General features: G+C 43.6%; 1 long non-coding RNA gene across 2 annotated transcripts; it reads right to left on the bottom strand.

Annotated features, from left to right (window-relative positions):
- Window positions 1-3,035: 3,035 nt before the first annotated feature.
- On the bottom strand, window positions 3,036-42,323 carry LOC121672672. 2 transcript variants are annotated; one of them, XR_006018925.1, is made up of 5 exons: window positions 42,156-42,323; window positions 41,086-41,201; window positions 39,481-39,575; window positions 8,057-8,219; window positions 3,036-3,469 (listed from the first exon to the last, which is right to left on the bottom strand). It is a non-coding gene; the product is annotated as an uncharacterized LOC121672672 (long non-coding RNA). The 2 variants fall into 2 exon arrangements; XR_006018924.1 differs by lacking the exons at window positions 39,481-39,575; window positions 41,086-41,201; window positions 42,156-42,323 and having other exon boundaries at window positions 8,057-8,341.
- Between the last annotated feature and the right edge of the window lie 18,990 nt (window positions 42,324-61,313).

Raw genomic sequence — 61,313 nt, 5'->3', positions numbered from 1 at the left:
AACACAAGTATTTTTTTAGCTCTAATTTATGGCTGAGCAGCTTCATTTTAGGTACTTCATGGGAATATTTTAAACCAAGCCTGCATAATATTAAAATAAGTTAAAATGTACGTAAAATTTATGAGAGCATGTCAGGTGCAATGCTTGATAAAGTAAGTTTAATGCTTCAGAATTTTTTTCTTCAGGCAGAGAAAGCTGAATCCTACAATTCTAGGTTACAGTATAATTTTAGAAACTCTTTTCCATTATACCATTCTTTTATTAATGAGATCCAACCCAATTTAACAAAAAGAGGTAAATTCCTAAAGAGTTTGTGGAAAGTCCTCAGCAGGTTGGAAGCTGGGAGTGTGTGATAAAAGGGGGTATTCTCCTGTTCGTAGGATCTACTCAGTTTTACAGAAACACAGAGGAAATCAATTCACAACAAACTTTCCAAGTGTGCCTCTCCAGCGCGGTTTTCCTCCTGGAAATGCCGCCTGGCTCCGTGAGCAAACAAAAGCTTTGGCAGTTGACAAGGGCTGTACATCACTTTGAAAACTCTTCATTTACCGGGGGTGTGTCATGTTGCTTCATTGTGTGACACTCCCAATTATCGTGACAGAGCTAAATGACAAAGTACTGTCACCCCACTGAAAATTCAGAGCAGCTTCTTTCCATTTTTCTGCCTGGTCATGGGAACGTCGCTGAGCCGGTACAAAGGAGCGGCAGGAGCCGCAAACAGGGGCTGCAATGGCTGCAAACTGCTCTGCTCTATTAAAAATTCAGTTCCTCGGCAATATTAAATCTGAATTTACTTCCATCAAACAGAAACTTAGCATATCTCATTCTTCCATTATAAAATATTGACATCAGGAATAGTGAATCCTGAAATGAAGATTATAGATGAAAACTGCGTGCTTGGTAATTATAATTTTTTTCTTTGTTATTATTCCTTTCCTCTGAGGATTGCACAGGCTGTTGCAAACAGTAATGAAGTTAGCATGCAATGCCAATGCAAAGTGTGCTGCAAAGTTATTCCTGCCCTCATTATGGATGAGGGAGGCGAGACAGCAGGAGGAGGGAGATTTCCCCAGCCAAACCCGCACACGGGTGGGACAGCCTCCGCCTCAAGTCTTAATCAACATCCCTGGTGAGGAGACCCTCAGTGCCATCTTGTTTCTGTCTCCTTTTGTTCTGCCATTTCCCTGGGTTTTTTTAGGTCTGTACTGGAGCTCAGAGCTATTAATATCAATGACACTTTTTTTGTCACAAACCAAGCAGCTGGTTCGCAAACCCTTTCACTGCCCTGTCTTGTAACTCTGAATTACCAGAGCACTGAAAAACACAGTTACAGGCGTGGAAGTGTCCAACCCCTCATCCCAACAGCCCTTCCTTGGGGCCTGACACCACAGTATGAAGAGACCAACACCTTGGCCAACCTGCACTGGGATAACCCTTTGGTGTGGAGACAGCACATGGCTCAGGATGGCTTCCAACACAAGAGCCATGGCATCACCCCCTGAAATTCCCACCTGGCCGATGAATGTGATCATGGCTGGTGCCTCTCTCCGAGGTGATCACGCAGAGAGGTCCCACTGGGCAGGGTGGTGGTGTTTGAGGGGCTCCTCCACATCCTCTTGAACCCTCCTCATGGCCTGCAGATGTTCTTGAGGAGTGTGATGTATCCCGGGTGCGACACCGGATACTGAGTCTGTCTCATGTGCTTCCTACAAAAATCAATCCAAATCAATAAAGTGCCCACCCTCCTCCCACAGTGCTTGCAGAGGTTCAAAGGCAGGACCAATTACTCTTAAGGTGGAATTGTTAGGTGTCAGATGAGAATAGAAAAGTTGAATCATTATGTTTAGGAACAGATTTATTTAGAGGGCTTGAAGAATTTGTTTTGCTATCAACAGGTCTATAAAAAAGCACCATCTAGTAGAAACCGATACCTTGCAAAATGATAGGGGGATGTTGTTTGGGGGTTTTTTTTCCCCTTTTCTCTTCTTTTTGCACCAATCAAACACAGAGCTGCCCCATAAACCAGGGTAAACTCCCACCCAAGCTCAGGAAAGCCATGGCAGTAAAGCTCCTGACCTTGAAGGGCATTTGGTCACAATCCTTCTTGCCATACACATCGCCATTCTGGTTCCCATTTCCCCATGCTTCTTTTATGTATAACATATAAATACCTTTATCATGCACTCATTTTTTTTGGTTTGGTTCCAAAACCGAGATCCCTGCCAGCCTCCAGGTCTGAAGCTTCATGTGAACCTCTGACCCTGCCAAGATCCTAGCACAGAAATACCGCAGCGTATATCAGCACAGAAGATGTTCCCAAGTTTAACAGTTCTCAGCCCAGAACACCAAAACCTCTCCTAGCACTCCCAACAAATCAATATGCATTATTATTACATGCTCAGATACTACATCAGATTTCTGCTCATGCCAAAATTTCAGCTAGCTGTTCCCTGGAGTATTTATGCTTGTGTACTGTATTTAACAACAGCCCATTCAAAATGCTCACAGCTCCTAGGAATGAAATGCACATAATTTAGGAATAGCTGTCTGGCTATTCAGGCATCATGCTGTGTCAAGGGAAAATTAAATCTCTGACTCTCCCCCTCTTTTAAAACAAACCTGTACTTTGCATCATATTTTGGGGAGCTGCATGGAAGTTTCATAAAGACCAAGTGGCCTTAGCTCTTTTTTTTCCTGTTTAATGGCAGTGCCTCCCCATTAATGCTCCAAAATGATACAGTAGTTTAAAAAAAAAAGCTCTCAGCATGCAGGCATTGTATCACATTAAGAAATCAGGATTTTCTAGGCACTGCACAGCATTAATTACACTGAGCATGCTGCAAATTTAAATTAAATGATATGCCATGTTCTGTTGTAAATATCAAAATGGATTGCAAGATAGAGCCCCACATTTACTTCTGATTGGCATTTGTGCACTGAACAGGATCAGAAAATCTCTATGATATATAATTTCTTTTTGTTTTAAGCATATGTGATGTAAATGTACTTTTTATTTTCAGGAGTACCTAAGAACACAGGTACAGGTTAGAACTTGTCTGTACTGAAAAAAAAAAAACCCCAAATAAACCCTCTCTCAATAATAACAACAGCAGCAATAAAAGAACAGAATCAGCCCTCTTTGCCCTCATTTCCTTTCCAACATAAAAGAATAAAATATGCTTCTCTTCCCTCCCAGCAAGTATTTACAATGTAGGGAATGGAGAGCACCAAGAGGAAAATGGGGAATACGACGTCAGCAGGAAGCAGGAGGATCTGATTTTGTCATGTGCGTTTGAGTACTGGGATCCCATGGAAGCAAATGCTGTGGGGGTTCAACTCACCCAAGCAGGGAAGGGCTGCTCTTCCAGCTGGAGCTTCAGACAGGAGAGGAGTGAGGGGTGAGCTGGGACTGTCTCAACTCTGTTGTGATGAGGGAAGCCTGATTTGGTGATGCTATGGGAGGAAGTGTCTGAAGAAAACAGAAACAATAAACAAAAGGTCTGACAGTATTTGTATTTTTCTTGGCATTGGTATTTTGCAGTTTTATATTATCGGGTTGAACGGTCACAATCTCAGCAGCCTCTGCCCTTAACAGCTGGGTGAGGAGCATTTCTAGTGTAATTTCACATGTTTCTATGTGACTAAATACTAGACAAATATTTTACAACTCTGCACATCAGAGAAAGGATGGCATTTAGTTAATTCTATAGAAAAGGCCTTAAAAAAAAAAAATCTGTATTTTTCAGGGCTTATTTAAGGCCTGGATGAAACGATGAGCACTGAGCTGAGAAGCACAGGCGAGTGTCAGTCTGAACTGGCTCAAAGGCACAAGGCATGAAGGAGACACAGCAAAAAAGTGTGGGCAGGGACATACAGAGCCACTGACATGGCTTCAAACCAGCATCACCATATTCCTTCTAAATTATCTTATCTTTTGTGTGTCTTTTGCTCCTAGGCCTTGTTTTCCTGGCCCATTTTGCACCAGTCCTGCATGTGGGAGAAGTACAGCTGTGGAACGCCTGATGAAAAGAGGTGGTTGAACAACTGGCCTTCAACTCTGTCATCATCTTTCAGTGCTTGCAAAAAAAAAAAAAAACCCAAACAAACAAAAAAGACAAAAAAACCCAAACCAAAGACAGTTTATGTGCATCTCAGGAAACTCTCAGCAATGAGTGTGTCTGTGATTTAATAACACATCTTCCCAAAATGACACTTCTAATATTCACTGAGAAAAAGAAGGCTGAGCAGCACACAAGGCACTGCTATTGCAACAACAAACAGCCAAACTACTAGGTATTTATTTTTCCATGTACACAGTTGTTGGGGGAGAATGAAAATGATTCTTTGACACTCTGCCAGAGCCATAGAAAGCCCTGTGCTTCCCCTACTCCCATGTTCCTGACAAGAAACACCTCACAAATTCTAATAAATAGAGAATAGAAATAAATACTTTAACTACACAGCATTGGGTTTCAAATGGCTTCATGAATCAGAAAATGCTGCTCGTCTGTCTTCCTTACTTCCACACTCTGTAATGGTGGCTCTCCAAAAGTTAAAGTGAGATGGATACTACAAGGATCACAGACACTGCACTGGGAAACCAAGTATCAATGGTACATCCAGATTTATGGTAGGTGATGGCAGTAAAGTGAAAGTGAAACTGTTTGCACAGTCTGTATTGTTGCCCATTACTGTGTATTTGCCCTTTTTTCTTGCTTAGCTGCAGCTGGAAGAATGGAAAATTGTACCTTATATACAGTATTAGGAGACACTTTCTGATCGTAAGGTCAATCAGACTGGTTTAGCTGCATGAGGTATTTATGGCACAATCACTCAGTGTCTTTAAGGAAAGGTTAGATACATTTATGGGAAAGGTATTTTGCAGAAGCTTTCCTGCTTCATAGAGGTCTTGGACAAAATGACCCAGGAGGCTCCTTCCAAGTCTATCAAATGTGGTTCCCTGATTGATGCTGTTTCCCCCCAAAGTCTTTTCAAAACACAAAGCAGTGTTATAAAATTTAATATGATACACTATATAACTTTAACACAATGCCATTTTCTTACAGGAAATGGTTAGCTGGTAGCACAGGGGCCTTGTGCAAGAGGAAGAAAAGTAGAAAAAAAGAAACTGCAGTGCAGTTTCTCTGCCGAGGGATATCAACTGTAACATTTACTCTGTGTCTGAGCACGGACCCTCAGCTGTGCAGGGGGACACCAAGCCAGGGAAGGATATAAGGAACCCAGACTATGGAATTCATTTCTCCAGAAAAGCCTAACAAGGCCTGAGGTAATTTTCTCTGCTGTGCCATAATAATTCCCTCAATGCTTGGAGGCAAATGGAGGTGCAGCTCTCCTGGTAAATCACTGCCTGGTGCTGTATCAGCTGGGCACGAGGCGGAGCTGCCTGGGGACAGGGACCAGGAGACTCCCAGCCCTCCTGCACAGCCACAGGGCCGTAGCTCAGGTGTGTCCTGCACCAACAGCACCAGTGAGGACACCACCACAATGAGAAGAGCCTGTTCTGAACTAAGCACTCTGCCATGGCTTTGTCCTGGCCTGCTGCCATCCCAGCAGCACCATGGAGCGGGCGGAGCAAATCCCTGAAAACGGCACGCTCCAAAAACTGCACTTCTAAAAAAGGGCAGCAGCACCCCTGGTAACGTGTTTGTCTGCTGACTAAAGACTCAGCAGGAGAGCTTGGGCCACATTTCCCTTGTCTGAATACAAGATTGACTGTCAGGCAGAATGCTCTCCAGGTCTTCTATGTTTCCACCAAACCATTTAGTAAAATGATAATATTTTTCTCCCTACTAAACTTCCCTTTTTTTTTTTTTGTTTTAAATTGCTGAATGTTTCCTAAATTGACTTTTCTTTTTTTTCCTTGAAACCAATAACATATTTAGAAGTTAAAGTCATGTCATGATTTTCTGGTGGTTTTTTTTGAAAAAACCCAACCAGATTCTCTGGGCCATCTGGTTGAAATGCTCTGGTCAGCCACCACTGCTCTGTATTAAGCTTTAATTTTAGGTTCTCACAGGAAAAAAAAAATACCCAGAATTTTACTGAATTGGAGTTTACTCTCAAACCCATTTTATACTAACTTTTTATTTTCACTCCAGCTGATTTAGTCAAAGGCCAAAGTCATTTTCCAAAAATCAGCTCCCAGCCCCCATCTTCTTGGGATAGCCCTGACAGGAAATAACAACATCCATGCACAGACACTCCAAAGCCTTTTGAAGTCTCACAAATGTGAGCTGTTCACTTTTGCAGAGCAGGCTGGGATTAACTCTTTTATTAAATCCATGAGGATTTATTTTATTATTTTATTAACTCTTTTATTAATCCATGAGGAAGAAAAATAGCCAATCCCTTTGGTTTTGTTTTTTTTCCTTTTTTAATTTGGAAGCTTGCAGCCTTCTCTACCCAAACATTTGTGAGCTCACCCTACAGATGGGAGCAGAAAAGCCCGTGGGAAGCCCCCTCTCCCTGAGGTGCTCCCCAAAGCCTCTTTTGGGCCCTCCCAGTATGCTGCACTCAAAGTTTGTGTTCTCACTGGAAACTGTTTTCCCTTTACAGAAGGGTTGTGTGTCTCTGTATTGGTGGGAGCAAATAACAACCTTCTGGTCCTTTTCAACATGTTGCATCAATGCATCTTCCTGATTCCCATGTCAAAAAAGCAACTTTTAGCAGAATGAAAAATCTGACCTGGGTGTAATCCTGATAGTGCTCCAACTGCTCATCCTTAGCTTCATCCCTGCATTGCAGGGCAGAGGAATAGGCTCATGTTGGAATAGCTCTTCTCACTGGAGTCAAAATGGTAAAACTTAGCTCAGAGGTAAGGAATGAGCAGGAATTTCAAAGGCAGGAAAATTTATCTCCTGCTCTTTGTCTTACACTACGGTGCATTGTAGTGGTTGGAAGATTTAACTTCCAACCATCCCATCCATATAAATCCTCATGGACAACAGCTCCCCAGCTGCTTCTTTTAGGGTGATTCAGCTCAGCAACTAGAATCTGCCAGGGAATGAGGGTTGAGATAAGGATGGATAAAAACTTTCCTGTAGTCTTCAGATGTTGGTCAAGGGTTGGGGTTAGGGAAGAGCCAAAGCCAAACAGAGCTCTCCCAGCTCCCTCTCCTTGGTGTGTTACACGAGGTGTTTGGTGGAAGGACCACGGGTTTGGCCCAGCTCTGCCTCTCTCTGCTCAGCTCACACCATTAACTGCTCTGATGATACAGCCCCTCTTGGGCTTTCTGCTCTTGAAAGATTTACACTTGGTTTAAATCTCAGTTGAAAGCTCCACTTTAGCTTTTAGGAGGCCCAGACACTTGAAGATCTCCGATGGGAAGGACAAGTGAGGAAAGCAGAGTATCTATACTCCCTTGAAGCAGCACCCCTTGCAAAGATGTTCAACTCCACTTTGGCGAAGAGTTTCCAGCTGCTTTGCTGGATAAACTGACACAGCACAGTTCTTAAAGTGCAAGGGTGCCCTTCACACCAACAGGCAGAGAAAAGAGGCAGTGGGAAGAGTAAGAGGAACCAGAATAAAAAAGGCAGGATCCAACTGGTTTTTTACCTTCTTTGATCTTTGAAAATGGGAAAACCCATTCGGGATCATGAATTTCCAGACTGGGTTGTATGCACCATTAATTGTTCCATGAAGCAGAGCTGGTCTGCTATTGTTGCATCCTCCAAAAACAGCTGTTACTATGAGCTCTTTGGGGCTCAGGAACTCCATTTCCCAGTTTTCAGTTAATACTTCAGTGATCATATATAAATAATAGTAATGATAATCATAACAATACCTGGCTTGCCATTATGTTGTACTCTGTCTTTGTGATGCCTCTCTCACAATAAAATCTGTGTATTAAACACTTTAATTGAAACTCTCAATAAACAGAGATATTTTTACTTGTGCTGTTATATTCACATAATGATCACAAAGCACTTTACAGAATCAAATACGAGTAGCCAGTCTGATCCTTCTACAGAGGATTTTGTGCATCTCAGTAGTGAATAACAAAGCTGCTGTATAGACTATTAATTGTCAAACATACCGTGTTTTGGGGTTTGTCCTGGCTGAGCAGCATCCAAAAGCTTGGGGTCTGTCCTTCAGATTGGTCTGAAAGTCTCTAAAGCCACCACAAATAACATGATGAGGGACTGGACGGTCTCACCAACCAGACAAGAACAGGCTGCGATGTCTCATTATCAAGGTCCCTGGGTCAGAAAGAAAAAAAAAAAACAATTTGTAATTTTCCTGGTTTAGGAAAAAGGCCATGGAAGTCTTGGAGCTGAGTATTGAGCAGCCTCCATGGGGTCACTGCAAGGGGACAAGGCAAGTCCTGGCCCTGCAAATGCTCATGGTAAATGGTGCCTCCCGAGGTCTGGGAGGGTCTCCAGCTTTGGGGCTTGTACCAGGTACTTCTGGAGCTGTGAGAAGTGAAGAGCTTTGCTCCCTCCTGTATAATTGATAAATTACCATTGTTAGTACTAAACAATACTACTGAGCACAGAATGGAAACACGCTAATGCTTTATCCAGCTCAAGCAATTCTGCTCGTGTGCTCACACTGTTCTTAAATGTGCTAGGTATTTGTTTGATGAAACAATAAGTTTTAGAAAAGAGAAAAATAAGAACTTCAAAGATAATAGAAACCTTGGCTACATAGTTTACCACAAGCAGCTATGAATAAGCTTCAGTACTCTTTATTTTTAACATTCCAGATATGTAATTTAATGCAGGTCTAATGACAGTCTCGAACATACTGCTTTAATCGAAATTGTTCAAGCTCTGTTCTGTGACAAGGGCTCACAAGATACCAGCAGGGTTGTCCATTTTCCCCACTTCTGTAGGGAAAAGAAAAGGGAGGGGAGGGGGACACTCTTGAACTTATGTTGCTATTGATGTGTAATATACAATAAAAAAAGAGTTAAATTTCAATTACCCACAGGTAATTATAATTTTATTGTTTGACTGTACTAGGGGGATTTTTGTAATTCCCAAGACTAATAATTTTCTGTAATTTTACAGGTTGTCAAATAAACTATTAAAGATTATCTTTGAAAAGGATTCTGCAATTGTAAGGACATATCATACTGTTCCTGTACGTTATTAGTAATTAGAGATCCCTGGATAGTGAAATATCCACACTATATGCTAGCTGCTGGATACCATATTTTCTCACAGCCTCCTGTAAATCTTGAACCAAAGCTTTCAAACTTCTCAGCCACTGAGTCACGTCCAAACTTTTATTAATATTCACTGAGCACTCATTAAGCAATGCTGGTGTGTTCGATACGTTAAACCTGTGCTTCCTGATGGGATAAGCAAAGGCTCCCACCTCTATCCCAGAGTAGTGGAAACAAACACAAAAGGGCCAGTTCTGAGCTCTATCCCCTGAAGAGGATATAGGGAAGAAGGAACGTCTATACCAGCACAGAAGATGTGAATCTGCCCTGACAATGCCTTCTAACAATGATGTGGCTTGCACAACAAGATGGAGCTGTGCTTCCTGATTTTATCCTAAAAATAGGCATAGATGCAGATATGCTGGGGATCAGCATTTTCTGTCCACAAGGAGGGAAATGGGATGGGCAGGATCTCCAACCCACAAGAAGCAAGAGAATTGGAGGTATTCCCTCAATCCTCATCAGCAAGTCCCCCAGATTCACTGGGGTGTCAGTGAGGAACTCCCCAGGCCAGTAGAGCCCAACATCTGCACAGCTGAGCAGGCAGCAGCAACTTCTCCCACGCAATCTGGGAGAAGCCAGAGGCCACTGAAGCAGCATGTGCTGGGTGACAGCTTCCTTCACCTGTACAGGGCTTGGTGAGATCCTCCCAGCCTTGGAAGGGATGTAATCCTGAGGAGGACCAAAGGAGGGATGAGCTGAGAGGAAGAGCAGCCTCCTGAAGCATTGCAGGAACAGCCTGCGAGGGCAGCAAGCTGGGGTTCAGCAGCTAAGAGATGGCTGAGCTCTCGCCTGCAGAGCCATCAAAGGCACCATTCTTAGCTGGCAGCGTTGTTTATTGCAGCTGCCCCCGGAGATCGTCACTGTTTGTTTTATTGGCCTCTTGGATGGCTGTGGTGGTGAGGGCTCTGTGCGGGGGGAAACTTCACCGCATTAAGAGCGGTCTCAGGACATGGGGACTCTCAGGACTCCACCCCTGCGGCCGGGGTTTGCACACCCCCAGCCTGTGGGGACACCCAGCAGGAGCAGCATCTCAGGGCTCTGGACACATCTGCAGGGAGGGGTTTGCCCTCCTCCCGGTGCCAGGAAGCCTCTGTGGCAGCTGCGGCACTCAGCAAGGGGTCTGGTGAGGGATTTCCCTCGCACCAGGGAGCTCGGAGGGTGGATTGTGTTGGTTTTACGGCGGCGTGGAGCTGGTGGAGCAGTATAAAGATACGGGAGCACAGGGAAGGATTAAGGCCAATGGACTGCAGCTCCCTGCCTTCCTCCAGAGACAACTTGGAGCCAATCAAAGGTATTAAATCCGAGGAGTCTGTGTAGATACACACACTGAGCTCTCTTTTCTGAGACCTGCTTGCCTTGCTGTCCCAAGCTCATCCAGCACCTATGGAAGGTGTGGGAAGAAGGATAACTGATAATTTGGAGAGCTCTTCAATCAGTGGCATTTCCTGCTCCTCTCTGCCTACTAACCCAGCTCAATGAGACTGAACCCATTACTCCAGATGATTGGCACTTACAATAAATAGAGAGAAATCCAAAGCCCGCAGAGAAGGCTCAATATGTTTCTGGAGAACAGACGGCACCATATACAAACACAGCCCTCTTTCCCCTTAATTCTGGTCTGTGCTTTTTCTGCTTAACGCATTCCTTGTTGCAAGGAGAACACGTTCTGACAATTGAATAGTGAAAGCAATTAGAAACAGAATTAATTGATAAAATTAAAGCCCTGCTTTCCTTATGTTTGTCATATGACTACAAATATTGTCACTGCCATTAATATTAATTAATATAATTATCAATGTTTCTAATCCCTACACATTTTGTTGAAAAGTTACTCTTAGCTCAAGAATATAATTGTTAAGTCATGAAAATGTTAAGTAGCAGCTAAGCAAGTCCAAAGAATTAATAGCAAACTGTAGTTTATCCAGGGATTAGACTTTTAGCAATACATAATCACCTCTTCATGTGTTCATCCACATAAAATACCTTCCATCCCTCACTGCACTTCTGCCTACTTGTCCTTGCAGCGCACAGTTTTCAAGAATTTAAAGAAGAAAGAAGGTAGTAAGTAAATATTCTGTGCAGTTGCACACTGTTCTTCAAGGTAAGTCACTGCACCAAGAGTTCTGTGCCCTCCGCTGAGAGCAATGTCAAGGTCAATTATTTCAGGCTAAAAGCCCTAATGCAGGATAGTTTTGTGATCAGAATAATCTGTGTAACACTGCAAAGCAATTCCTCTCTCTCCCAGCTTCCCCACACATTGTCTCTCAGTTTGGAATGTCACAGATTATTGGAATAATCCAAAGGACTGCCCTGCCGTGCTGCTGCCAGCTGAGCAGGTTTCCCTGGTGGGTACCACCAGCACTCTGAGGGCACAGGGAGATGGAGCAGAGCCTTCCCTGCCGCCTGCCCAGTTCCTCGACGGACACTCAGCAATTCCTGCCTGGCAGAGCATCCCAGCAGCAGTGCTAGGTGCAGTATTAATCAGCTCTTCTGGAAAACAGCCAAAGTACTTTAAAGGCCTTTGTTGTAGGGTGGAGGGATTTTTCTGCTAGAAGAGAATAATGTAATCATTTTGCTATTAATTTTTAATTGTATGTTGCTCTGCATTATTACCAATCCATACTGATTTTCCTGAGAGAAATGGGATGCTGTGCAAGTGGTTTCTGTTAAGAATGCTGTTGGGCCACGCTGGAAAAGAAGTGACAGAAAAAAAGCTGTTCTTCAAAGTTATCGCAGTCACCTGCTGCTGTCTATTCCTACAAGGTATCACATTAAATCCTTATAAAATGTATGAGCGTAAAAAGATTCATGAAGTACCAGAGTTTTCCCTGTTGTTAGGTGTTTTTCTTTGCTTGTTTTTGTAGGGTTTTGTTTCATTTCTTTTCTTTTAATAGCCACCCTTTGTAAGGAAAAGTTACTTCTGAGAAATCTTTCGCTAGCAAACTAAACTCGCTGACATGGATGAAATCAGCAGCCAGAGTACCAAATACATGAATTCTTCTCGGAAGACAATCGTTATCAAAAATGCTAAGATTCAGCCCGCTGATACAGTTAAACTTGCTCGTAGAGAAATGATTGTATCACTCACTTGTGCCCACTCACAAATCCTCCATTTCATCTCAGAGAAAGCTGGCCACGAGGGAACAGGAAATCTTTAATCTGCTTTTCTCCATTTCTTCAAATATCTGGCTCTTATCAACCCGCATCAAACATGAGCAACACAAAAACTTCATATCCTCCACTTCATAAAACAAATGCAAACAAAGCTCAGACACGTCTCTAGTGTGAGATGGACTGAGCACAACGAAGTATTGCAGGGGAGCAAGGCTGAAAAGCACTTCTAAAAAGGCAGCACTGGCTGCAGATTCAGGAAGAAGAAATCAATTAGACCCAAAAACAAGTTACATAGAAAAATCTACACTTTGCCACTGATCTAAGCATCAGGAGGAGGGTAAGAGGGGCCCTTCATCTGTTCACCCCAATATTTGAATATTATCCTTTGCAAAGAAAAATCATGCCTTTTTTTCCTCTTCAATCCCTAATACTAATTATATATTTCAATATAATACTATTTGTATTATACAATATCCTATAATGCATAATCCCTATAATAAATCACTCTACGATAAATATTTTATACTATTACATATTAGTATACTAATGTATTAATAAAATAAACATGCATAAATATATATGTGCTAGCTTAAACAGTTACATACTATTACTTATTAAAAATTATTACATTTTTGGGCAGATATTCAAGGTTGACATAATTTTTGGACAGCTGGGAAATTCTGGTGAGAATTTGCAAAGTTTGCACCCAATTCAGTTGAATTAGTTTCAAAATAGAGAAATAGATGATTTGATAAAGAAGAATTAGACACATTAAATTTCCAGTTTGGAAAAAAAAAAAAAAAAAAAATCCAGAAATTTTCTACCTGGTCAGTTCCAACCTGTAGTTTTAGTCCTGCCATAAGCCCATGATCATCAGTGAAAAATGTGCCTTTATCTTCTCCATATCCAGTGCTGCAGGAGCTCCAGGATTCAGGAAAGCTCTGAAATATTCACAGTAAGTCCAGTAAGCACTTTCCCAAACAGTGATGATTTCCTGAGCTGGGGCCAAAGTAGGTCAAGTAAAGGGAAAACCAAAAATGCAGACTATGAAGCAACCTGGCCGTAATTCCCCAGCAAATCAATGATTAAACCTCTTGTACAGCAGCCTCTGCTAGGGGGACTGCATTTATCAATCCAGGAATTAGTTTAATCAAGGCATATTACTGCAAAATTTAATATACAGTACATTATTAATTTGGATTATCCTGTTGCTTCACAGCTTTGAAAAAAATAAAAGCAAAAGCTACTGAATTTGCAGTCACCTTTGGTAGCGAGGTTGTGTTCCTCTGCCTGTTTGAGATATTTCTTTCCATCTCCTGCACCATCATGTTTCAGTTCCTGAGAGCTGTAGATATTTATTCAGTGCCCTTCTATCTTGGCCATCACAAATAGCTCTCTGATAACAAATCACACTCTCTGAGCATCATTTGCTACCAGAAAGGATCCTCAAGAAGCACACGCTCTGTGATACAGGATATCCCCTGCTTTGCTATGAATGCCATAAAGAGTTTCACAAAATCAGCTTCCTTGCATTGAGAGAGTACAAATGCATCATCTTAGGAGTTTTACCACTTCTTACCGCCTGTTTAGGCTTCGTACTTAGTCCCTGCTCCCTTGCTCTTCAAATGAATGCTGCTACTTAAACAGAGAACTGATATGTGCTTAGTGAGAGATTCAAGGATTTCAGCTATCAATAGAGGCTTAATTATGTGCTGGTGGATGCTCAGGTACTATAACGATGGCTGTTGTATAAATTGCACAAAGCCAGCACAGAAGAGACCACTCACAGCTCATCATACGCTCTGCTCCAGCAATTTAGACAAAATAAAACATAATGCATGATATTAACTTGCATCTTCCTTGCCTATGTCATAACCCATCATGTAATGTGATGTTATTCCATGTCGTGTCATGTGTAACATGATGCAATACAATGTCGCACTTCAGGAAATATTACTAAGCAAGGACTGATTCTTGTTATCAGTTCAGAATGTGAGCTTCTGATCCAAACATATTGTGGCTGTGGCTGAAGGGAAGGCATCAAACCAAGAGCTATGCTGGGCAACTGTTTTTCTCCTCTGGCTTGGCCAGCAGATGTCCATTTGTCAGGTTTGGGTTCAATTGAGATTTCTTTGTCACGAGCACTTTCTCTTGTAAAAGAAATAGCAATTTTATGGCAAGCCAAATACTGAAAAGAAAAGCCCTTAGAAATACATAATAAATGTATATTAGTGAGACAGAAAATTGGAAAATGGCCACCTGCCAGCAGCCACATAAATTTTGGAGGCAATGCATTTTTCTGCCATTATGCATCATCACAGGAATTGCAAATATTTATTAAAAGTATTAAAATGGTGAGAATGTTAAATGTTTCCTTCAGTAGTGGAAATTCGCACTGCCACATAGAAGATAGGATATTCTGATACAATGTTTATTAAAATGACTTCATTTTATTAGGCTGTCGTACACAATAAATGTGCAGGTACAGTTAACAAAAGATCTATTGTGGATACAGGAGATTTGTGAGTAACACTTCAAAAAAAATAATCTCTTCTGAACTCTATTCATATAAAAAGCATGCTACAAACTTTCATTAACTTCCTTAGAACCAATTATTTTCCGAGCTTATTTTCTTTTTCTGCCATCCCCCTGTATTTTGTAAGTCAATTTGTTTGCTCATGTTTTAATGCTTAACAGGATTAAATGCAGTTTATCTTTAATTTATATACAAGTAAGCCGAGTGTGGATGTGGAGCAGGCAACAAAATATGACAATTATTTTGGGGTTCATTTACAGGTCTAAACAGGAAAGACTGTAATATACTGGGACCTCAGTATCTTTTCATCCATAAACAAAACATTATTAAAAGATCGGTGGGAGCTCCATAACATTGATTGAGAAGAAAATCACATTCCAGTTTTGCCCACATTTTCTGCTGGGATTAATCACAGTGATTTTGTTTCTATGGTTCTTGTTGCAGCAAGATACAGACTCATGCACACCCTGACAGGGTAACTTTGCTGGTTGGCTTTGCTGGGCTCTGAGCCCCTTCTAGCAGTGCCTGAGCACTGATGTGGACAGTGACATAATCCCTGCCTAAACAGGAATCAGCAGTGAAAGGAAGGAGGATGGCTCTTGCCTTCACAACTGCAAGTGTCCTCAAAGCGGCTCCTAAAGGTTTTTTGTTAATTTAAGAAACGAGCAGAGAAATAAGGAACCAGTACTGGGTTTTTTCTTACGCAAGTGTTCCTCAATTCCTTACAGTCCATTAAGCAAGAGGTGGGATTGAAGTCTATGTTGTAGGCAGGGGGTGAACAGATCAAAGTTACAAGACCTCAGATTTATGGAGAGTCTTATGCAAGGTAAAACCTGCCTCTGGAAGATAAAATTTCAGAAATAAAGGATTTTTTCTCTCTGCTTTTATACAGTGCAGTTTTATTCCTTTCTGACAAACACAGGGTGGTGGCAGAGGGAGTAACTTCCATGAAAAAATGCTTTGCCTTGATCCAGAGGGTTTGTATGGATTTGTGGAATATCAGAAGTGGTGCATGGGATTTAACACAAAGGGTGTATGTTGGAGAGAGACCTCGGCCACCTCACAGGCAGAGGCAAACCCTGTGCTGCCTTTAGAGGGGCAGGTGTGACATTCTCTCACTGCTGCAGAGTCAGAAACCAGGGCTGAGACTGGCTCTGTCCAAAGCATTTGTGGGATTCAGTCAGTGTAAAAAGAGGAGTCAGCACTTAAAGCAATGCAGACCCATTTGCTTGGCCAACCTTATTTAATATGAAGCATGTTTTATCTTGATTTAGGTGGTTGTTGTTCTTTAATTAAAGAAATTACGGGAGGTCATTCTCATTAGTTTAGAAGAGTCCTCACAGAAGGGGTTTGCACTGATTTAACCTCAGGGTAAACTGGCACAACTTTTGCATGTAAATAGGATTTAACACTGGACACTTTGTGCGTAATCCAGCTCTTCACTTGTGACATTCAAAGAATACTTGGAATACTGACTGAAATAAAAAGATAATGATGATAAGCTGGGGTCTTACCGTGAAATTTGTCAAACGATCTGCAGTGGCAGCCCGGAGCCTCTGCAGCAGCGGGGAGGGGACACCACAGGGCTTTCTGCTGGGGGCAGTGTAGGCAGCTCTGTCCCTGCACAGTGACACGAAGAGAGATTGGACTCAAAGTCGCATTGCTCACATCTGGCCAGATGGAGGATGAGCTGAGGGGCACAGAAAGTGGGCAGCAAGAGGGGAGAGCAAGGTGCTTCCCCCCTGGCTGAGGAAGCCTTGCCCTGGGGCTGGAGCATGGCACAGGTGTGTGCTGGCAGCGGGGCCACCGCTGCCATGGAAAAGATTTGCCGTGAAAGGAAAAAAGGAAAAAAAGGAAAAAAGCAGCGGCATGAGAAGTGCCAACTGAATGGCGCTGTCTTTAATTAGTACCACCAAGGGCTTTGTGCGGTCAGCACGCTTTTCATGTTTATAATAGAATCCCCAAATTCGACTGATCTGAAGGGCATCTGACTGTTTTACATTAATCACAAGCTATACAGCAGAGGCTGAGAGCAAGTGAGCAGATACCCTGGTGGAGTAGCACTAAGGAGCTCTCATTATAATCATCCTGCCAAATCAAAAGAAAAACCCTAAGGCTCCTAATAAAAGAGACCACTGGACTAAACAAATTGAACAAGTAGCTAGACACCCATGAGCTTAAAACTACTGGTGTCAATCAGATTTCCCTGAGCCGCTCATTCTGCTCAGTTCTCCAAAGCACACGCGGAGGGGAGGCAGGGACGAGGTGACACATGGGTGCCAGCACACCCCCAGTGCTGGGCAAGCAGGTACAGGGGCACTTTGTGAAGCCACCTGCAAGGAATCATTACTGAACACTTCTCAAACTGATCCAGCACTAAGGAAGTGGGTGGTGTGAATGGGGACCTCATCCACACAGGGTATCTGTGCAGGCTTCCAGTCTCACTACTTCCATCAATTCCAAAGAAAGGTCTTGGACCTCACAGCTTTGTGTGTCTCTAGGACAGGATGAAAGTGCAGTACCCTGAAAACTCTGCCCACTTCTCACCTTCCTGTGCCTGCTGATGGAACTCATGTATTAGTTATATTCCCTACTAGAAAGCAAAAAAAAAAAAAAAAAAATAGTGCAAAGGTGGGCCACTGCTTTCTGAAAAAATGCAGTTGGCACTAGTGAAAAATCTGCAGAAATAGTAGAAAAAGGAAATTCTAAATTTAGAAGCATTGGGTTTTGTTTGGTGTCTTTAAAGACTAATGATGGGTAGGTTTCATTAGCTACCATCCCTTCTCAAAAGCCATCAGGCAGGAAACCAAGATTTTGAGATACTCCCTCAAAACTCAAAGGAAAAATAATTTTGTGCACAAGAATGAATACCCAGGGAAGAAGAGACAAAAAGCGTTAGGGTAAATATCTAGTACAGCAACCAGGAGGAGATGGAAAACCAGAAAGTTTCAATAGGATGGACAAGGGATGATGCACCTGAGGAATCAAGTGAAGGCATCAAAGGAGAGGTTTTATGGAGAGAAAATTCACTTTGAAGAACTGATGGCTAAAACACTGTCAGCTTTTGAAGTATTGGGAAATTTCACCCACCTGCACTAATGCACTATGACCATTGTCACTGGCTCTGTCCCCTGTCACCATCTGAGTAGTGGCAGCTTTACATGGACACTGCAGTCACCAGGGAGGAGGCAGAACTGGGGCTCCCCTTGCTGGTAGTATTTTGAGAAATTATTATTATTTGTAAATTTAATTATTTTTTTAGTTCATTTCTCTTTTTCCTGCTTTTTTTCCTTTTGCTTCTCTTTTTGTTTGTTTTTTTTTCTTTTTTTTTTTTTTCCTCCACACTGTAATAAATCAACATATAAATGTACTGGTTTATTTCCACCTGGAATGTTGGAAGACAAATAGTACAAGAAATCAGTTTGGTCATTTACCATATTGGTTTAGCATGGTAATACTGTTGGGGTTTCTTCATTTCTCATTTCAAGACTGTAAACAAATGCTGCAAGAACAGATCAAATACTCCCTTCCTAAGACAGTGCCTTGTGCAGTGAAAACATCAAACCTGGTTTTTGAAGGCCAAACTGTCCCTCCTTTACTTTTTCATAGGGAAAACACAGAATTTTGAATTAGCCTGAAATTTGAAACTACATTTTTGCCAAGCAGCAAAAGCAGATACACCCTTAGCCACGCTAAATCACAAACATACACACATGGAGATGAGGAAAATGCACATTAAATATGAAAAAGTATTCCTTTCAGGCAGAAGATAAACAGCCCTACTACAAATTAGCTCTCGGCCCCGTCAGGTGTGAATCTCTCTTGTCAATACGTACCAAATTCCCTGAGATAGAACCACATGGTCATGAATTTTATTTCTCTCCTGCTTAATTCCTAGTACCACTCTCCCTTGTGGATTTACTCAGGGATGATTTACAGTGGGAAAGGTGACATTAAACACGTCATTGAGCATGCAAAGATGCTGCACTCAAAGCAGCATATGCTTGACTTTGTTAAAAGATGAATGCTGTCAACTCCACAGTGCCCACCAAGATCTGGCCTCCTTTTTCTTCCCAACAAACTTTGAGGAAGATGCAGACATGAGTCTTGACACTGAGAGAAATAAAAGTTAATGTATTCATGACATGATTTCACTTGCAGCCTGATTTAGCAACGTCTTGTCTAGTTTGGATCTGCTGTTGCTTTTCCTAATTTACTCATTGCACAAAGAAAATAAATAAATAACTGCACTATAGTCTTATTTATCCTTCTTTGGACATTTCTTTACCAGGCAGATGGTCAATTAAGAGCACTAAACAATGACACTGTTTTCTCTGTAAACATTTTTTTTCTAATAGCCTAACAAATGAGAATCTGTGCTGCCATACTGCTGAATACCATCTTGACTTTCTAATTACAAAGAACTGTGTCTTGATAGTAACAATTACAGCTGTAACAACGATGCTGGTACTTGAACAATACAGTTGGAGGCAAAGTGCTTATCGGAATATTCACAAATAAAGGCTTACATTTATGCCAGCACTGGAGATGGGAGGTTAAACAGTTGGGGGTGGGGAGGTGTAGAAGAAAGGTTGAAAACATTGGTTTAGTAGCTACAGATGTGAATTTGAATCCAATTACATGGAAAGCAAGGGGGGGGCGAAGCATGAAAAGATGCTGTTTCCTTCTGTTTGGCTAATCAATAGGTTAAAGGGTTAGTAAAATTAACATGTTAATAACATTCATTTTGCTATTTATGTACTGGTCACAGTATTTGCAGAGAATTATGTCTTGTGAGTAACCCACGTGTTATGCCGCCTGCTTTTTCCCTTTTTTGTCTGAAATGCTGAAATGGTCAGTATATGTTTCCCCCAGTGTGATGGAAATTAGCTTCTCAAGTCTCTAATCTACCCTACTGTTCTTATTTAACTTCTTAAATCCAACCTTTCCAAGGTTTGGGTGGGTTTTTTTCCTTCTTTTTTGAGAGCAAAGCTCCCCCTACCCCAAAGAAAAAGGGTAACGCAGTCCCTGAGCTCAGCACAGACCCGTAGCACCGATGTCCCAGGAGAGCACGTTGGCAACCAGGGTGTCACAGCAGCATCCCAGAGGAAATGGGCTCCTTGGAGGAGGCTCATCCTCCTGCTCCTTCCTCCATCATCTCTGGTGCCACAGGACCCCAGCCTTTGGCACTGCTCTATGCCCACAGGCAGGGTGGCTTTTGCCTCCTGCGCTCCCTCCCTCGCTCCCGTTCCCACTGCGCTCCACCCGCTCTCTAAGCCGTAATTTAGCCCACACTTATTAATCAGTGCACATAATTTGTCTCTAATGCTGTCAATTTAAGACGGCAACCTGACTTTTTTTTGGAGGGGGCAGGGTCAACAATTTAATGAATCTCGTCTGCATTTTAATTCAGACCTAATAATCTGCCTCTGGCAGTTTTCTTAGAAAAGCACAAGGTTTTCCAGGATTTTCTTTCATCAAATCCAGCACAATGGGATGTTTACCTTCCTGCCTTGGATATGCTCAGCCCAGGGTAAGTCACACACAGACATACCTTAATCAAACTGGGGCATGGCCTGTATCTCCTGATTTGGCCTTTGAAGGGTTTTCCTGGGGAGGAAGGAGAGACTTGGGGCTGTGCAGTCCCTTTTCCACACACATTGGTGCACAGTTGAAGACACGAAACAACAGACTTCCATGACTCACTGTCCCTCATGGAATAACTTCACAAATAGTTGGAGCACCCAAGGCAAAGCTCCAGAAGAGCTTTCTTTAGCTATCCCTATGCTTTTCTTTTTGTCCTTCCTACAGTAAAGTCCAGCAGGAGAGAAAAAAAGGTACAGAAAGGAAAGAGGGTACAGAAAATTCCATCCTCCTGATGAACCAGCGTGGATGACTTTGTCTAATTGCCATGGCAGGAAGCTGGAGCCCCATGGAGCAGCTCAGCGGCCTTCCCTGGGTCTAAACAAATAAAATTCCCCAAAGCAGAAGCTCTGGATGCCCATGTCAGATGTAACCAGAATAGACTTCGTTATTAGGAGTGCTGTGACTCTACCCGGCGCTGACAGGAGCTCCTACCTGGCTTTCAGTCAACGCTGTCACTCGCCCTGACAACGCGGGCACTTAATGTATGCACGGCACTGCTGCACACGCAGCTGCAACTGCCAGCACATTGTGTTGTTTACCCCTGCTCTTTTGTACCGGGGCGTGCAGTAATTTGCCTCCCAGTACCACAAAATTCCTCAACTTATTTGCCCTCATTTTGTTTGGCCTCAATTGGAAAACAACCCTTTTGCAGCCCTGCCACCAGCACAGCCACCGCACTCTGCAGCATCACAAACACAGAAATGTCGCATTTCCACCAGAAGTATCTCCTATATATTTTTACGCATATCCTTCAATCTCTCTCTGCCACACATTATTTTTTCCCCTTTACCAGCTGCTTAGCATATTTTATGCCTTCTGAGCAGTCCTGGAAGGGGCAGTCCTGGAAGGGGGATCCCTGCAACGTACTTAACTACAGACAGTAACAGCAGAGGCGTTTTACATCCCAAATTACCTCCTAGTGCTGGTACATCTGACTGCCAGCACAGGGTGCTTCTGAGCACCTACTCAGGGCAGCTACTGCTTCACAGACCTCCAGCAGCTCCAGAGTCCAGTGGCTCTTTGAGTTTTCCATGAGGAATTATCGATCATTTGACTGATTTACCATTCATATTCATTACTGTCCCCTACTGCAAAACTCTGCCAGAGTCACATGTCTGCCCTCACCACACATTACAAGGCAGCCCCACCTTCCATACCATTAATGCCACTAAGTCTACTCCATTTTCAAACCTAAGCTCCAAGCTGGTAATCAAATGAGACAGAAAAGCAAATTCCCACATCCTGAGCTACTCCAGGTAAAGCATATCACTTCCTGATACATAAGCATCTTTCTCTAGGAACTTAAAAAAAACCCAATGGATAAAATATTTCTCTTAGTTCAGGCATCTCCCAAACACAGGGGTAAGGTCAGTGGAAAGATGCAATGGGAAATTCAGTGAAAATCTCTCATCTCAGTTGCAGGTCTACATTCAATAGGCTCGTGTTAATGCCCTTTGCTTTAGCTGCTGTAGTGTCAGAGTGATATAATCCAAGCAGAGTCACCTGAAGTAGTCCATAACACACTACTTAGTTTAAATTCCTTTGTCTGGCCACAAATGTCCAGTTCTAGTTAAAAGCTTGAAAGTGAGACAAATGGTAAAATAGACACTTCAAGAGAATAAAATTGTGAAGTGCTCAGGTAGCACTGTGGAGAAGGGAGTTTCAATTCAGAGAGCTTTCCAGATGAAATAGACAATTAAACCCTTATCGAAAAGAGATTCCACCACCCCCCTTTTCTTTTTTTTTTTTTTCCCTTTAAAGCAAGGAGAAAATAACACTGGGAATTTAGAAACATGAATTTTTAAAACCTAATAAGCTACACTAACAATCTGCACAATTCCCTTTTGTTAAAATATTTATTTGGAAATGCAGGATTTGTGATGAAGGCAGGCTGGGTAAGCAGGTCTGAATGCTGCTTGTACAGAGGGCTCAGTGGGACGCCCAAGGCCAGGGCTCTCCTCGGCCATCCTTGGCTCAGCCTTGGCAAGGTTCCCCTCCTTGTCCCTCCACATGTTGGAAAATAAGAGGCCATGAATTGCACAGTGCATTTATGAGGCAGGGGCTGTAAACCACCCTCTTATATCCATGGGGACAGAGAGAGAGAAGGAGCTGCATGAGCAGTCTCCAGGAATGGAGACCTGGGAAGTTGCAAGCCTGAAGCGCTTTTCCCGACCTTGCCAAACCCCCAAGTGCTCCTCTAGAAGTGCTCCCTGAGACCAGCTTGCATCTGACAAAACATTTCGGCCCTGATAAAGAGACATATTCCATAGATTTGTTTTCCTGGGCACCTCCAGCCACACCTTCTATGTTGCTCACTGTAGGACCACAATGTCTGCTTTACTATTAGTACAAAAAGACACTTAGAAACTCTTGGGGGGGAAAAAAAGGCAAAAAAAAGGCATTTGCACATTCTAAAAGGGAAGAAAAACCACTTTTCAGTAGTGGCTACACTTTTCAGTAGTAGATACAGAAGTAGTTTTAGGCTCAATTCCTTTTCCTTCCCTTCTCACCTCGCTCTTGTCCCAGTACCAAATACATTCAAACTGAACAACACTTTTCTAGCAGCCTGCTTCATGCCTCATGCTTTTCACTCCTCTTTCGTTATAATTTTTTGCAATCTTTTTGACCTAGCCCAGTTTTCTCCTCCCTCTGCCTCCCTTCCCTTAGATTTTGGTTCTGTGTGACTAAACTCCAGCCTTCTCCCTTTTGCTCGCACACACAATGCTATTAAAATTAAATCCTTTTGTGCAACTCTCTACTTTATTATAGGTCTTCAAGCCATTCCTGAAATCCCAAGACAGTCTTTGTAAAGTCTTAGCTCACCTGAAGGCAAACTTCAGCACGTGGCTTGCTTCAGATAAGGCTCCTTCCCCACACCAGTACAGAGCTCACCTCCAAAGACTGCCACATTTTGCTGCAGACTAACACGAAATGACCGCACAAAAGGAACGTGCACGTTCCTTTCTTGCAACGCAAAAACATGCACAATATGAAATACAAAAGAACAAAATGGACTGGTCTGATTGAGGAGAATCAGCTCTGAAGGAACCCAGTGAAGAAATCAGTGCTAAGCTGCCTCCCTGCACCAGAAATCCTGCTTTGCATTTACCATGGTTGAAAAATGCTCAGACCTTCCTGAAAACATCAGTAGGCTCCCAGATAACAACTCAGTGATGCCTTCCACTTTTGAAGGAGAGGGAGTTTAAACAACCAGATCCTCCACCATGTGCTCCTCCTACCTGGGAAAGGTGTCCCAGCTCCCTGTGTGCAGCAGAGAGGAGGGACTTTACCTCACACTGAGCAGACCTCCTAACCATGAGCAGGAGTGAAAACAAGCATTTCTCACCAGTCTCCCAAACCACCTCTAAGCCCCATCTATTTTCAGCACCCAGACAGTACTGTGATCTTTAAGTCCTCAGCAGGCTGGAAAGTGGTGACAGAAGTCTCAGTTGATATGTACATGACTAACACACTCAAGGATACTCCTCTGGGACAACAAAGACAACAGTGCCGGGGGCAAAACTGTCAAGAGAAAGAGGGAAAGAGCTTCAAGGAAAAAAACCCTCTATATTGAGCTCACCAATCACCAAGTACTCATACAAGAATTGCTTTTCCTCCTTTTCTTCTGAAAAATTAACTTTTCTTGGAACAACTGAAGGTGACATCATCACCATTGGTCTCACCGCTGTTAATTACAAGCGCACACAGAACGGGAGGAAGTTGTCAGCGGAGAAGACAAAGATGAGGCCACTGGCTCAGGAGAGGAAAAGTAGACCAGAGCCTTGGGACTTAGACACTTCCCCCTCCCTATTTCCAGTGCCCAGGTATGACAAGCAGAGTAAGATATGCACCAAAGATGAGGATAACAGCTGTGATTAAACAGCTTAATTGCCCCGAGCTGCAACAGTGCTCCCCTTTGCCTGTCTCTCTGCAGAGACACTGCCAGGAAACGGACCAGAAGAAGGGATTTGAAGGTGATGATTCCAACTCAGGAATAACCAGCACAGAGCCACAGCCCTTGGTGCAGAAAGGACCACTGACACATAGCTCCTGGGTGGAGCTAATTTAGGGAGCTGTCCTCAAAAAACCTGCAATGCATGGGAGTGGAGCCAATGTCCTAGTGAAACAGCAGCACAGCTGCAAGCACAGCAGGAGGGAAGCCCACCAGGAGCAAGCAGCAAGGAGGCTCCCTGGAAAAGGGATGGTCAAATGCCCACCCCGGGAGCTGGGTGTTAACAGCCAGCTCTCAATCAAGCCCTGTTTGATGAAGCGGGGAAGAGGGAAGACTTAAAAGACTCATTTTGCAACAAAAAGTCATGACTGGCAATACCAATTTTGATACTGAAGCACCAGAAGAAGGAGTGACCAAACGTAGAGGTGTCTTTCCTACACTCCGAATTTGCCAGGCTGCCTCAACTTCCCTCTCCTTGGGCGCTGCGCTGCAGCAAAAGCCAGGTGCTTTGTAAAATGAAAATGCTGGAGAAGCTTCTAGGTGCAAATGCAGCATATGCAAAAGCCCTTTTATTCAAACTGTGCTACTTAACGAAGTGGTTTGTGAAACCACTTTTGAGCCTTCAGCAATTTTCCCTGCTTGAAGAAATCATTGTGCCATCTTCTTCATGGGATGTTCATAGACTTCAAGCCTCCAAGTTCACCCCATGTTGTCACCTGCAAGGGCATGGCAGGCTGGGGATCACAAGTATAGCAAAACTGGAAAGTTCATTTCACATATTGTTTCAGCCCCAGCACTTAATCCTGGGAGGAGGTGATTTTGCATCAGAATGAGACATACTGGGTACAAACCACAGATTACTTTTCAGAGGAGTTAATCTTCATATTCATTATCTGGAGTAATTCAAAAAGCACCAAAAAATGGAACTATTCTTGAAGAAAGAATTCATGTTCAGGTAATTACAAATAACAGACACATCTGGTTATCTTAATTGTTTGGGAATGTCTCAATTATCTAAGAATGTTTTCACAAGGACTCAGAGACAGTAAAACTTTCTCACGGCAGATTGCATTCACTGATGAGAGGAAATTCAGTGGAGCTAAAACACTGGAGTGTGCTTAGACCCAGAGAGCACTTTCAGTCCCGTTGCCAATGGGCTTTATTTGCCTCTAAAGTACGACAGACTATGAAGTGAGAAATGGAGAAGTCCCACAAAGGCAGCAGCAGCCCCTTTCCCTGCTAGCTGCAGCTTTTCCAGCACTCCTGTGAAAACGAAGGTGTTTCTGTGTACTGATGGCTCAGCCAGAAAAACGACAGCAGTGATTTTTTAGACATCTGCCCCGAAGAGAGGTGAGTCAAGTAAAGGCCCTCGTCCTGCCTGAGGGCAGTGCAGGCATTTGGTGGCTGGTGAGTGGCACCCCTTCCCTCACAGATATTTGAAGTGCCTCCTGCCCAAGGGGGGTTCATTGCAGAGGAGCTCAGAAGCTCCTGCAAACCTGAATTCACCTGCATGGAGCAGTGGCTGCTCATCAGAGCCATACCCCAGAGAGGGGGACTTTTCAAACACCTCAGGCAGACCCTGGCCCCAGTGGAGCACGCTGTTTCATCGTGTAGACTGCAAAAATCAGCAGTTGGCTATTGGGAATTACCTCCCACAGCTGCAAACAGGCAGCAGGCAAGGGAGAAAGGGGAGTTCTGTGCTTTTGCCGGGGTGGCTGCGCCCGACTGACGGAGCTGGGAGGGCTTCTTACACATCTGTCCCACAGCTCATCCAGCTCTTCCACCTGGCTCACAGCCACCTTGCTCTGAGCTTTTCTGCTAAGGCCTGGAGAAGCTCTCAGCTCCCAGCTTGGTCGTGCCTAACCAGCACCTTTGCGTGGCAGACATGACTGGGGTGAAATCCTGTAACTGGAGCGAATGTCCCCCCGTGGCTAATCACACCAGCCAGGAGGGGTGTGCCGAGGCTCCACACAAATCCCAATCAATATTATTTATCTGGCTGAACGTGCGAGCTGGCCACATCCCCTCCACCCTGTGGGTATCAGCAGGAGGGAACCTGATGTATGCTGGTAATTATCTGCTGCTGAAAAGAAGTGCTATTTCTCTTATTTTTGTAATGCAGATCAATGCACATGTCACTACTGAAAAACTGTGTCATTTAGGATGGAGCATTAACTGCTAGGAATGGATTTTGAAGCTCCCCACTTGTGGGTGGAATATTTTCTGGAGGAGTTGAGCCTTTTGAATGCTGAATTTCATTTATCCCACTGCCTCTTTAAGAGTAGTCGGTGGAGGAGAGGGTGTTTGAGAAAGTGACAGTTTGTCATCTCCTTCCCCAGCGAACTGGAGCTGGGGACAAAGTGGTGGCAGGGAAAGAAGCAAACTGGAACAGGAAGGTGAGTGGGGGACATGGCTTTGCAGCAGCTCTGCAGTGGGATGCAAGGATGGAGACTCCAGAGGACAGAGGGTAACTCATGGTGGAGAGAAGGAAGGTGTTCCTGTGAGCAAAAACATGGTAAGGCACCCAGGGAAAGAACAGAAGGAAGGCTTGAAAAAGGGCAAAAGCTGGATGCTACACTGAGAGAGGTGCAAATCTGGGAATCAATACACACACACAGACACCCACACACACTCCTCCTGCCAAAATTGCTACCCAGGAGCTGTGCTAGCATGGACTATTCAAAAAGGGGCCATTTAATTTGCAGTGAGAGGAAGGAGTTCTCCAAGCTTCCTTCTATTTTGCACAGGAATGAAACAGAAACTTCTCTAGATACTTGCTCAGAAAGAGAAAACAAACTCTCCTTGTGGCCAGCAAACCCCAGTAAAGAGAAGCACATAATGGTCACAAACTGGGGTTCACTGTGGTTCTTCACCAAGAAAACCTCAAAAACTATCAAATGGGAAACTATCTGTTGACAGTCATGTAAATTATGAACTCCAATTCTAACTGGGAATTTTTACTAACCCTTCTTTACACCTCAAAGATAACCTGGTCACCATCAAACTGGAAAGCCACACAGTCACCCTAAAATAAAGGTTTTGGCAAAGCACTTACTCAAGTGTTGCTATTCTGCACCCAAAATCACGAAGTGGTGCTTTGACAAATGTGCACCTCCTGCTCACGCTGCACCCTTCCCTCAGCCATGCAGGTGAGGGTGTTGACAGACCTGAGACACACTGAGCATTAATAAAGTGTGACCCATCCCTTTCCCCACTTGCTATTTGCCATTGTTAAAATAGGCATTTGCCTTACTTTACAGCTATGATTTTTAGAGCATATGTTCACTATGTACGGCTCCTCTTTGAAAGTTCTGTTACTCTTTGGAATTGCTCAAAAATGTCAATATTCTTTTGAGTACTTGATATTTACAGTTTGATATTTAAAGTGTGCAATTTGTTATCTAAATTGCATAGCACACATTCAGCTTCCCAACTGAATGACCTAACTTTTATGAACCTTCCCAGCTTTCACAGGAAAAGGTTTTGTTTAGACACGAAACACCTTTCCCATGATTAGACAAATATCAGCTACCTTGGAAAAGCATTGCAAAAAGGGTTACGAACAAAGAGAAACAGAAATTATATTTAGAACTCCACAGAGATGCAAATAGTTATTTCCTCCTTCACCTACAGCCCATACGTAGTGCCCAGATTGTTTTTCTTTTTTACTGATGTTGATTTTCTTTTCATACTCAGAAAAGAAGACACATGGCTAGTTTGAAAGCTGATCAGATCCCTCGTTCATTTGAAAAGCTTATTTCTGAATAGTACTTGCAAATATGTGATGAGCATAAATTTGGAAACTGCTGAAGAACTACTTCTGTGTGTCATAACACAGGGTGTTGGGTTTTTTGCTGTGGGACTGGAGGATGAGGAAAAGCCAAAGTCCTGCCCAAAACCAACCCTGGTGACCAACCAAAGGAGGATCAGAAAAGCAGCATTTTCCTGGACACATTCCATGTCCCTTTTCACTCGAGCAGACAAGTACATATGACCTCTTCGCAATGATTCAGGGTTTCAAAGCTGTCTCCTTAAGCCTCTTAATCACCACTTGTCCCTCCCCATTGACAAGCTAAGCACTTAAAAGTTTTGAAGCCTCCTTGGCTCACTTTTAAATTTTCCTTTCCACATCTTATGCCAGCAGTTACCCAGAGGGAGAAAAAAACCTCACCATATCCATCCTTCAAAAAGTCTAACTTTCACTCTGCTAGTTCTAATCCATTATCTAGGCCCACTAATGTGTACTACATCATCAGAGGAGCAATGCTCTGATGATGTAGTACAGCCCATGTACATGTACATCATCAGAGTTATATCCTTCTGATCTGCCTGTGGGTTTAATAAGCATTCCAGATGGCTTGCTATGCCTGAAGCAAGAATGGATAATCACACAGCTCTACCCTCAAAACAATAATAAAATAAGGACACAGTAGCACAGGGGCTCGTGCCTGCCAAAAACATTCAATAGACTGTATAATACAATAGTCCAATATGATTGGTGAGGCACATTTATACCCTCGCTGTTCACAGGTGAAAGGGAGCTGCTTTTACATAAAACAGAGGTTACAGATCCATGGTGTTGTTGTGAGTATATACTGGGGAGCAGGAATGGGGCCCACAGCTGTACCCCCACATCTCACCACGCCCAGACAGGAGGGCAGCCAGAGCCTCTCCAGAGATGATCTGTTATCTCCTGGACTTGCAGGGTATCCGTCAGCCCAGCTTCCAGCCATCAAGCACAGCAGCAATAAGTGTCACCAAGCCTTTCCTACCCACGTAAAACTGTTCCTTGGTGGGGTTGCTTGCAGTGAGTAACGTGAGCAGCGCACGCCTGCCTGCTGGCGCTGCAACAGCCCTGCTGCCACAGCAGAGCTGCTCCAGAAATGGCATTTTCCAACCAGACACTACTGCCCCTGTCCTGCCATGTTGCTGTGCCACAACCAGGCAAACCACGGAGTGCTGCCCATTAGTCCCAGCATTATTTAAGTACCTATAACTTTAAACTGTTTGGGAGGGGAGGAGGGTGTTATTTGTGGTTTGGGTTTTTTTGAAAAGCAAAAAAACATGCACAGTGAAAAAGAAAGAAGTTAAGAGATGGAGGCTCTGTTCTCTCCCTCCTTTGAATGAGTGAGGACAGGAGGAAGAAGGAGAAGCAAAGCAGCCCTTTGATTCAGTCCCCAGGAGTGCCCTCTCCAGGAATCAGATCGGTGGGATGAGACACAGGCACGGTGACACTCACCCCGTTCCCAGGAGTGGAGCAAACCCTCAGAGCTGCCAAAAATGAGTGCAGGGATGCCTTGCAATCAAAGAGGGTTTTTGACACGAACTCTGGCAGGGATGAGATTTCCATCTAGGGTTGGAGAGAAAGACCAGATACCCAGATAGGCACAAGCGTATCCTGTAGGATACCCTGTAGGAGGAAAAGGTACCTCATCCCAACTCCGAGCAGATTTAACTTGGAGAAGAGCAGCTCGTTGACGTCAACCATTTAGCGCACTGAGGGATGTTTTTTCCCTGGCCAAACAAGTGGGTTCTACTTTAGCTTTAACATTAAACGCTATTAAATGAAATGAATACAGCATGTTTCCATCGTATGTGTTGCTGGAGCTGCTGTGACAGCTGAGAAGCTGCTAGGCATGATGTGTCAAGAAAATGTACCAGGAGAAAAGTACATGGAGCTACTGTCAAAAATACAAGCGGGTCTGAGAATGGCATCTCAGCTTCAGATGCTGTTGAAATTATTTTTTAATTGCATCTGTAAACCCAGGCAGATCTTTAAGGGTTAACTGCACACAATGTAATGAATTCAATAATGATGAGTTAAAAAAGGTCTAATTAGCAACTAACCACTTTATTATGAAAGGAAATGGTAATGAATTTAATAGCTCAAACTCATTAACAATATTTAGTTTGCTGGTACTTGTTCTCTATTATCCTCATTAATATGAACATTTAATATGTTTTAAAATGGATTTGTAATACTTTCTGTACCATGAGGTTACACTGACAAAAAGAGTGTAATTATTCTGTTAATTGTAATCTCTGTCTGTTTGTGCCCCAAATAGTAGCATATTTAGGTGTTAATAAAAAAAACCAGGAGTAATTAAGGGAGGGAAGTTTAAAAATGTAATTAAACAAAAACTCTAAAACTGTAGGTTGAATCACTCTGAGGAAGAAGTTTTGGAAGTGAGATCTCAGAAAAACAAGTTTCTTCTACTGAGATCTTTTCGCATTAAAAAAGAGGAGCAGAGAAAGGAAATAGAAGCATTACTGGTTTTTATCCACAATGAATATTGAAGTGGTCCTTTCCCAAGCTGGAAAGGGCTCAAGACTGCATATCCTGGGACATCTGCTTGTGAGCAGTGTCTTGCAAGTGAAGGTGCTCTCTGACACTGTCCTACGAGTGTGAGATCACGAGGGTGATCTCTCTGTGTGAGATCCTGTGGGAATCCAGTCACCTGGTTGCTCCTAAGACACTCAAACACCGTAATTCATCTCACAGAATATCACGTCAATCATCCAACCCTCCCCAGATCTCCTGCCCCACTTGCTTCCAAATGTAAGTATCTTAATTTATTACCTCAAACCCTCTCTTGCTGCTGATGTTTATTTTGCTACTGCTACCCCTTTTTTGCACTCACCTCTTCCTACCCCATCATATTTTAGTGGCCGATTGTTACCAGTCAGGCCCCTCTTCAAGATCCCCCCCATTAAAACAAAATCAGTGCTCAACCTTCCTTAATGCCAGAAAGTTTCAGAGCCCCTTGCTCCGATTACAGCCCCATCTCCTCACTGCAAACAGCTCCCGTGACTCACCCACACACCAGCGGGCATCCCAGCATGGATGCTCCGTAGGCACAGGTGTTCCACAGGCAGGCAATCCAACCCCTCCCAGGGCATGGTGGGGCTCCCCACACAGCACTTCCCATCCCTAGAAAGCGACTTACAAGGCTAATTCAAGGATAATGCCCACAATCACAGGAGGTATCAGCATTATTCCTCAGAAATACCCCAGATCAAACCTCTTTGTTTAATCTTTGTGGTGCATGGTGGAGGAGGAAGCAAGGTCCACAGACCCACAGGAACATTCACAATGGATCAGCCAACTAAGGACACAGTTGTCCATGTCACTGTTCCTGCTCCAAGACAGGTGTCCTGGCCAAGAACCCCCATCCCATCCACATGAGCAGTCAGCTCAAAACAAACCATTCTGCGTCTAATTTTTTTTTATCTAAGAAAAGGAACTAAAATAAAAATGGTGAAATTAAAGTGAAGCATCTCATTTGCCCACAAATGACATATTTCAACTTTCCATTTTATAGAAAAAAGTTGCAAAGGATTTTTTTTTTAAACTTATTACAATTTCCAATTTTTTTTTTTTGAATTGCCAGTGAAGAGAAAAATTATGTGATTTGCAGAGCTCTAAAAATAACAAGTTAAAATAGTTTCTGCCTCTCAAAGGAGGCCTCTTAGTCCTGTAATTTCTCCAGATTTTGCCTTTCAGGATGGGTATTTTAAAGAAAGATATAATGTCATTTCTATAAGTATCGTCTCGTAATCTGCTGCCACTGTTGGAAATATAAGTTTAGAGACAGCTTGAGCAGAAGAAATACCAGCTCACCCAGCTATACTAAAAAAAATAAAATATTTTAAGAAGAGGAACAAGACGCATATTCCAAAGGTGAGCAAGCAGTGCCAAACATTTTTGAGGATCTTTCTTCTGATTTTGATCTCTGGCTGCCTTTTCAGTCCTTTGTGTTTGTCTACTGCAAACAGTTCAGCAATGACTGTTATGGGGGTGTTCATTCCTAGAAAGAAATTTTTAGAAAGAACACTCATATTTGGGCTGGAAGGGTGTTTACAGTATTTCACTCCATAAATAAAACGTACCAAGTGTCCAGTCAGAACAAAGTAGTATTGCTAAAATTGCAGATATTCACCTTTAAGCCAGCCAAGATGAAACAAAAAAAACTATTAAAAATTCTTAAAACTATTAAAAATTCAAGTTACTCAAGTAAAAAAGAACAATCAATCCATCTTTTGTCTAATCCATCTGATCCATCACAGTTTTCATTTTTAACTGCATCTGATGATCTTCGCTCAGCGGGGACCTCTCTGGCTCCCATGCCCAAGACTCACTGCGGATGCAGGAGAAGAGGGGAAAGGGGAAGATGGGGAGTGGGGCCTTGCTGCCAGAGGGGACCTCACCACAGTGCTCTGAGGGAAACCACGGTTTCCAGGATCTCCAAGATTAGCCCCTGTTTATCCAACAGCATCCAGGGACCAGGGCAGCAGCTCAGAGAGCAGAAAATGTTTGTGGGCTGCAGGGAAAGAAGGAGGCAAGTGCCAGATGGAGAGGAAAAGGAGGCTAGAGAAGTGCTGTTGTGCTGGGAAATGGAAGAAGGTGGAGTGAAAAGAATATTGCATTTCACGAATCATTTGCAGCATTTCAAACAGACTAGGAATGTGCACCCTGGCTGTCCACTCCCATGAGACAAGGCTGAATCCATGCAAGACAGCAGTGGGATTATTCTGGTTTGCAAGCTCTTAACGGAGAGACTTTCAGGCTTCAGGAGCAGGCAGCAGACAACAGAGCAGGCATCTAGAGCCATGTATGTCTGTAATTCAACCTGGTAATAAACCTTGACCCAAATTAGTGAGAACTTCAGGAAAGAGCCTTTTGCTTTGGAAAGCTGGACTGCCCTTGCTGGTTTCCTTGTCATGCTCATCATGACAAGAGATGATCAAGCGAGAAAGATCCAGAAGTTATTGAAGGAAACTGAGCTGGTCCTTGGACCTTAAGTTCAGTTGGCAAATGGAAGTTTTCTTCTTGGCAATAGTGAAAACAGATGCAACTAGAGCCAGAATGACTCCCTCTTTCCACAGAGGAAAAATGGCAGTGCAAGTCAAAAAAAAAGTAAAAAAAACCAAAAAAAAAAACCTGTGTCTCTTGGCGCCAGCACGCCACTGTTCTCTTCTGTGTAACAAATAAGGAAGGACATAATATTTCTTCTCTGTGTTGAGGTTTTATTGACTGAGATGTAGGTTTGTATCATGCTCACCTTTGCCTTGCAAGTGCACAGTGAAATGTGTGGGCTGTAAGGAGGAGAAGAGAGCTTCTCCCTGGTGGGCAGTGCTGGTTCCCAGAGAGGGCTGCCAGCCAGCTTCCTCTGGGAGAGCTGCTCCTCTTTAATCCTTGCAATTGCTTTCCTCATCCTACCCAAAAGGATGACTGCATGGAGAGATGAACCTTTCCCCATGGAGACAATCTCCTTGTGAAATTGAAAGAAAAGTTCTGTTGCAGAATGGGTGACCCTAACAGAATGAATCTCTCTGCTTTGGGAACAACAGTGGAGAATTTATCATTTACAGTCATTTTCCTAATGGAGGGTTCCTTCTTCTAGTTCTATTCCTTAGACAAAAGCTAATTGGAAAACAAACATCTCCTCCCCAGCTTGGGATGCCTCTAAAGCATACAGATCCTGACAGCTCTCCAGAAGATGTGATGCCCCAAATGGCTGCTCTTTAGGGATACCTGAACATGTTCATGTTCTAAAAAAGGACTCCCACAATTCCCAGCCCGGATGATCTCAGCACTCCAAGGGCACAAGACAGGGGGTTTTAGCATAGCAAAGTCTCTCTGGACATATTTCCAAGCAAACAGCTGTTGTTGTAGACAGGGACAGGAGAACCTTCATCTCCACATCATCAGGAGATTTACTGTCAGCACCTACCTAAAGTCTAAAATGCCTGCTCATTTTATGGCTCACAAACTTGGGTTAGTCATTGATCTCTGGTTGTGCATAGAAAATCCTAAAATTTTCTGGCTCTCACTCCAGCCATCACTAAGGCAGATTTCCCACTATAAATCCAAGTGATCCATCATCTGAACTCTTACACAAGCCCTTTTACTTCCTTCTCACCCTTTAAGTCATAACTACCTAAGCTAGAAGTACATGACAAAGGTTTTGGTAGATCCTGAAAGAACACTGAAAGATTCCTCTCCCCCTCCATAATTTCTTGTAAACAAAAAACACTCAATCAAGACTTGCTTAAGGCTCAGAGGTACATTTAACACCCAACAGCATGAAGCAAAGGAACAATACAACTGTGCATTTGGCAGTGCACCACTGCAATAATTTCCAGGGTAAATGATCTGGCAATTTTAGCCACAGGGATAATATCCAGGCCAAGGTGGCTAAATTCGGCCTGGCCTGCATCTGACTGAAGAAATCTGTCACATATCCACAGACACAAAGATGCACAATATCCCTGACTCCTCCCATGGCATATGCCAGCCTCCATCCTTTGGGTTATCAAGGCTAATTGTGAGCCACCAAAAATACTCTGACATATTTGCACAGCGCTCTCATGAGCTGTGATTTATTTTACTAAAAAAGAACCCACAAAAAAACCTTTAGGGAGGAAAGGAAAGCCATGAAGTTGTCTAAGGCAATCAATCCAATTCTATTCATGTCTAATCTTTCTTTGCACACTGGCCATTACTAACTTTGTCCCTTTCTGAGCACCCAGCAGGGTCTTTTCAGCCTTGTTGTCATCTTACATATAAGCCAGGAGAAGGGGGGAACACCCAAAGAACATTATCCTCTTGGAAAGGCATCACTGTAATGGCTCTATCCGTGCCAAAGCAGACCTTCCCTTCCAGATGTATCCCTGGGCAACCCTACTGCCAAAGGGCTATCTCGTATCCCTGCCCCTTTTTTGGGCTGATCCAAGAACTGTTTCCTCAAGCAGTCTAACGTTTTGGTCCCTGCACGTGGATTTATTGAGCAAGGGCTGTGCTTACTGAGATAACATGAGGATGGTGGGACCCCAAACTCACTAGAAATGAGGTTTGTCTCATGTATTAAAAACATGGAAAATGTACCCCAAAGGAAGCACAATGTGCACATCCTTCTGCTGCTCACTAGTGAAAACACATGGAAATGCTGTGGTCCCACCACCCACCACCAAAGCAAGTCCTATCAAATTTAATAGGCCATTACCAGCTTCCTGCTGCCTCCTTCAGTTCCCAGAGGAACCCACCAGTGACATGGCATTTCCAGGAAGTCTGTGGAAAGCCTTTCTCACTGTCTTTGTAATTCCAGAGGCTTTTAAAAGAATTTCTTCAAAGCCCTCATGCATTCCTTTACCTTCCAGAGCTTTGATAGTGTAGGTCTTCTCCACAAAGCCCAGCAGGCAGGGGTTGTGCTCCTGGCTCCTGCACCAGCAACCCTGGCTGCATTCCTCAATCCAAGTTTTAAACTTTTTCCATACACTTGCTATTTGCAGGGTCTGACACGGGAGTGGACCTGGCTGGTGGCAAAGCTTGCATTTTTTCTTTGAAAAGGTCCATATTAACAGATCAAAATATTGCTGAACGTTTTTTTAATAGCTTAAAACATGTATTTTTATAGTAAATACAGGCCAGCGGTCCAAGCCTTCCATAGTCAGTGAAATGAGGCACTTTTGAAAGATGAATTTGGTGCCATGACCTTGACTCACTCTTTGCACACAGAGGAAAAATTGTGAGTGTGTCACATAATGTCTTTTAACAACATTTATGTCTCATATTAGTCCTGCATGGTACTGCCATATATATATATACATCTCCATAAACATTACACTATGCTATATACATACACAAAATCCACAAAGGCATCCCAAACACTCTTGGGTCATTTCCACATTCCTATATGCAGGGCAGGAATTTCAGCACTCTCTTGATGCAATCCACAACAGCCCATCCCATAACCTGGTTTTTGTTGGTAGCCTCCTAAAAATATCAGTCTGCATTTATGAAATCAACTGCAGTCTGTTGCTTATGCTTTGGAGCATAAGGAAAACCTCGACTTGTCCCAAGCACTACTTCACCTGGCATTTGGGTGGTCTCAAGCCAAGACCATACAGAAAAGGCTACAGAAAATCACTCTGTTTAATGGCATAAGCAGTGTTTTTCTTGAATCACAGGTAGTGGAAATTTTGTCTCTGATTACCAGCAGTCTAGGCTGAATACACATCAAAAAAAGACTGAAGAAAATGTTTTGGGGGGAGACTGCAACTTGTCTACTCACATTTTGGCTTTTTAGGACACTCCCGACAATGTTTGGCTGTTTGCTTTTCCACTATGAAGCATGAGAAAGCAGAGAGCTCATGTGATTTGAACACCTCCTGTGCTTCAGTTTTCTCCTTTTTCTCTGCTCTCCTCATCTCTTGGGGTCTTGAGCCACAGAAATCTTTAAGAAGGTTTATTTTTTCTACCTACAGAAGCTTTACCCGTTAATGAAAGACTCATCTAGTGAGTTGACATCATGTTTTCATAACCTACTATTCCCTGAATCACCCCAGTCCTCAGCAGGGATTTTTTTTTTTTTGGATCGACAAAGTTAGTACTAAGATGAGCATGCTACCTGTGACAGTAAATTAGTTCCTATTTAAGGTTTCTGATTAAGTTTGGTTAAGTATCAGAAGAGGGTTTTTAACTGTTTCAAACGCAGGGTGAGAATCACTTCCAGAGAGGTGGAAACATAAAAAGGCACTGTGTTTCTCTTCTATGCATCCACACCATCCCTGCTAGGGGAAACGTCTACAGACATTTCCACTTGGATGGCTGACTACAGTCCCTCCTAAGCCATATTTTGAGATCTTGCAGGGCAGTATCTGTTCTAATGAAGAGCAACCAGACTTTTTTACTTCCTTGAAAGATGCACTGTTTTATACAGTTTCAACATACTGGGTCTTCATGTGCGTATGCAAACACTCACAGTCTTGTCAAACCTGACCAAGAAACACTCTTGTTTCCAAGAAATGGGGGTTTGAAGCTACCAGCACAGAGCCATGCAAGAAGAACAAAAAAAAAACTAAAGACAAACCCAAAAAGCAACAAGAGCACAACTCCTCCGTGCCCTGCTACTTTCAGCCTCCAACGATTCTGTTAAAAAGCAAAGGCACAGTGCAAACATACCCATCTCAATTCTGTCACTTCAAACCCGGTCAGAATCAGCACACTGCCAGCATCCAAAGGTGCAGACCTTGCTGCTCTAAATCTCCTAGAGCTGTATTGCTCTGGGAAAGGACGGGAACCATAAAAAGCCTTAGCTGGGAGGCAGCTTTTATGCTCATGTTCAGGCCTCTAGTAAGTTGTCCCACAAAATGTAATGAGACCTCCTGCTTAGCCAGGGCTCTGATTTCCATAGTTTGTGCCTGCAGCACTCTTACATTTTATAAGCCGTATTAACTCACCTCTTGCACTGGGAGGTTGGGGCAGTGGCACACTGTCTAATAATGGAACATATTTGTTAATACTAATAGACATTTGTAAAACTACCACATGCCTTCGGCCTTCAAGTCAAAGCACAGGATGCTTGCTAGGCTTGTGAAATGTATGATGTAAAACTTGGGATGTTTTGGTTACAACATATCTCATTTATTTTTACTGTCATCACCCTCCCTGGTATATAATACCTGCAGCATACAGAGTGAAATATTGCAGATGTTTTCAAAATAATTCTGGGCTGGTGGAGAAACCAAAAGGTCTCTTGTGCGTAAGGTCTGGTTATTTTCAATTCAAAACAAGTAGGTAACAAAGTTTCTGTGTGCTGGTATTTTAAAAGGCCTGGATTCCTCTGTGCTGACTCATACTTGCACTGCCCACCCAAAAACTCACCTCTGAGAACTTTCAGAGAGACTTCAGCCATTTTGATACCCTCAGGATCCAGGAATGAAGAGTAGAAAGATAAAACTAGTTTTAACTATTCATTAGTTTTTGGTACTTCAGATAATTTGTGCAATGGCTTCAGGGGTTTAATTGAATCACTTTTCCCACCTTGTCTTAATTTTAATTATGCAGCAATCATTTTTACCAACCTGTGCAAAGAAGCCGTATGAAAATGTGACATATAACAATACACATTTACCTAAGCTCTAGGACTACTCTGACCTACAGGCGATCAGCTAGTGCCGCCAGCACGCAAACGACCAATTAAAGAGTTAACAAAATGCCCTCCAAATCACCTACACGTTCAGGTTTTTGGACTGCCATGAACATTATACTTCAACTGATATAATTTTTGACTGACTGATTTACTAAGTCTGCATTGGCTAAAATTCTTACAGCCATGCCTGTAAAACCGAAGAATCAGGTTTTATGAGGTGCTTTCATTGTCATTAAAGACGATCCCACCTTAGCCCTTTCCCTAACAAGACAATCTTGCAGCAGTCATTACAAAATGTGATCCCAGCTTGTCATCAGGGAAAAAATGGCTTGCTAGGTCAATGAGGACTGCACTAGGTTCATCTCAAGGATGTAAGACATCCGTCTGCATGGCTAGCAGCCAAAACCAAAAAAAAAATTAAAGAGCCACAAAGGATTGGGGTTTTTCCAAGACTTGGCTCCCGAAGTTTTACAGGTAGCCCATTCTAGAAATCCAGAGAGACTGAATCAGTAGTAGCAAATGGATGCCTTTGCATCTCTTCATGATTTACAGTGTACCAGTGAGCATTTCACTGCAGACAACAGATCATCAACAGCCCGAAGTGCACAACAGAAATGACCCCAAGACAGACAATTTCAAAGAAAAATGCATTCAGATGTGTGCTTGCATGGGAGTAACAGTGATCCAGGACACTGCTAATTATACCAACTGAGGGAGAAGTGAAGGCTGGTAATCTGCCCAGGAAATCCCGAGTTCCAGTCCTGCCTCCAACAATAACTCAAGCTGTGGTTTTGTATCTCCTTTCCTCCCTTCCTCAGCTGGCACTGGGATTTAACAAGAGCCCCTGACATATATTACACATGGTGCCATGAGGACTGACATTCTGACAGTGTTCTGAAAACAACAAATGGTCTGGGTGACCTCCAGAATCTCACATATTGGGTAGCCTCTCATAATGCAGAAAGGTTCTGCCTTCTATGAGCAATGTGGTTTCATGATGGTATCTCACAGGCAGAGGCTGATTTGCAAATCCACCATCCCAATTCCATGCAAGGAAAGAGTAACTCTACAGTGAAAAATGCTGATCCAAGAGATTGGTACTGACCTGAGACTTGCATGCAGATCCTCAGCTAAGCTGGTGCTGTGTCTCTGAAGCTGACTGACATCGCAGACTTCACACCTGGAGGGATCTTTTCTAGACTGGAACAGAAAGAGAAGAGCGTTACTGATTTTCCTTCTCTGGCCATAAAGACCCCAATTCTGCCCAGATTTACAGGTGACGCCCCACTGGCTTTGCAGGGCCCAGCAGGTGCAGCTCTCCTGAACCTGAAAGCATGCCAAAAAGGCGGCCCAAAAGCCACCCCTATCTTTGGGATGCCACCAGAAACTGAAGGTAGAGCTAAATGATCCAGAATGGAATTTCTTTTCCACCCCCTGCACTTTCCTTACTAAGAAAAGGCCCATGGGGCATGTTGGCCAAACAGCTTCTACACAGACCTGCAGGGAGGTGAAGGGAACGGCACCATGGAGAGAAATGAATCAGCCCAGGGACTTGGGGCTACTCATCTCCTTTCCACCTCCTTTCCAACCTGAGTGCTCCCGTTTTCCAAGCCAGTGGCTTCAGGGAGCATCGTGGAGGTGACACTCTGGGCCTTCCAGGGGTTGGGGAAATCAATATTGGCAATGTGAAGGACACTTAATGACAGAGTCATAAAAATGGTGTTTTGTCAGTGGTGGAGACAAGAGGGGAAAGAGGCAGTTATAAATGGCCAGGTAAAAAAAACAAAATTAAAAACAACAACAACAACAACAACCACCAAAAAAACCCCAAAAAACCAACCAAAACCACCCAAAACCACTCCCCCCCCCCAAAATCTAATAATAGCAAAACAAACCAAAAGAGTGAAAACAAACCAAAACTCAGCCAACCCACAAAACTCCCAATGCATTATTTGTTTGGCTGCATTTTCTGCAAAGCCCACTGAACAAGAGTGAAAAAAGCAACTGTGTGACACTCAGAGCTGCTTTGCTTTGAAAAATATGGAGACAAACTTAACAATGAAGAGTCGGGATTCCATAGGGTTGTTTATGTATGGAATACAGGCAAATGCATATGATTATGTAGAAGTGTGTCTGTGTGTAATGTAGCATTAACACCAATTCTTACAGCCTTATGAAATGATATATTAAAAAGAAAGGGAGGAAGAAAGGAAAAGCAAGCTAGATTTTTTCCCTCTTTTTACAAATATGATGTAGTTTACAGAAGCATGGTCCTTTTTTAGGAAGAATTCTAAATGCATCATTCAAATATTGTTTGAGCTGAATACATGATATACATATCATGAATACATATAATCACAGCACGGTCTTTTGTGGAAGTTCTGAAAATAGCAGTGGAAAAAGCTGACCATGAGTTTCCATCTAAGGATTTGCATTTGGTTAACATGTGTGAACTGACTCCATTCATCCCATCCGCAATGGGGACTCTCCAAATGGCCAAGCTGAAAAGTTTGGCCTGGATGGCAGGAATCATTTTGTGGGGCTGATGTCAAGGACAGCACCTACCAGGTGAAATTATGGGAAGGAACTGGGGAACTCCATTCTGCTGAAAAGCCCTTGTAGGTTATGTACCATAACAGCTACTGCGTTGCAAACTGCTGGCAAAATATGTGGCAAGTTAAGTTGTAAGTTATCTGCTGATTTTCCTAACCTTTTTCCACCAGCTCCCCCGTGGCAGGAAAGCTTAAGTTCACTGAGAAGGCTCAAACTTCCTTCTCTCCATCTCCAGTCTTGCAGGATGTAGCTTACTTTCTCTCACTTCTCCCACTGCAGAGTGTTGGGGAAAAACAAAGAGAGAAATCAGAGGAAAAAAGGGCAATTAGGTGGGTGAGCTTCAGAATCTCCGCAGCCCCTCTCGGCTCTGCTGGGAAGAGGGGAGGTCTGTGCCAACAGTGTCCGGAGGTCAGAGGGGACATCCCTGCCCCCTGCAAAACCTGTGGGAGCAAGGGAAGCTGAAGGATGCAGGAAGGGTGGCAGGGAGGGCTGAGTGCTCTAAGTAGCATGTTTCCTAGGAAACCTTCGACAGCAAATATCACATTAGTCCTGCCTTGTGGCCCAGCTCATGTGATGTCAAGAACAATTTCTCACAACTCAGCTCAGAAGGTTAGCAAGACTTGGTGAAATGTTCAGTGACTCTGGCCTGGCTTTCCAGCTGGGAACAAAACAAGAGACTGAGGGTGTTTGCATTGTTTTGGAGCTTTGTAACAAATTCCTAACCAAACGTTTTATTATTTTTATTCAAACTGTATTTCCCTCACAGCCTCACAGGTTTGCAGAGACTCACCCAGTTGCAGTTTTTATTCTCAAGGAACTTCATTTAACAAAAGAAAGAAAATAAAAAAACAGCAGTCTCATGGAAAGCCTTGGAACAGTTAGATCACCGTTCAGCTTGTGCACTGATTATAAAAGCTCCGTCATAGACTTCTGGCATTACAAAACTTTGTTTACAACTATCCTTTCTAATTTCTGTCAGCTGCAGCCTGAAAATATCCATAGTCTAGCAGATTTAACAAAAAAAGATGTAAGATCTGGCAGCTAAATTCAGATATGAGATACACTCCAGCCTCCAAGAGGGCTCCCAGCAGGGCCTTGAGCTGGGACCCAACACCTTGGGATGGGTCTGAGGGCAGAGACGCAGAGTTTGGTTCTCAAGGCTGCACAACAATCTGAGGCTGAGTAATTGGGAGGCTGTGTGATACCACAGACCTCCCCATGACATACCTGTTATGCACAGGTTATGGTTGTCTTCCCTGAATTCCTGCAAACCAGCCCAACTGGAAGGTGACCATGCTGTATTGTAGAGGAAAAGTCCCACATTGGCTGCCATTCCTGCTGTCTCCACATTTGTGACTTCAGTGGCATCGGACTTCTAATTTTTGAAGAGAAACGATACTAAAACGGAAAAAATCTTCCTCTGGTGACACACTTCATCTCATACTTAGTGAAATATAAAGACCTCTTTAATAGAAAGTAATATATTTAAACAAATTAAAAATAGCCCCACTAATTTCTTTTTAATCATAAGCTAACTTAGGCGTTTGACCTCTTTATTTCCTTTTGCTGCTTCTCATCTTCAGTGATTTGAGCCCTCACATCTAGAGGATTTTTTTTCCTTTTTTTTTTTCCCCCCTCTTCCCAGGGAAATAAGCGAGGAATACAAAAAGAACAAGGTTGCTTGAGGTACCTGAGAAACACCAGCATTGCAATAGACCCATCACTCCCTTTCATCCCATTTTAGGTACATGAGGCCTGATGGATCAGCTTTTCCTCCAGGAAAGCCAGGATTAAGGGGGTCAGGTCAGCAGTGTGAGAATGCCTTTAAGAGCAGTGTGGGAACACAGGGCTTCCTTATTAACACGTTAATGTACTGAACCTGAAGCTCGTTTTAACAAGATGGAGACAGTACAGTCCTCCCCCCTCAGCCCAAACCTGTGTCCTCAGAGCTGCTTGATCCACCAACTGACAAATCTCCTGGAAATCTCATAAACCAGAGCAAGCGCAACATCAGGATTTACTGACCACTGCAAAGGTTTCTCTGAAGATCCAAAAGCAGAGGTTTAAGCAAGACAGCAAAGGCTGAAGTTGCAGCAGGTGAAAACCACAGGAGGCCCCTTGCCCTGCCAGCATGCTCCCATGAACAGCCCTCACGCTGGGACATGGCACCTGCCCATCCCTAAACCCCTCATCCCACAGCCTCAAACGCTGTCTGGCCGCAGCCCACCTGTGCTTTCCTCTTGGCTCGGTGTTCCCACCTGTCCCCAGCCTTTCCGCCCTCTCCTCAAGATGGCAGCACCTCCGTGAGGGCAGGCGGGAGCTGCCCCCGCCGCTTCCCTGCGGCTCGCCACCACCGCCCCGGGGAAAGGGGGTGAGAAGCAGCCATTTACTAAATTATACAAAATATTTACTCAGTAATAATACTGTTAACAAAATAATTAAAATTTTAAAAGCCGTTTCCCCTCACTATCAAAGCTGGTGCTCTGATCTTTCCCAGCTGACAAAACCACGCTGCACTTTTCTCCCCACACAGTCTCCCGCCCTTGCACGCACCTGTCATATCAACCAAACATGTAAATGTTTGGGGGTTTTTTTAAGTTAATTCTATCCCAGAGCAGTAACTGATCTTATAACACTTTCAGCAATGCTTCTTGTACGTTTAGGACCTGAACAAAGCAAGATTTAAACCCTGGTCATGCATAAATAGCCATATCACCATCACCTGAGACACCTGGATAAACATTTCCCTCTTTCTTCCCAGCTCCCGACGATGAAAAGCAACACCTCACCCATGGGAGGTGCAGTCAGGACCTTTGGGTTCCCTACCACGTTGTCACCTGCTTAAGACCGGGATGGGAATGCAAAGAGCCAGATTAATACCAATGCAGACCAAAAATAATATCTCAATATCTTATAGATAAAAGATTTGGGAAGAAATATCTGTTCTTATCTGAGGAAAGATCTATAACTCACTCTTAGCCTTTCATCACCAGGAGGAAATATATTGCGACTTGGACCAATCCATTATCTGTTCTTATTTTCCTCTGTACAGGTATTTATCTCTCTGGCTCCCTCTTTATCAACCCAGCCACCCGTGATCACCCAAGCGCAAGGTTCGTGCGGGGCCCAAGCCTGCCCTCCCACTCGGGTGGGAGTCTCTGCTCCCCTCTGACCAGCAAGAATAAGGAGGGTACATCTTGTTTTCACACTCTCCACATTCTTCCCTGTCTGCAGCTGAAAACCCATCCCTTATGTGGTGTCATTTTGTCGTAATGGGACACTGGGTGGTTAAAATCTGCAAGGCATCGGTCTCGGCACTGTAAATCTCAACATGAGGGGCTGGAGCTGAGCTTTTCCCCAAGCCTGTACATGTCCCAGCCCAAGGTTTTAGGTCAAGCATATTTTGAATTCCATCTTGTTAGAGTTACTGGCTCATGCACCAGTCTCCCCTTCAGCTACCAGAGAGGATCCAGGGCTGCTTCCAGCCCTTGCCTCAATGGTTTGCAGTCTAATACTGGGATTAAGATTTGCAGGTACATTTCTCCACAAGGGCAGGAACCCATTCACTCTGCATTTCTTTCCCAGAAGTGCTGAGTTCCCTCCCTGTATACATACATATGCCTGGTGAAACATAAATCTCTAGGATTTTGAGGTAAGATTGAATTTCAGCATTGATAGTCACTCATTCATTCATGGAAAAAGATACATGGACTTCATCCTGCCCAAGTGTGGAAGCTGTTTTTTTTCCAAGGCATATTACATGCTGCAGCCAGCAACTGGCTGCCCAGCTTGCGACATGTGTCCTTTGCAGAAGATTCCCCTATTACATCAGCTTGCAAGAAAGCTTCCAAGTGGAAAGGCATCTGATTTTTAGTTTGGCACTGGGATACTACTAATAATAATAATAATAAAAAGAGTAAGCCTTTTCTGCTATAGCCTGGCAAGAGTTTGCCAAAATTCAGAGGTTTGAATAAAAATAGCTGCACGTCCACATCGGTTAATTTCTCTTGGAAACTTTTAAAAAAATAAAACATTTTTGATAGCTTTACCTTGCACTGCCCAGCCACATTAAGCCACAGTAAACTACATGCTTATGGTTGTCATAACATTTTGCCCTGTGTTGCTTGTGACGTGAATAATCTATTAAGATACATACAGTGCAAAGTGCTGCCTTCCTGTCTCCAAGTTCCTGCAATCTCCTGCTGGAGTGGTGCAGGAACAACTCTCTGCCACTGCCAGAGCTGACCAGAGGGTCCAGGATAGTGACTCTGGATGGGCTTGGCCCCAACTCTCAGGGCTGTGGGGATCAGCCTTCCTCCCGCTGTGCTCCCTCTCCTCCTTCCCATCCCAGCCTGTCATCAATCTCACTAAAATGACAGCAGACAAATGTTAGCCTTTGCAAAGATCAGATGAAATCTATGGCTTTAGGGCTGCTCACCAAGGAGCAGGGCAGGCTACACCAGACACGGGCACCAGCAGTCACCTCCTCTGCATCAACCCGCTCAAATCACTTTGGCAGCCATCACAGTCATCCTCCACAGGCAACCTGAGTGCTCAGATAGATTTTGACAAACTTCAATGCTTAGCCTCTCCATAGAGTTGGGGTTTTGTTATTTTTTTTATAGCAAGATTGCTCATTCAAGACTGGTTTTGGGGGGGAGAGTTTTGAGGTGTGTTTGGGGTGATGCTGGAAGCCACCCCACCAGCAGCTCAGGAGTGCACAGAATTGGGGTTTATTTGGGGTTGGTACATTTGTCCCTTACATGCTCTGTAACCCGAATTCTGCTAGCCAAGGGGAAGGGAGGGGAAAAAAAAAAAGAAAAAAAAAAAAAGATTACTCCATGGCATAAATATGCTGTATGTGCCCTTGTCTCATGCAATTTCTTTACATCGATGTGCAGGAATATTTATCCCCAGTAGAAATGTTTAACTAATCTGGTAAATGTCAAGCCATATGGTGTACATTGTAAGGATTTCATCAGGCCTTTTTAACTCTTTGTGAAAGTCTCTCCCTCTCTCTTTCCCCTCTGCTTGCTTCCCCCCTCTGTTTTTTTCCTTTATTTTTTCTTTCCCCTTCTCTTTTTTTTCCTTGTTGCTGCCCTGCCAGAGCCTAGAAAGAAGGAGATAGAGCAGGGAGTGTTATTACCCACAGTTAGATCAGGGATGTGATGTTCATGGTGTACAATAACAAGCAGTATTAAGCAGAAGTGCAACTCATGAGGTGCCTTTTCGCTGGGCGAAGAATGTAATTTTTATCAGCAGTGACCTGCAGGAGAAGATCGCTAATACTTTTTAAAAAACAAACTGTCCACCCCAACAATGCACAAAATTCCCAGAGGCTACCTCATCTCTTATCGCTTCCTTTGAATAATCAAGTCTTTACAACAAATAAACTGCAGTTGTGCAGCACTTTCAAGTAAAGGAAGCGTTTCTGCACTGTAACTATCTGCTGTATCTCCCAGAAAGATAGAGTGCAATTTACAATAAGCAATATCAAAAAAGAATAAACCGTTATGTTCGTGCCAATCCTTATTCATGGTTTTATAACAAGACATATCTGTTTTCTTCCTATAAATCTTGACTCTATTTTTAGAGTTTGCAAATAATGACTCCAGTCTTTGGCTGCCTGCCACTTCTGTGAAAAACTAGAATAGCCACAGTGCAAGACTATAGTATTTAAAAAAAAAAAAAAGAGAAAGGGAGAAACAAAAAGAGAGGGATTCTTGCTGAACTCTGTGTATTTCCTACCAGGAAAGACCTGTTCAAGATCGTGGTAAGTGATGCAGGTGTGCAGAATGTGTCAGGGAAAGCAGGAGCAGCAGGGAAATTTGGCTGAACTCCCACACCTATTTCTGAATTCTTCTGCCTAAATCTAATTGCTTGTACCTGCACGGGCCCTTTGCTGCATCGCAGGCAGACGCTCACACCCAGCAAGGCACGAGCCAGCCTTGGCTGCTCTGCTGGGCACCACTGCTGCCTTCCCCTCTTAGGGGCCACCAAACCTGCTTTTAGCGTCTGCTGATGGACACAGCTTCTGAGGGCAGGGGATTACAGAGCACTTCTCGCTATGGTACAGCTCAGGAATGAAGAAAACCCCACCAGGAAAAACTACCACCTTCAGCTGAGGCCTCCGGACATTTTAGAGCCGTGGCAGGCTAGGGAGGGGGAGCTGCAGGTCAAGGAAAGGATAAGATCTGGGTGGCTGGGAATGAGGAGGGAGAAAGAGGAATGTAATGAAGGAGGTAGAGAGGGAAAAGCAGGGAAATGACAGCATTCAGATAAATTTAGCTCTGAATCCAAACTTCAGGGGGAGGGGAGGCATTTCCTGCCCCAAACCTCTGAACTTTCTGAGATTCTCCCATATCACGAGTGATTTACCTGTAAAAAGAACTGCAAGGGGGGGGGGGGAAGAGGGAAAAAATTGAAATAAACAGTTCTCTGCTCTTTAAACAATCTTTCCATCCTACTCCTCCAGGGTCAAATGTTCAGGCACAAGGACACAAACAAAAATAAAAAGAGATAAAGGAAAATCACTTTTATAAAAAGGATCTTTACACAAGTGCATTAGCCCCAGTTTTCATCAATGTAACAACAGTATATCAGCTGTTAACACCAAGTGCCTTCCCCACATACCTGCCAGTTCCCCAACTCCAAAATATTTATCGGTACATTATTGAAAACCTAACATTTCGTCATTATTAAGGACATTACTAAGGTGAGTAATAGTACAACAACTGTCAGCGTAGTTATCTGAGCTTTGTTATGTGTGTTTTGGAAAAAAAAAGAGAGTCGAGGCTAAGTTGTAAACACACCGAAAAAAGGAACAAGACAACAAATTATTAATTAATAATTAACCAGAAGCACCAGCCTAAGACGTTTACTGTGAAAGCCATCAGATGAATGTATCTATTAGCCATGTGTATGTATATATATATATATATATACACATACACACACACATCTTTTCATTTCTCACACTAATGTGTTTCTAATAACAGCACTATCTGGCTGTACAGACAGCTTATGCCTGAGCAGCCTCTCAGCATTCAAGAAGTTGTTGACAAAGACTCCTGTGGTAGCCTGTCTGATTTTGCGTTATTTCCTTTAACCGAACCAGTAAGACCTGCACTCCTGACCTTTGCTCAGAAGGCTAATTTGAGATTAGGGTAGTCTGAAAATAAGAAATGGGGAGTATATTTTTAAAGCACAGAAACATTCCTATAAGTAATAGAAGATAAGGATCAATTTTAGCCCCAAACCACTCTGCTCTTAAAGAGATCTGTGGAAGGACTTTGGTGAGACAATACAGTCTCTTAATTTCAGAAAAGTTAAAATCACTCAGCTTTGTCTTTGTACTACTAAGTGTTTTAGGGCTTGTAATAAAGATGATGCCCATGACTTTGAGTCCTTGGTGTCTTTACAGTCACCCAGTAGGACATTCAGAATTCCCTTAGGAAAACTTACACAAGAGCATAAAATATGTCATGCCAGATAAATGATTCTTTGTGGTTCTTATATTATTCTGGTCTGGTACTGAACGCTGCGATACTTAAGCCTTGTGCAGTGCAGGGAATGAATGAGACAGACTCCTCAGTTGTAAGCCCACCAAAATAAAACAAAACAAAACAAAACAAAAAAAAAAAAAAAAAAAGGAAGAAGACAATAAACATTAATAATTGATCAGAAACACCAGCCCAAGACTTTCACTGTGAAATCATCAGCTGTCCAGAATCTGTACTCCCTAACAGAGGAAAAGAAGCTGAAGACCGGTTAACTGCACTGCCCTTCTGCAGTGCTGTATACAGAAAATTCCTGTTCAGAGCCACAATAACATATTTCCCTCAGCTACAACATTGGAATGGGGCTGATTGTGCTGTCCTGTACAAGGACACCCACCGAGTCAGGGGGAACACTTCAAGCAGCAGGTAAAAGACCCAACAGTTGCTGCTGCAACGTAGATTTAAAGGCTGTTCCCTCTATTTACACACATAGATATTGTAGTGCTGCTATGCAAACAGTCCTCTGTGGACTTTTGCTTGTGGATTTTATTATAACACATTCCTGACTACGGATGGCACCTTTCCTCTGCAATATCTGCTGCTGTGCCCTTTGTGCTTTACCTTCTGACTTCTCTCCTGGTTTTGTTACTTTTCTTGCTGGCAGTGTTTAAAAAGTAGGAAATGAACTTTCCCTTCTCTTCTCTAAGAGATGCTCGCGGCACGAGAGCTGCAGTTGCATTGTATTCCCTGAACTTTGCAGCCACTGGAAACACGAGCACTATGTCAACTTGTTCCTGTCTTTGCGAGAGAATTCAAGGTCAAGCTGACCAGTGAACTCTCGTATTTAACCAGAGCAAGTCAGCGCTCGTGTGCAGCGCCGACAGTGCCTCTAGGAGAGATGTTAACCCTGTGCTGGGCCTCCCCACAGCAGCGCCCGTGTCGGGCTCTCGGGGCCGTTTGCTGCTGCTGCTGTCAGTGCGAGCTGGACACGCCGCACATGTCTCGGGGCCTAAACAAGTGTCCCTTGCCGGGATGTGCGCCGTGCACGGGAGGCCCTCAAGGGGTTAATACATGCCATTCCCGAGTTCAGTGAAGGGACAGGCAGAGCCGAACAGCGGGAATTTCAGGATGTTAATAGCCTCTTCTCTTCCGATTGGCCCAGAACGAATGCAGGGTACAGTAAATTGTCCTTGTCAGCTTAGCTCGCATGATGATATGCTTTATTTCTAGACATGCCTTGAATCTGTCCCTTGAATTTATGTTCAGAAAATAAACACTTCCAGACGGCAATAAAGCATTCAGTTGTAGCTGGCTGTTGCTCAGTCTCAAGCCAACTGAAGCCATTTACTTCAGAGTTTCTAGAGCTTGCAAAGCTTTGGCTCTCTCAGTTCCTGCTCACGTTAGCAAGTGTCCCCCATTCCTCTCCTCAACCCTCGGATTTGAGAGGATGTTCAAGTGAAGCGCCAGAGAATTTCACTTGGTTTCCATGCACCGTCCTGAAAGATGACATCAGGCCACCTTGTACACACACACACAGACCCTCCTATCTTTTATGGCAGGCAACACTGCAAGGAAGGTAAATAAAAGAATTAATGGCAGCAAGTTGCAAAATAAAGATATCAATGATTCAGGATATGAATTTCCTACCATAAAAAAAAGTAAATTAAACAGCTGTTCCATTTGTGCCTGATGTGGCTAAGGAAACAATTGGTGGCTGGCTGATTTACTGATTAGGAAGGTTGTATGCAGTAATCTCCAGGTGTTTCTGAGAAATGCCCAAATAGAGCTGCAGTGTTTGTTTGGAACCAGTAATTTCATGGCTATTCCTTCCCTCCTCAGTTCCCCTCAATAACACCAGTTTATAACTGCATAGTTACAGTATAGGAGAGTTTGGCAAAAATCAATAGTAAATGCACATAGGAGACAACAAAAGAGCAATACAAATAGAGAAAGCCTCGTTACAGCTTTAGTTTATTAGAGGTGTGTGGATATTAAAATGCTTTCTTCAACCCAAAGGCAATAGAAGAAAAAATACTGAGTTGCATCCACCACATTTAGGGTTGGGCAGCCACCACTCAAACATTGTACCTGGAACAAGCTGGAAGAGCCCTGTGCATAGGTGGGTTTCGTTCTTCTCCTGTTTAACATGACACAGAAATTCTGCTCAAGCCTATTCCTCCTGAAAAAAGCCCCCACAGAGGAGCCCATGTGGGGCCAGAAGCAGCTCGTCAGTCATCTGAATGTGGCTGATAGCAAAATCATTTGATAAGAAGGCTGGAGAACTGCAGGGGTACTGCTCTGTTCTAGATTATAAACTCATTAGGAGATAAGGATGCAAAAATAGGAATACTCTAGGTATCAGGTGGAGCTGGAGTAAATTCCCACAGATGGCTGCTTGGTGGAAACAGCTGCCTGCTACAGGGCCAGGCTGGCCAAGAAGGAGGGTGAGCACAGGTGATGGCTCTCCCACCTACAAGTGGGGAACTGGGACGGGGGGGATGGCCAAGGGACCTAACACTGAGATCAGCACAGAGACTGGAGGGGGGGCACATTCACCAGGCCACTTTCCAGCAAGACACACACTGCAAATTATCCAAACAGAGGAGGAAAACTCCTGCTGCACCATTTCTTCCCTTTTTGCCCCCCCAACACCAGGCCAGATGCCTCCCATGCAGCAGGGGTGCAGAAAACATCCCTGGGGCTGCTTCAACAAGGGCGTTCAAAAGGTTTTGCAGTTTCACAGGAAGTCAAAGGGCAATTACACTTAACACCCATCCCCCTTCCTTTCCTCTGGCTATCTTGCTTTCTGTTCCTCACTGGCTCTCATTCCCATCTTTCCTTTCCTCTTCTCTTCCCTTGATCCCATTCAGGGACTCCAAAGGACTAATTCAGCACAGCACAGCCAGAGATAACTTAAAACAATGAGGAGATTTGCAATTAGGGAGAGTTTTAAGGACTGGGAATTGTGCATGTTTTACAGTCATCTCTTGGTGATGGGGACTTTATCTTCAGGAGATAGAGCTCCTTCCTTAGCTGCCACAGCCCCACCCTCCTGCACCAAGTGAAATTCCACATTTTAACTAAGGTGCTGCTGTATTTCAAACATATCCCATTGGAAAAAAAAACGTTAAAGATGTACGGTGTACTTTGACTGATTATCAATGGTGTACATGCCTTTAAAATCCTTTGTTAATGAGGTATCCTTATTACCATAATCAAACACGCTTAGAAACTTGTCACAGATAAGCAAAATTCCTTACATTCTTTGCTCTGCCTTTCCTTTGGCATCTCTTCCCCATCCCCCTCTGAAGCTTCTGAAGGTTAGGGACGGGTAGTGCTGGAAATTGAAGTCCTCTGTTTACCCCCACAAGCAAAGGAACAGTCAAAGCTTCCTTGCTCTGCTGCAGAAATGACCCCGACGGTGACCTGAGGAGACCACCCTCCTGAGAGCAGAGAGGTCACCCAGCCTCCACACAGGACCTGCTCGGGGCATCCTCTGCAGAGACAGCCAGGGAGAGATTGCAAATCATCCAAACTGTGCCAAATTATGTGTGAAGGTTTTGTAATGCAGACTACTGTCCACCAGGGATTAAATTAAGAACATCAAACCCAACACAGAAAGAATTTCATTTTATCCTTAAATTCGACTTGCAGTGTTTTATTTAATGCTGCTTATCAGCCCTCACGTCCCAAAACACCTCACCACCAGAAAATACTTAAATAAATTGGGCAATTTGTGCAGAGGCCCATACAAATTTAGCATGAAAGACTCATGCTTTTAATTTGTTCATACAGAACATGGACTCCGACAGCCACTCAGGCAGCCTTTCCCATTCATTCCAGACACCATCTCTTCTGCCTGTGTTTACAGAGTACCTATCTAAATAGCACAAAAACTTGATTTAAATGTGAGTGGTCTGACATGAATCAAGTGATTGATAATTAGAGCAAAGTTAGAAATATACTCAGCTCAGACAGGAGAGTGTGCACATCACTACATGTCAGCATCCAACAATTCTTATTCCGAGACTGGACCATTTCATGTGGAATTGCAATCCACAGCAGCATTTTTCATAAATCTGACTTCTTGTTACATAAATACACAATCTTATGACTTGAGTTTGTTGGGGGGCTTTTTAACCTAGGGAAAAAAACGTTTCTGCTCTACTGTAGCCTTTAACATACATATTTGCTTATTTTTAGATTCAAGAACGTTGTTGAGCACTAAAAACCTGAAATAAGTCAAGTTATGAGTGCTGAGGACCACTCCAGCTCCTTTACTGCAAAACTACACTGACTTCCCTGCAGTTGCTTCCTCTGAGTTAAAAAACAAGTCTCCAAAAGACAATAAGAAAAGAAAAGAAGAAAAAAAAAATTTGGGGCTGGTAGTGCAAAGTAAAAAGCTGAGGAAAATTCAAGCTTCTGAATATAGGAAAATTTGATTCACAGAAAATATACAGAAAATTTGTAATCAGCGCCTAAATGCGCAAAGTAAGTAGAAGAGATTAAGAAAATAGAATATTGACCCTATATACATAATCAAATATATATATACGTACACACACGTTATATTAAGCAATAACATTCCAATTCTCCAACTAGTAGGACTCTGTTAAACTCATTCACCAAACGAGCACTTCCACTTTGGAGGCTGAATATCAGTAAATGTGTGAAGAAAAGCCACTGAAAACACACGTTGTGACTTGGGAAAGTGGAACAACAACTCCTACAACACACTGTTATGCCATTAAAACTCTTGATACTCACATCATCCTCTGCATTGATCAACTATGGCTGCTCCTGACCTTGTAAAGGCAGTAAAAATCCTATAGTTTTGGATGGTGGAGGGGGACCCAATCCTGTTGTGGAACTCTCCTCCCAAGTGTGGTTTGAGACAGAGCAGCCAAAACGCTCATGAAAGGCTACGTGGATTGGGGCTTATAATCCGACAAAGCACTTGGCTGCAACACTGCCTATTAAAAAGTCAGCGCTTGCCAAGAGTTACCACACAATTATGGGATGGCTGCACTATCTCCAGAATTATAGGGATGACTGTAGTATCTCCGACAAGGCAGTGTGGGAACTGCAGGTTAATGGTATCTCTTAATGGCGACGGCTGTAATGTAGGTTAATGGGATCATAATTTCTTTTCCCTGGGAGAATTTGTGAATTCTTCCATTCATTGCCATTATTTTTAGCAGCAAATGAAGGATGTGATTCCGACCTGGAGATGTTTGCACCAGGAGGTTTTTAGTGAAGAGCCTGTTCAACTTACTGAAACCAAACCCAGGACGATAGTTTCAGGAGTGGTGAGGAAGACTCAGACTGGAACTTTTTTTTGCCCCGGTGTGTTTGGTGCTGCCCACATTTCGGAGAGCCCCTCTTTTGGGCTCATTCCACAGCGTGCCCTGACTGTGGTCCTGGTGGAACACTGACACAGCCCACTGAGCTGAGCCCAAATCCTTTACACCCTGAAACCCACTGTGTGGGACATCGTGGGGATTGCAAAACCAGCCGCATCCCTGTCCCTGCTTATCCCCACACTGCCCGCTCCCTCCTGCCCTTCAAGCCTTGCTACCGAAGTTGCTGGAGGGCACAGGCTGTTTGTCCATAGGAAAACCAAAGTTTGCTGACTTACCAGAACAAGGCACGCCTGGCTGTCAGCTTATCAGCCAGAGGTGGCGGGGAAAGAGAGGAAAAGCCTTTCTTATGCAGCACCAAGGCCCCAGCTGGGCAGCTGGAAGGGGCGGGGGTCTGATGGTTTTGCTGTAGAGAGGCATTGCCCCCTCCCAGTGCAGCTTCCCAGGCGGGTTTGCTGGGCCCTGGCGAGCGGGGCAGCACTGCAAACACTCCTCAGAGGGAATCCTGCCCACCCTTTCACCCTTTTCCTTGCTCTTTCCTCATGCCCCCATGATCTGTGCCCCCGTCAGGCAGTGGGGCTTAGCTGGGGTGTTGATGTCCCATCTCTGATGCCGCCGTGGCCCCCATGAGCGAGCGAGCACCAGGTCAGGGCTTGCCAGGGCCAAGTTCAAGGGCACAGGCTGGTACAGACATATAAACAAGGGAATGGTATGTAAGCAATAAAGACATAAAGGTTAGGATCAGGGCTAGCAGTACAATAAACAGCTGTGATAACCCGGTTTGTTTATAGATAAAGAATTTACTGTAAAATCTGCAATGTGCAGGATACGTTTGTTAACGCTTTAAGGGAAGTATACTTCTGGATCGTCTTTTATTTCTTGTTCTGTGCACTAAGCGTCACCAAACATCCTTTTTTACTTCTGCTTTCTTTTAAGTCAAGCCCAGGAAACACACACTCACCACATTAGCTAGAAATCTCTCCCTTCAAAAATCCCTCCAAAGAAGCCAACGCGTTCCACAGGAGTTTAAAATTGCTGCTACAAGAAATGCAGATAGCCCAGCCCTTAACAGTTAGAGTTTCCTAATAAAACACCCATGTTTCAGGCAAGGAATATCCCCTTACACACCATTTTTTCAAATTTACTATTAATACACAAATACGGTAAGCACAATTTCACCGGGGCTCTTGTAATTTTGCACAGTGTCTGTTTTGCCAACTTTTACTTTTAAAATATATTTCAGAGTGTAGCCAAGCATTTTGCAAAATTACCACAGTGCTTCTTAGGTGTCCTGTGAGGCTCCCATCAGAAGTACCATATATTGTACTGCAGCTATTGATCCAAATGGCTACATTTCTAAAGCAGAAAATGATTGTGTGGTGAAAGCAGTGCAGAGGTGCAGTAAAATGCCCTCAAGTATATAAAGACATAAAGATTAAAGTCACCCTGCAGGTTCCCTTTAACTCCTCCAAATCCACTGTGTAATGTGTTCTTTTAGGATAAATCAAAAACTTTGTACAAATTAACATGACAGGTGCCAGTGTTCATAAATAAGATTGCTCCTCACCATCAGGAGGCTCCAGGAAAGTTTACTTTGGTTTAAATACATGCAAAAGCTGTTAATTAAATTCCCAGATGTCCAAAGAACATCTGAATAACTAGAAGGCAAAATAACACCCCAAAATTTGTCAGCCAGAACACGTATTCAGGATAAGAAATTGAGTCTTCTATACAGAGGATGCCCTAGAGTGTTAATACCAACAATTTGCAGTTCTGTGGTTAGTCTTCGATAAAGTTTTGATGATCTTAAAAAGAAAATACATAGGTGGAGTCTGTCACAAATGCTCTCTCGTCCACAGCACCAAAGTGCCTTTTCTAAACTGTGGAATACACTTTCTATCAGCTTTGTAGCAACACATTTGTTACGTAGGACCTGTAAAAGCATTTGACTGCAGGACAAATGTATTTGTCCTTGCATTGCTTTCACATTCGTTCTTGGAATACTTTTTGGTACCAGCCAGCTTCAACATCTTTAACCTTCCCCCAGTGACACCTAAAAGTGGGGTAAGCATTGCAGGTGTCAGAGAGGGCTCTCAACACCCCTGAACAGCACAATCAAGTTCAGACCATGAGCAGGGCTCTTCAGCTTCTCTTTAGCCTAATTAATAAATAACAGCAGCTTACCAATAAGCTGTATTTTTTAATGCCTGCCCTGAGCCAGGTTCTTCTTTGTTCTGTTTCTGCTTCCACCATGCTCAGCAGATAAACACTCAAGATGAAATATTTCCCCCAGTCAAGCTGATGGTTGAATTCTCCAGGATTATAAGGGAACTGGTAGATCCTAAACAGATTAATCTTTGAAGAAGGAAACCTTTCAGTCCCTGGCTCCTAGCTGCTCCTGTACACAAATAAGGTATTTTCAGGAGCTTGTACTTCAGGAGCTCTGTCACTGAAATAATCAGTTGATCAAAACATCCTTATAAGTCAAATTCTGGTCCTCTCTAGCTGTGGTCAAAAGACAGATGGATGAAAAGGCATTGCTAATGCAAACCCCTATCACGTCTGGGGCCTTTCCCCTGCACAATTATCCTGCCTGGATTATTCCTTCAGGACTGTGACTGATTTACACACTACAGGAGTGTATCTCATCTGGGAAATGAGTGCAGCTTTTTAATTATTCTCTGCACCACAGTATCGCCCGCCAGGTTGTGGTCGGAGCTGCTGTGCTTAGGGCTGCACGATGCAGGGGAACAGGACAGGGCCCACCCAAACTACTTCCCCTGGCCTTGGAAGTTGGGCAGAGAGGTAACACAAGGCTATAGTGAGATGGCTGCAATTCAAATGATGAGCAAGTTGTAGCACCCTACCTTGCCTGCTCTCTTCAAGGGCTCAGAAAAGTCACTGCCCCAAGGGAGGAAGATTGGTGTGAGTGCTGTGCACAGTCAAAGCCAAAGTCAAAGCTGGCCAAAATTATTACTTGAAAGCATAAATAAAAGGATGGTGTTTCAAGAAAGGCTCTGACAAGGATGGCAAGGGCTTTATGTGGAGCAGGATAGCACAGAGGCAGCAGGTGGAGGTGACAGGAGATGGCACAGAGGCTGTGACAGATTCAGTTGCTCTGGATCCAGAGCCAGGCTGGGGAGCGGGATCCCACTGCCTGCCGGGGTGGAAGGAAACAGGGCAATGTGGAAGCACAGCGTGGGCCATCCACCTCCAAACACTCTTCCACAACAAAACCATCCATTATAGGAATGGCACACAGTGGTAACAAGGAATTAGTCTGCAACAGAGTCAGTCCCTACAACTGCATAGAATCACAGAATCATAGGATGGTTTGGGCTAAAAAGACCTTAAAGCTCATCCAGTTCCACTCCCCTGCCATGGGCAGGAACACCTTCCACTAGACCAGGTTGCTCAGAGCCCCATCCAACCTGACTTTGAATGCTTCCAGGGATGGGGCTGCCACAGCTTCTCTGAGAAACCTGTTCCAGTGCCTCACCACCCTCACAGTAAAGAAGTTTTTCCTAATATCCAATTTAAACCTACTTCTCTTCCAGTCTGAAGCCATTCTCCCTTGTCCTGCCACTACATGCTTTTGTAAAAATTCTCTCTCCTGCTTTCTTCCCTTCAGGTACTGGAAGGCTGCAATTAGGTCACCTCTAAGCTTAAGCATCTTCACTACCATTGAGGAAAAAACAACAACAAAGCCCTGCAAGGTTAACCCTAATTCATTTCCCAAGGCCCCAGTCACTACTGATGGATCTGCCCTCTGGAGGAAGCTGTTTGAAGTGGGGCAGCATATCTGTGTCCTTCCCACCTGGCCACCCGTGCCCCAGCATCCCTGGACTGTGTGAGAACAAGCACAGAGGACTCAGGTTGGACAAGACGCCTCCAGGTCCGAGCTCTGGCAGCTGCTTTCATCCTGTGCATCTATCTGAGAAAGACACAGCTGGAGGGGACCCTCGCTGGCCACAGGAGGCATCATTAGAGCCGTGAGCTGGCCTTCAAACCACCGGGTTTGCACTAAGAAGAAATGAAGAACTGTAAGAAGGAAGAACAAAAAAGAATAAACACCCATCTCTGCCCTGCTCAGACAGGTAATGTATGGAGGGGTCACACTCGTGCTGGGGGCTGTCCTGCGTTTCCCTTTTGGAACTGGCGGCTGTTACATGACAATTATCTGCGTAGTCAGATTTACGAGATTCCTCGCCCGGCCAATAAAACCAGGAGGGAAATATAGAGATGTCCATAAATGACATATTTTCATGCTTTGTGCAACCCGTCCCCGCGAAGCGCTTTTGAGCAGCTAAGCAATTTACATCTAATAGCAAAGTGTTTTTTAATCAGTCAGATCAATTTGTGAAGAACTGGTACATTAGGTATAGCCATATAGCAGAAATCCTTATAGCAAAGGTTTAGAAGTAATTGCTCCCTGACCCACTGAACACTGTATTACTATAGAAGTTTGTATTCTATTAAGAGTTAATAAGTGACCAAAATCTAGACTAATACACTGTCAGGGTTCATTATCATTACAGGTTCTTGCTATTTTTCCAGTGCCTTTTGCTCTGCCGTTCTTGCTACGTATGGAAAACCTATATCAAGATGGTTGTCATGGCAATGGAAAGATTTGCATGTGTCTTATCTATCTATTTAAATACCTTCTTATGGTTTATAACTACTATAATACATCCCTCCAGCCCTGCTCATTGCTAATTTAGAGCCAGCCCAGTGTGTCTGAGGTCAGTGATACCATCAGAAGCATGTTGTCTAGACAGCTCCAGAGCCGCTGCCCATGGGATAATTGTTTTATGCAAATAAAAAAGTACAACGGTGACACTCATCCATGACTTGCGCAATCCGCCTGTGCTGAGGCCGGACCGAGTCCGTCATCACCTGCCTGGAAAGGGCATTTTCTGCCACATCCCCCAGCCACAATGCCACTGGGTTGATGGTCTTTTTGGATACCAGTTTGTTTTGGTCAGGCCTGGAGCTGCTTTGAGATGAGGCTGGTGCTGTAAGGTGAGGCACTGCAAAAATCTGCTCTGAGTGTGCACGTGCCATTTAAGAGAATTGAAGAAAACCTGCCAAATCCAACACCCTCATCAAAGTTACTCATTTTTAGAAGGGTGAATGAAAGCTCCCTTTGCACCCAGGGCATGAGCCAATAAGCATTTTGAGTGGGTACCAAGGGTCTTTGGGAGAGTATTACATTTTAAAAACAACTTGACAAAGATTCCAATGGGTTGGACTAAAATGATCTAAACTTTCTACGTGATCTAAACCTACCACCAATCTAATTTCTTCCTTTCTCCATGTCTTTGTACCTTAGATATTTCCATCAAAACACACTGAGCTGAGAGTGCTCTTTAGGAAGATCATGTGGAAGCATTTTGCAGAGCAGAAACTGCTGGCCATCGACAGAGAGCAATACCTGCATCACTCTGCTCCCCTCTTTTATCTTCCTCTCCTCCAGGAGTTCCCACTTTGCTGCTACATCCAAATGACTGCAAAGGTAAGTGTGGTTATTACTGCATAAATCCATAATGCACACAAGGCAGCGTGAAAACACTGAGAGTGGCAACAACAGCCACAACCATGAAAGGCTATCTCTGAAATCCAAAACCCCAGACTCTTCATTCCTCTTTGATCTCCCTGACTCAGGGCTGTGGTTTTTCAGGATGTCTACAGATTAAAACTACTTTTTCAAGACTCCACAATCTACTAATGATTTCTTTTCTGGCAAACTGTACACTGTTGCTACCAGAGATTAATAATAATAATATTGGAAATGTTTAATAATTTGATAATTTGACTGATTTTTTGCCACTATTTGCATCACTTGACCGCACTTACAGATTAGAAATGTATTTCTCCTCGAGATAATTGATATTTGTATTCACAGTGTGAGGAAATGCCACCTATTCCTGCAGCTGTAAATCAGGAATCATTTACCCTGCCAATACAGTTAGACAATGTTTACGTGCAGGGCTACATTCATTGTTTGACTAATCCGTGAGGGGTAGATTTTCTACTGCACTTCAATAGCTCATCTACTTCAGACTGTTGTGAACTTTCTAAAGATGTGTTTTCACTGATAATAGCAGATCTTGGAGTGCAGTAATCTGGAATTGAAGTTTCAGTGACAGATTTACTCAACGAGCGCTTTGCATGAGGCACTACTGCAAACATTATTTGATATCTGCGCATGTATAAATATATTACACGTACGTATGGAGCTGACAAAAGCTTCGGAAGAGAATTTCTGCAATTTAGCCAACGAAGGATTTCAAGTCAAGCATCAGTTTCCGGGTGTTTTTCATAATGGATTTCACAGCAGATGACCTGACAGCTAATCTCATGATCTGAGCTGCCCATACCCAAACAAACGGCCCTCAAAGGGTCCCCTGCTTTCACATGCCACGGCTGCGAGCCCGCGCCGCAAATGTCCAGAGGTCCAGACTGACCTCCTCACCCCCCGTCTGGGAAACATTCCTGCTCCCGGCAGCTCATTCTTGCCGACAAACAGAGCAGGACCAGTGGGCACTTGCTGAAAAGGGACAAGAGAGGGGCCATGAATGGAGCGTGTCTGGTACAACAATGCCAGACAACGTCTGTGAATGGGGTTGCAAACCGTGCTCCTGTTAGAGGGGCTGCCAGCAGCCTCCCTGCCCCCTCTCCTCCTCCTCTGCTCCCCTTTCAGATACACATCAGACCCAAAGACACACCAAAGGGGTGGACAAAGTCAGTAGGTGCTGTGTTTTAGAAGGAGAGTCCAATGACTACGTAATTTCTCCGTGTGCCCCCTGGCCCGTGTGCCACTAAAACCTGTGGCAAGGACAAAAACAAAAATTTGAGTGCAAGCCCAGCTCTTGCCTCTGGGTGAGTGCAAAAGCACCAGTGTTACACTCTGGGATGGGCCACTGGCCTCTAGTTTTGGCTTTTTTAGAAACAACACCAGGCACCACTAATGAGGGGTGAGATTCAGACCTGGCTGGATTTCTCTTTAAGTTGTGGGTTTTGGACAAAAAGCAAAAAAGAAACCATTTATCCACACTGTGACATGCTTCTCCCTCCAGTTTACAGTAAAGGCAATGGCTTAACAGAGAACATAAGATAAAAGCAGAACACATTAAGAGTTTTACAGGATACACTTAAACTCATCTCACTTATGCTCAACCAAATCCTGAGTAACTTTTCCAAAAACCAGGGGAGAGTGTCCAAATTGTACTAGTGAAGGCCAGTATCCAGCCCAAAGTGCTGAAGGAGTTTGGAAAGTACTTGGGTCTAAATATTGTCACTTTTACCCTGAGAACATATAAAGTTTGGTTAGAAATACTGAATTAAGATTAAATATATTTTCTATTTTTAGTACTTATTACCAGTGCTGATTACAAGTGACCATTATGTCTACAGGACGAGCCTCTGGTACTGCCTTACCATCTAGTCCACAGTGTTGCAAAAAGGAAATAAAAAGACATTATGGAGCAATACACAGCAAGTACCAAATGAAAACCTCTTCCCAA

This window comes from Corvus kubaryi, unplaced genomic scaffold (genome assembly GCF_017639235.1).
Source record: "Corvus kubaryi isolate FWS band 111438036 unplaced genomic scaffold, C.kubaryi_AGA036_p1.0 64839, whole genome shotgun sequence".
Taxonomy (NCBI): Eukaryota; Metazoa; Chordata; class Aves; order Passeriformes; family Corvidae; genus Corvus; species Corvus kubaryi.
This window is presented reverse-complemented; position numbering and strand designations above follow the sequence as displayed.